At 37.7% G+C, this 72,089-nt stretch overlaps 2 protein-coding genes across 3 annotated transcripts; both read left to right on the top strand.

Annotated features, from left to right (window-relative positions):
* The first annotated feature begins 10,640 nt into the window (after window positions 1-10,640).
* SAMD7 (sterile alpha motif domain containing 7) lies at window positions 10,641-29,727 on the top strand. Its single transcript, XM_006188070.2, has 7 exons — window positions 10,641-10,834; window positions 12,079-12,203; window positions 14,844-14,922; window positions 15,989-16,617; window positions 17,605-17,726; window positions 23,102-23,212; window positions 26,208-29,727. The coding sequence occupies exons 1-7, from the start codon at window positions 10,734-10,736 to the stop codon at window positions 26,316-26,318; spliced, it is 1,278 nt and encodes a 425-aa protein (XP_006188132.2). The 5' UTR covers window positions 10,641-10,733; the 3' UTR covers window positions 26,319-29,727.
* A 14,245-nt stretch (window positions 29,728-43,972) lies between these two features.
* Window positions 43,973-69,038, top strand: SEC62 (SEC62 homolog, preprotein translocation factor). Of its 2 annotated transcripts, none has more exons than XM_032484542.1 (8): window positions 43,973-44,123; window positions 51,904-52,012; window positions 53,016-53,121; window positions 58,616-58,820; window positions 59,066-59,158; window positions 61,601-61,661; window positions 63,438-63,557; window positions 67,462-69,038. In XM_032484542.1, the coding sequence occupies exons 1-8, from the start codon at window positions 44,088-44,090 to the stop codon at window positions 67,926-67,928; spliced, it is 1,197 nt and encodes a 398-aa protein (XP_032340433.1). In that variant the 5' UTR covers window positions 43,973-44,087; the 3' UTR covers window positions 67,929-69,038. The 2 variants fall into 2 exon arrangements, with proteins under 2 accessions (XP_032340433.1, XP_006188133.1); XM_006188071.3 differs by lacking the exon at window positions 43,973-44,123 and adding an exon at window positions 51,287-51,465 and having other exon boundaries at window positions 67,462-69,032.
* The last annotated feature ends 3,051 nt before the right edge of the window (window positions 69,039-72,089 follow it).

Below are 72,089 nucleotides of genomic sequence, written 5' to 3'. Positions count from 1 at the left end.
TGCTTATCTTACAGAAAAAGAGCTCTCAACACTATAGGAAAAATAAATTTCAAGTGCATGGTGGATCAGAAGTGTGTCAGTATCAAAACAAATGAGGGTAAAAATAGTTCTAAAGCAAACTTTATTTTCTGTATATCATCTTCACACTCAAGAGAGGTCACTAATAGTAAGTCAGTAAGAACTTTAGTAATAAACAAAACTTGAAAGCTGACTTTATATTTTTTAAATAGATGAAGAGGATACAAAGATGTGAAGATATAAAACCAGCAGCCACTTAAGAAGACTCAGAGGCAGAGTCATGAGGTTCATTACCATAGGAACGGAGCGGGTGAGAACTCCAATCATGGAAAAGGCTGGGGGGCCTGGCTTTCGTCCCACATTTCCTTTTTTCAGCTACTTAGTTGAGACATTTATCCCTGAAACTGGACTTTGTGGGAAAAGAATGGAAAACTTAATTCCAGATCATCCCCTTTGGTTAGCATCTTAAAAGCAAAAGCCAGGCCTGGAGGACCTGCTCCCAGTTGTACAACAGGAAAGTCCCAGCAAGTCAGGAAGAAGGTGGCCTATGCTTTGGAGCATGCAGAGTATTCTAGAGACCAGGAGAGGAGAACTGTCTTAGATGAGTAGAGGGGAAACTAAGCACAGAAGCACTCTTGCTGCACATCTCGTGGGGTTTCCTGGAAGACTTCCCAGTAAGGTGCCCTGGAACAACCTAGGACTGCCAAGAGGCCAGGTGGAGAGAGAGCCAAGTTAGCTTTCCTGAGTAACCCAGAGTGGGCTGGAAGGAGGTGCCTGCATCCCCTTGGGCAACATAAAAGTAGCAGGGACTCTGTCTGGGAAGCTTGCTAGGGTGGGTCACCAATACCAGGGCAAAAATAAGTCTGTGGTCAAGGGCTTTAGGGAAGACCACTTAAACCAAGGGGTGAACAGCCAAATCTCAGAGGCTCTGCTGGGTCAGATGCTGAGTCAGCAGTCAGGGCTCTGGGTGAGCAGACCATACGATGGTGTTCATGTGGGAAGCCAGCAGAGCCTCCAACCTGAGGTGGCACCAGGGGACCGGAAGGGCAGTATGTGGTCCCTCAGCACTCTCCAAGATCCCTTCCCCAACTCCTTCACCACAAGGACACTGCAAGCTGTCCATCCCCCAACTCCCATGCCATCTCAGAGAAGAAAAGAATAAAAAATTAAAAGGAGTCCGTTTGAACTTGGAAGAGACTAAGCCACCTGAGAAAGACTGTTTCTACATTATTGGAAAGGTTTGAATTTACCAGATTGGATTAAATGTAGTTTTCTCTCCTTTTATCTTTTGAAGTTGTACTTTTGAGGGAGACCAGATCAGCTGCAGGAAAATAAAGAGGCTTTTCTGTGTCCTGAGTGCAGGGGGCAAATTTACAATACTCCTGGGTGAGTACCAGAAAATCCCTGGGGCCATGGTGGCCTCTTATCCTCACTTGTTCCTCTCTTCCTGTGGAGCTTCCTCCAGCTATTCCCCAGATATCCAGGGCTAGCCCTCCAGTCCCCTCTCCTTTGGCAGTCATCGCCCTCAGCACTGTCATCTTCCTCTCTCACTCGCTGGCAGTCCCCTGACCAGTCCAGATGGGCACCAGCTGAGGGGCTGCAGCAGGGACCCACAGACCCCTTGCTATATTAGGAGCTATCTCTTCAGATGCTGTACTGTGGGGCAGGGGTGTCTCAGAGGAGATTCTAGAGCAACTGGATCAGGGGAGCTCATGGGGGCTCAGGGCAGTGGCTATTTTCCAACCAGAATAGGAGAATTTCACTATTTTAACAATCAGCGCAGTCGGACTGGTGTGTACTGACTGGATACCAGAAGCGTCTACCTCTTCTCTCCCACTTCCACTCAGAGCCCCAGACTCTTGGAAGCTACTGTTTCTCCCACTTCCCCCATTCCACCTGTCAGGGGTCCAGGCCTGCCTGCCTTCCTTAACATAGCCTCAGCACCCCTCATAGCAGGAGCCAGTACAGATGAGTAAGAGGAATACAACTGCAAGTGGGGATCTGGGGAATTTATGCAGGGCTGGGTCAGGAGAAACTGTGTCATTCGTGAACCCCATTGGTACTGTGATCACATTTCCCAGAAAAAAGAATTATAAATGACAGCTCCACGTTGAGATGAGCACCACTGTTGCACTGTTGGCTGAGTGCTTATGCCTTGGCCGGGAGCCTAATTTCCCTTTAGGATGTTTCAGGGATGGAACCAATGTTCCCGTTGAGCAATATTATAAACAAGCCTTTCAGACACAAGCTCTTCTAATTTGAAGACTACCAGAGTGAAGAAAATATACATATATTATTTGTTAGCAGAAACTTCAATATACATATAATACAATAAGACAGTTTAGTAAAGAAATCAAGTCAAAAGGAAAATAATGGGAAAAACAAGATGAAGCCATAGATAATTTCTAGTTTTAAAATGTATGCTTAAAAGCAGGCCATAAATTTGGCCCTGAGCTTCCTAGCAGCCAATCCAAAATAAAGAGTCATTAGTTACATGATTCCTGAGATTTTGTTTTGGCCTGATTTCTCAGGGAAAGGCCCAATTATTCCTAGTACTATGGGCTGAGAAAAATTTCTTCCATGAATCCTCAACAGAGGACTCCATGTAATGTAGTTACCTAACACAATGGCTAACACTTAGTGGGAACCATCCAGGTACTTTGTCTATTTTGTTACCGTCACATCTCAGAAAAACTCTACAAGGCTTTTCTGAGATAAGGAAACTGAAGCTCAGAGATGCTGAATAGCTTGGCCAGGTTATATAGTTTATACATGGGGGTCAGTCATTTTAAGTCCCTGCTGTTGATCACTGCTTTATGAACAGTCATCCTAGAGTGAGGTCAATACGTCCCATATGGTGTTTTTTCATAATGACCTCAAAAGCCAATGATAAAAATGTGTCAACAAAGCAGTAAGTTATCTTCACACTAGAAGCCTAAAGCATTACTTGTATCACAACTTTAATTTTTTCATACTGAATTATTATTTTGTACTTTCCACTAGTAAAATTATTAGGAATAGAAAAATAGGGATGTTCTTTTTCATCCACAAATGTTTCTGTAGTAAATAGAACACGTCACATTTTCAAAATTCCCTGATTTCTCTTCTATATACACAGCTCTCGCAGTGAATGACAGGTTTTTTCACTGTCTATAGGAATTAAAGTGCAGTTGTCAACTCTAGAAGCTCCCTCCTTAAATAGACTACCGTCTTTTGTTTAATTTTGTAGCTCAATGGAAAATTAACTTTTTCCCCTGCTTGCAAAAGGAACTTTTGCACTTAAAACCTGTTGAAAAATACGAAATCATTCTATTTCCATCAAAGAAAAGCTTATTACTTATTCTCATAGTATTTTACTTTTGTGTCACATTGAAGAGTGGCATTAACTGAATGCCCACAAAGCATCTTAAAGGCTAAGGAAGGATTAAGGTAAAGGCTAAACGCTGAGACAGGTTTATGTACACTGCCATGCACTTTCCTGGGGCTTAACGTCTTTCCGCCTATCTGTAGAGGATATAGAGGGCAGCGTTTCTGTCATGAAATAGGACTAATCAACTTAGCTGAGTTCATATTTAAGGCAAGGTGAATTCATTGAGGCAGTCTGAAACAGGTGCCGGATGTGCTTTTCAGCCTGCAGTTAGAGAAGCTTCAGCAACTGGAAGACAGAAAGTCTTCGGATGTTTCTTCCACGAGCAATGTCAAAAACCACAAAGTCTTCACAGTGGATGTAAGTACACAAATCTACACTAGTCTCCAAATTGAGACTAGTTTCTTTCATAAAAATGTTTGCACATAAAAACTGAGGGACAATTTTGTCTCAAAAGGAATATGGTTCTATATGGGCCTGATGACCAAGGGAGACGTAAGGAAATATTCTTTCATGAATACCCTCAACAGCAGTCCTCCCAAGACCATTGGGCACACTATAACAATAAGACACAAGATGCTTGGGAAAAACTAAATTGTATAAAGAAATACTTAGAGTTATCTATAAATGTTATTGGTTTCATTACTAACAGAATGTTAGCTAATAAATTCTTATTTGGCTAAAGTTACTGAAGAGTAAAGATGCCATACTGCTCCTGCCAAATAAATAAATAAATACTGCCTTGCTTTAGTTTTTTTGTTTTTAAGTAAAAGTAAAGGAAGTTTATTTAAGATAAAGTCATCTGAAAGTTGTATATAAATTTATTAAGTGTTTATCATCTTCAGAAGTACCTACCTCTGTGTGTTACTGCTATAGTTTACTCTCCATTCTCATTTTAATGGCCTCCCATTACTGCAGATAACTATATGCAAAAAAACTGTCATCAAGTATGGACCATCAAATGTCAAGAGTACAACGTTTTGTGAAAAAACATTGAGGAACAATCAGTGATAATCATAAAAAAGTCTCTTATGTTAATATTTCTTAACTTTCTAAAATATCTAAAATTCAGTTGAATTATATGAGTTACTGCTAGAATTTCACTTTAGTCTGTGTACAAATTTATATATAAATGATTTTGCTTCACAATCTTTCGAAGAAAATGAAGTATACAAGTATACTTGTATATATTTAAGTGTCATAACACTTAAATTATGTTGATTTCAAGAAGATAGGAAATTACGTAATTTCTACTTGCTTAATGATGACAAAGGTTTATCCCTTTTTATTATATTTGTAGTAGACCTAGAACTTTACATATCAAGAAAATGATGAACTGACGACATTGAGCTTCCAGAGGGAAAAGAAATAGGAGGTGAGGGAAGCATGCATATTCCATCTGTCTTCAACAATGCTTTCCAGGGTACGTGCTGTGATATGATGCATTGAGAAAAGTGCTGAAGTATATATGCCTTCAGTGAAAGTGAAATATGTGTTGGGGCTGCTGCCAAGCGCTCCGGTATTAACTGTCTTTGTAGTCAGTACTGCTTACTACTACAGTGAAAACTCATTTTCATTTATAATGTGCTAGTGTAGCAGAGAAAGTGCTTATTGTTATTTAAAACCAAAACTAAGTCTAGCTGCCTCCTAAAGTGAGATGTTGGTGGCGTAGTTCAAACCAGTAGAAAAGAAATCTCTCAAATTCTCCCCACCCTTGGCAAAGGTGAGTAGGGAAGGAAGAGACAAAGAGACCCAGAGTCAAAGGCCCATTGAGGAAAAGCTCAGAGCAGAGTCAGGGAGAGGGGCTGGAGAGGCCTCTGCAAAATAAAGTGGGAGGAATTGCTTTGGAGTAGTTGGGGTAGCAGCTGAGAGAAGGTTAAAAAAAAACAAAACAAGAAGCCAGCGCTTGCATTGTCAAAATTACCAAAGGAATGTTTTACAATGGAGAAGTCTAATGTTCAATTTTAAGTTATTTTTGACACACCCCCTCCAATTGGCCAAGACCTCTGTAAAGTCAGCTACACAGATGTGTTACCTTGTGTGAGTGATTTTATGTGGATATTGAGGGCAGGGGACTGCATTCTGAGTCAGCATAGAGCAGAAGGGGGAAACAGCTCAGGGAGGTGAGCTATGAGGTAGACTGGGAGCCTTACAGGAGCATAAACTCAGAGCCCAAGCAGCCACGAAGATGAAATCCCCAGGATTGAGCAGGGCCGTGCAGAACATGTAGGATGGGGGCTGAAGGTGACATTAGCTGCTCAGATTTTAAGGAGCAATGTCATTTGTCCTGTTATAAATGACCATGATGCACATTTGGGTTGAAGATATTTTAAATGTGACTATTCCTTCCACTTGAGATAAGTGCTTGGATAATTTTAGAATTCCTGTGTGATCATCTCTGAAAATGTGTGTATCTACAATTAGAAACAATCAAATATTTTATGCCAATTTATTCATCTAGAATTACTTTAAATTTCATTTCAATTGTAGCGGGGAGGGTATAGCTCAGTGGTAAAGTGTGTGCTTAGTGTGCTTGAGGTCCTGGGTTCAATCCCCAGTCCCTCCATTAAAAATAAATAAATAAACCTAATTACCTCCTCCGCCCCCTAAAAATTAAAAAAAAAATTTTAAATTTATTTCAATTAACAAGTGTATTTTAAATATCTATACAATTATTTTTATTTTATACAATTAAACAACATTTTATATAATTTTTTTTAACTCTCTTTTCTCAGCTAATTTTTCCGCTGAAAGTATTTGATAATGAAATACTTTGGGACAGCTCTCTCAGCCTTCCTAATTAAGAAAAAATTTCCTATTTATTATTCTAAGGCTGAAAATATACTCAAAAAAGTATGAATTACATTTTAGCATTAATATGCTCTTCAGAAGTTTCATTAATATAAGACACCTAGAATAGTAAAAATGTGAAGCTAGTAAGAATTGATTTATACCTTAAACAAAAGACTTCTAAGAATATCTCCCTCTAGTTTTAAGAATATATATTTTTCTCAGAATTATAGAAACATTTAATTCTAATGATCTACCTTTCAAACGTAAAAACCGTACCAAATACAGCAGCTATTTTAAAATTTTAATTTATCTTAATGAATATAATCTGAGAATTCACGCATCATACATGCTAAAGTTCATCGCTGGCCAAAGTCAAATTGTATGACATTAATGAATGGTCACAGTAAAGCCATGAAAGAAATATAATGGAATTGGCACCCGGCTGCTGTGCACAAGGCAGGCAAGCATTCTCAGTAGCTGCAGTACTCAGCAAGTATCTGCTGATTTGGCAAGGGCTTTAGTTCACGAAGTTCATGTCTTACTACTATGGCCCTAATCAGTTGAGACAGAATTAGCACTAGCTAAATCGTCTGTGTGCTGGCTGGAGGGGTTTGTTGAGGGTAAGAGTCTGAAGACAGAGATTAAAGAACCTTCATCCTCCTAAAGTGCTGGGCATCCAGGATTAAAGCTTCTAGGTCAGAGAAATCCAGCCCGAATGCAAACCTAAGCACCAGTGCATTCCCACGTTTGGGATTACCTGCCAGACACGTTCTGCATTCAGGATGGATATCCCAGTCTATACTTTGACTCAAGAGCATTTCATCTGCTACAGCAAAGTCACATTGGTTCATAAATTGTCTGCATATTTCTAAAATAGAAGAAGATACCCAGAAAATGTGAAAGTAAATGTTTAAAACTCATGGGTTGATACTATGACTCAGGAACTCCAAAATGGTGAGTTTGTAGAAACACAGATTTGGAGCTTCAAGTATTTATCTAACTGACTGATAAAGAAGTGAAAGATCTGGTCAACCCAGAATATTTTCCTGGAAGTGTCTGATTATATTTGCTTTAAAATATAATTTGGTTTAGGGCAGTAAAACTGTTCTATATTAGATTATAACAGTGGGTACAAGTCATTATACATTTGTCAAAACCCAAAGAATGTAGAACATTTAAGTGAACCAATCCTAAGGAAAACCTGGACTTGAGGTAATAGTGATGTGTCCATGTAGGTTCATCATTGTAACAAATGTACAAATGTAACAAATCCGGTGCAGGATTTTGATAGTGAAGGAGGCTGTGCATGTGTCTGGGAGAGGTATACGTGAGTTCTCTGTACTGTCTACTCAATTTTTCTGTGAACCTAAAACTGCTCTAATAATAAAGTCTGCTAAATATATATATATATATACACACACATACACACACACACATATGTGTATATATATATAAAACTATAAAATATATCTATAAAATTTGGGACATACAAAAGATAACAAGCATATCATTAAAAAGTGTCTTAGTCCATTCAGGCTGCTGTAACAGAATACGTAGTCTGGGTGGCTTATAAACAAAGACATTTATTTCTCACAATTCTGCAGGCAGGGAAATCCAAGATAAAGGCCCTGGCAGATTTGGTGTCTGGTGAGGAGCTGCTTCCTGATTCATAGATGGCCTTCTTCTCTCTGTGTCTTAACGTGGCAGAAGAGATGACAGAGCTCTCTAGGGTCTCTTTTTTAAGGGTACTAACCCCATTCATGGGGGATCCATCCTCATGATCTAAATCACTTCCCAAAGGCCCCGTCTCCAAATATCGTCACATTGGGGATTAGGTTTCAACATATGAATTTTGGGGGGATACATTCAGTCTACAGCACCAGAAATGATTTTTTAAAGGAAAATTGGGGCCTCAATAGTTATGAGAGTGATAAATAAATAAGCACTTGCTCACAAGTGTAAAGATGAAAAGAAACTAAGGAAGCCAAACGGAGGCAAGAACCATAACAGTCAGGTGTGGTAGATGCCAGAGACTCGTTGTCCTTCCTAGGGACCTTCATGACATAGGAACATTTCCCTCGATTTGGGAATAGTTTACAATTTAGGTAAAAATTTGGTACGTTGATTCAAGATAATAAACTGCCATATTGGAAGTATAACAAAAATTTATAGATTTTATTAAATTCCACTGGCATAGCAAAAAGAAAGAACACCAGATCCAAGCACCACAGAATCCACAACAAGTATGGTACCAAGGAGGGTAAATTAGATGAGACTTCTCTCTGATGCCTCATTTCTTCAACTCCATTAGCCTTGAGTCCCCCCACTCATTTCACAGAATGCAGTGACTAACAGTAAAAAAAAATCTTGCTGTGTCGTTGCAGACAATGGATCCTACAGAGCCTCGTAGAACTATGCCTATGCCTGGTGAACCTGGTAGTCCAGAAGAAAGGCATGTGTGTCGATTATCTAGTGGAATGACATTAGAAGGTAACCACATGGCCGCAACAGCACCAAACACCGTTGCTGCCTTATTCTATATTCCCTTCCTAAATTCACCTACAACCACAGAGGTCATTTCCCATCTCAAGCACCTGCATCTCTCTGCTTCTCAGTCTGAAGACTTTCCCTCACACCATAGGCGCTTGTTGGATCTAGTTCAGGCATAACCCAGATGCAAGGGATAACTGTGCCCTTCACCAATGGCTGACAGAAACCGATAGGCAAATGGCCAACTCCTTGTCTTTCACTGGGACAATTATAAGGTGTGTACTACGGGGTTTCTTAGCGGGTCCCCAGCAGGGTTGACGGCAGTGGTAACTCATACGTTAACTCACTCCTTATTGACTTCCCTTCCTGATCTCATTTGCCCACTCCTTCATGTAGGCTTCCGGGGATCAGCTCCCAAATGCATTCATGTCCTTGTCCAGGCCTGCTTTGGGGGAATCCCATCAACTTTTGGTGACTAACATCCATGACATTTCTCTGTGATGACGTGTGTGACATAGGGGGTGGTCAGCCTCTAACGCTGCTTGCCCCAGAGGGATTCTGCACTGCCCGCTTTCTTCCCTCTCCTTCCTCCAGATTTGTCTCAGGCATCACATAGAATGCAAGATGAGCACTATGTGTTATAGCTTCAGAGATTCTCTCACACTCATAGGTAAGTTCAAACTCCTACCAGAGACTTTCAATTCATGACGCAAATCAAAGTTCAGTCATGTTTCAAAAGGAAACACCAAGCTGTGTTCCACATTGTTCTGTTGCATAATGGAGCAGGAGAAAGGAGGTGGCTGTCGCCAAATCTCAGATGTGCAGGACCTGAGATTTCAAGCTGTGGAGCAGTGTTCTCGCCAGAGTTGCAAGCCCACGGCTGACATACCTCTGGCCTGAGTTCTTCGTTGGCATTCTCACCATGGTTGGTAGGCAACAGGCAAATATTTTCATCCTTATCCTGATTTGTCCTACTCCGAGGCCACTATCAAAGAGGAAATTATATTGACCTCACAGAAATACAGTGAAAATAAATCCACATAAAGAACTTTAAAAATACATTTATGAATGGTGAAAGCTAGTGTTAGGTGTCCCATGGGCTTGAATTTCCAATTTGATCGCAAGTTGAGGTCTGAAAAAGAAGCTAAAGAAGTGATTGCTTATTGAAATATTATATTTTTAGTTTTTGAACCATATGAATGTATTAACTATTTTAAATTTTAAATCAAATATACACACAAGAAAGGAAAGAGAAAGACTACTATTTTGAAAAGCAGAACATTTTCTTCCTAATTTCCTTTTTTTCCCCAAACAGTTGTAGGTATCTTAATTTTTTTAAGTAATAATTGAGAATAAAGAAGTTAAACTGACCTGTTTGACTAGCTCTCACTTAATATATAAAATTATTCAAAGGACATTAATAATTAACAAGAAAACATAAGTCAAAATTTTGTCCCTTTTACAATGGTCCCTTTTTCTGATCTCTAGGTTTTAGATAAAATTATGAATGCTTGTGTTCCTGTATATTTGGATAGAACTTGGTTGCTTACATCTAGATAGTCTCATGCAGTCAGCCTGTATGCACTTTAGTGAGATATATTTTTAGCATTAAGAAGATTTCCCCCCTCTTTTCTGTTTTAATCCTGTCAACTAAATAGGAATATTTTCTTCAAAGATTGAAAATATGAGGGCATACAATCATTTGTACCTCTGGAAATATAAAAATCAAAGTAAGTTGTAAGAAAGAAAGATGGTATTTCTATAATCTTGTGAAGTTGGTTTAATTTTATTATTGCTTGTAGTGTGATGTGGAATTACCTGTGGACTCTCCAACAAATTCCAAAGGCACAGTGAGTTCTCCAGTTGTATCTGGGTACCTGCAGTGGAGGGATTTTTGTGTAACTAAAAGCCTGGTGTAGCAAGTCCTCCCAAGTGTTGGGAAAATGCAAAACATGTTCATTATGTTCAAGAAGAATTCAAACAGTTTACAAAAAGTAGAGTTATCTGCTGACACATCTATCTGATTTTTTTTTTTTTAGAACTCCATCAGTGGCGAGAGATACTGATGATAAATCCAATGATGGCTGTGAACCCTTTATTGACAGCATCAGGGCAGCAGAGGATCCCACTGGTTCCTTCACCATTTGAACCTCCAAGTGTGGATAGGTATTTCTCTCCAGTATGAAATTCCAGTCATAGGAGAAGATGGATATCATTACATTTTTGAAGGCTGTTAACCCCAGTGCTGTATTATTGTCTAACATTACTTCAGGGAACCATGGTACAGGATATCTGCTGGCCACATCTTCAACAAACTTCCCATCACTTCCCCTTTGAGGCCTGCTTGACATCCTCACTCAGTAAATAGCTAATGAGCACTATGCGACAGGCATGGTATAAGTGCAAACATTGATATGGCCTGCTCAGGCTGCCGTAACAAAATATCACAGACCAGGTGGCTTAATTTTATTTCTCACAGTTCTGGAGGCAAAAAGTGCTAAATCAAGGTGCTGACAGGTTTGGTTTCTCCTGAGGCTTCTCTTCTTGGCTTGGAGACAGCCACCTTCTTGCTGTGTCTTCACTTGGCCTTTTTCTCTGTGTGCATGCGCTTATGGTGTCTCTTCCTCTTCTTATAAGGACACCAGTCCTGTTGGGTTAAGGCCCCACCCTTATGACTTTATTTAACTATAATTACCCCCTTAAAGGCCCTATCTCCAAATATAGTCACATGGGGGTTAGGACTTCTAACATAACGGATTTTAGAAAGGGACACAATAAAGTCCATAACAGTTGAGTATCCTGGATTTCTTGTGATAAAACAATTCTTTCTTTGCAATAAAAGTAAAACCATCAGTATTTTGGTTGCAAACCCTGGCAGTTTTCTATCTTCTCTTTAAAATATTCTGACATTCTGAGAAGAAAGTAAAATTCATTATTTATCTTTGTTCATGGAGTATGAACAATAGAGGTGAACTTCTAGAGACCACTGAAGTTCAGAGAAATAAATTGTCTACCCAGGTAGTCAAAAAGTGATCCCAGAGGGCAAAACTCAAGCCAGGGTATGTTCATGAAATGAGAAAAGAATATTGTGGTCAAGAACAGTATATTGGTCATGGAAAATCAGAGATTAGTGTTGATTTGATTAGATCTTTTCTCCCTGACGTCCCTAAAACTTTCTTCTCCTGCTTTCTCCGTTCTGTTGTCTGCTGGTTCCCTCCTTCCTTATAGAACCCTTCCTTCTAATCTTTCTCATCATATTTCTGCTCAAACTAAGAGCAACTGCAGGACTTTTGTACTCATTTTGAGAAGAGATGATGGAATCCCATATGGCAATAAAAAATCTGCCTATGCAATGGAAATTTAGTACAATTCCACTTTCATTTTATTTATTTTATATCTTTTTTCCCTAGAGATTTATTGCCTCCCACTGTAGCTCCAACTGACCCAAGGCAGTTTTGTATTCCTTCCCAATTTGGATCCTCTGCTGTACCAAATGCAAATGTGCCGAACATGCTGTCCAGTCACGTCTACTCAGGTATGAGCAATAGATGGCTGTCTGTGGAGCTACTGTGAACTGGATTGCTGCATTAAGCTTGCTGCCTAATTCACTGTTAATTTTGGAGGTAAAACTGTATGGTGATTAGGCTTGTAGTTTCTACAGTTGCTACCCAGGTGTAAATCATGATTCTACCACTGTGTGACCAAGTGTAAGTTGCTTAGCTCCTCTAATCATCAATTTACTGATGAAAAACATGAAAATCTGCAATTACTATCTGTTTTAGCTTACATGCAAGACACTGATGAGATCATGAGGAGGTGAGCTTTGAGTTATAGGCCTTGGGGAAGTTTGTATGTGGCCTGAAAGATCATAGTGAGGCCTTGCCTTTTATTCTGGGTAAGAGGGAAGACATTAGAGGAATTTGAGCAAAGGAGTGACATGGTCTGACTACTTACATTTTACCAGGTTCACTCTGGCTGCTGTGTTCGGGACATACTTGATAGGATTAAAGTTTTGGAGTTAAACTGATGGTCATTAATGGGCTATTAGGATAGTCAAAAGATTATGATGGATTTGCCCTGGGTAGTGACAGTAGGAATAGTAAGAAGTGGTTGGATTCTGCAATTATTTTTGAAGGTAGAAACAACAGGATTTTCTCACAGATTAGATATGAGATGTGAGAGAGGGAGAAGATAAAGAGGAGCAAGTAAGGGAGAAATAGAGGGAGCAACCAGTGAGGTGGGGGGAAACCCAGGAGAGTACAGAGGCCTGGAAGCCAAGCGAAGACAGTGTTTTAAGGAGAGAATGAGGAACTGTGTCAAGTAGCTGCTCTCAGGTCAAGTAAGATGAGGACTAAGCACATATGAGTAGATTGAGGTGTGTGGGTGTCCAGAGGTCACACTTTGTCTTCTGGACCCTGTTGGTATGCCAGAGGGATCATCCTTTTAACTTCTGTCTACATTCTATAGATCATCTCATATAGTCTCATGTATCCTGATGACTCCCAAAATTCTACCTCCAGGCTGTCTCCAAAAACTGCCAGTATTTGAACACAAACAGGCAGGCTGACCACCTGTCCCAGAGACATAGATCGGTCTCCCACCTCAAGGCTGATGTGTAAGAGAGTAAGCAAGGGCAAGGTAGGGCCTTAGTCCTATAGAAACTAAGCTACTAAGTAAGTGAGCAAAACAGGAATTAAAACAGGGATCTATTTCAACAACTGGGGTGTTAGGTAGGGAGTGGATTACTAGAACTGGACTAGCACTAAGTTTGACGTCACCTATTTGGGAAAGAGAAAGAAACATGCAATAGGTTTGATGAGTCCAGACGTCAGAATGTCCTGAGATCCAGGTAATTAGAATTGGGCCCTCCACACTAGTCGTCTCACATGGACGTGCTCTGCGTCCTTGGGCATTACGCCATGGGCTGGCAGTTTCATGCATGCAGGCTGTCTCAAGGAGAGTATATTGAAACCACTCAGCTATATAAAAACATAGGTTTTAGAGTCAGAAGGATTTTTAGAGGTCACCTCATCTAACCTCTGAGTTTTACAAATGAGAAAAAATCTCATAAAAAAGATACAGTATGGTTTATTACTAGGTGGGTCATTATTAATAGAAGTTTAATGAGTTCTGCTGGCTCAGTACAAAGAAAGTATAAAGAACAGCTCTAGCCTTCATGATACTTGCCCTCCTGTTGGCCAGCACAGATTTAGACATGTAAAACTATCACTGAACAAAATTCTATATGTAATAAGTACAATTTGTGTGTTTATTATTGCTAGAGGGTGATCTGTACTCCTGGGCTGGTCTGAGAAGTGTTTGTACAAATAAATGCATAAATAGAGGGTAAGGACTTAGAAACTTTTATAGCAGTTTGACAGGGTAATTTTACATCTACTGGTCTAATTATTTTAAAACGTTCTTGTATTATTTCTTGTTTTTATTTCAAGTTTCTAAGATGTTGTTTTATTGTATTTTTTTAAAGTATTGGTCTATGATGGCTTAGAAAATTTTTTAAAAAATTAGTCCTTCACCATGGATAGTTTGAGAAGCACCAGTAAAGATTCTAAGTGCATTAGGAGTCCAGAGAAAGAAAAAAATCAATATAAGCATGAAGTTATCAGGCGAGAATAGAGCCTTGAATCCTGTCATTATTCAAGACATTTTGGAAGGTTGACACAAAGAATGTAGTTGGTGTTCAGTGCCATTGAAATTGTTTTGAAAAAAGTATTTACCCCAGCTACACCAAAAATTCCACATAGAGTACTTCATACTTTATCCACTTAAATCATTGCATTTATTTCCAGGGATTTCAGAGCATCAGGAAGAACTTAGTTACTTTTTTTTTAAAGGTCAACTAATTCTTCCTGTACCAAAAAAAAAAAAAAAAAGCAAGAGATCCACAGTTAATTTAATCTTTTTCCTTTTGAAGTATGGCAGGGAAACAATTGCCGATCATGAGACCCCATACCGAAAGAAAAGAAATCTAGCATTGTCATGCCATCACCAAAGTGACTCTAAGATGCCAAACAGCCATGAACTGATATTGTTTCCAACATTGTGCTCAATTGGTGGTTTTTTGCAGATACTGTTTAAAATCATTATATTTTATTTTATTATTTTCAAATGGATGTTAATTTGCTTATGGGGTGAAATGGTGATTTTCTTGTTTAAGGTTGGGGCATTTTGCCACCAGAATCCATAAAGGCAATGGCTAGAAGGAATGAAATGATTCAAAGGCAGCATACTGCCAGGTAACGTAACAATGTTGTTTTCATTATTTTCTATTCATTCAATTGTTTGTTTATTCATTTGTTATATATATACTTTTATATGTTCATTGATTCATTTGTATTTGTATATATTGTTATAGTTGTGTATATATAGTCACTGATTATATGTGTATGTATATACCCACACACAGACACATTCACACATGCCCTGATTACTTACAAAAAAGTATTTCAGAAATATTACAAAAAGAAATATATACAAACATCTACATGAGTTGGTTAAGGATAAAAGCAAGATGACAACACAGTGAAGCTAAGTCTACAGATTGTAATAGTTTGTCAGTGTCTCATAATTAAAATGCTTAGCTGTGATTCCTTGGAAATTCATATTGGCATTTCTGTCTTCAGTGACTTCAGTTCTGCCCAAAGATAGGGGCCAAGCTTGCCAACCCCACTTCAGACTACACTACAGTATTAGAGCCCAAAAGTGGCCTTGAGGAACGAGGAGAAAGAAACACACAGCAGTAATGACTAGGGTACGGCTGTGGGTGAGAGAAGGCATCAGAGTCAACCTTCTCATCACCAAACACTAAAGGGTCCAGGTGATGATGACCAATAAGCAAAGTCACCAAGTCCTCCCTCTCCTCCCTCCCCCGACCCCTACCACTGGCATTAATTTGTAACAGTTGAAACTTACTGTGTTTCTTGAGCCTCATTAAAATTGTACTGAAGTGTTTAAAAGCTTCTTCCCAGAACTTTAGTTTCTTTGAGGATTAGTCTCTGGCAAGAAACTACACTGTGCTGCATTATCCCTAACGCTGCTAGATTTGCCAAATCTATTAGAGATGATGCTCTAAAGACTGGCCTTGGACTTCCATCATGAGTTTCAGCCAGACCCTCCACCCTCTGGTCTTAAGCCAAACTCTCCTGCCCAGTAGCTTCGTGGGGGACTTGTGCTCACACCTAGCAAACTTCAGATAGGTCCCAGGAAAAGCAGAGGTGCTACCTTAGGGAAGGCAGAGAGCCATTCAAATTCTATTTCTGATGGTTTTCTTGAGTTCTGTAAAATATACTGTTTTGTTTTTAGGATGGAAATGGAAATGCATGCCATTTACCAGCAAAGGAGAATAGAGAAAGTTAATTCCAAGAGACTAGTAGGCCTAGGGATGCCATTCCTCTGTGGCCCCAGTACCCCAGCTGGCCCAGCCACCTACCACGGCAGGGGCGTGCTCCCTGCCGGGGACCTGCATTTTCACAGGAGCACCCTGAGAAACCTTCAGGGAAACCCCATGGTAATGGCAACTAGTCCACGCTTTCTAGAGAGCTGGGGGCAGAAATGTCGTCGTCTCAAGAGAGGTACAGGGAGCCAGAAGGTTCTAGACAGTGATACCGAGAATTCCAAAAGTCAAGTAGAAGAAAAACCCATAGGCCAGACTCACACAGTTCCCTATGAAGAGGACGACTATGCAAAAGACCCAGAAACGGACCCTCTCAGCAATCAGAAGTTGGGTGAAGCCATTGAAAAGCCAGCTACAGCTCTTGCCAACACCTGTGGAGAGCTGGAGCCCGGCCACGGAAAGCCCTGGGGAGCTCATGGCACTCCCCTGGAAGAAAAGGCCTGGGCTGATGGGAAAGAGAAGCCTTCAGAGCAGGTGTTTGCAGCCTGTGTTGAAAAGAATGGGGTTTCCCCTCCAGCTCCTCGACCATCTCTCCCAGGTAGGTGTCCAGGGGCCAGTAGCCAATAGCCGATCCTCATGAACTGCAGGTCATTGAGTCCATGAAGTTATTACATAGCAAACTGCAGCCACTTCTTTTTATCCTTCTTTTTCTTAATCCTGTTTAGAATTACCACTTCTTGAAGTCACTTCATTGCATTAGGTCCAATCAGCCTTAACAGTGAAGTTCACCTCAGTTTATATATTGCTATATAGAGAATTTTTGGCAGAGGCTGGGAAGGTAAATATGAGGAAGGAATTTTTAATTAAAATTTTAATTTTTTAATTTAATGTAATCTCTTTAACATGAAATAGAGGGGCTTCTTGCTTAGAAGTATGAATTCTATCTCCCATTTTAAGTGTGGAAAAATAGACAACCAAACCGAAGCACTTTCAGTGCCCATTATTGTTATGATACCTTCTTACCTGAAAGTATTAGCATACTGTCCCTCCAAAAACATGCTGAATAGTTTTTCAGAACTGCTTTAGATAAAAATATTTTAAAACACAGGGATTTGGGGGTATATGTTATCTAACCACCATGCCAGCTGCTTCTCTGACAAAGTATAAATTTGCCATTTTGACGAAGATGTAGCTAAATTCTTGTGTGGCCTAGAGAACATAGTAAATCATATATCACCATAGAATATGGTAGTATTAATCTGGGGAATGAAAGCCACCAGGTATTTATACTGGAATCTGAGAAAAGCTGGAGGAGTTCTGGACCCTTGGCTTTTATTTACAATAATGCTGTCATTAAAGGTCCTTTCAAGGAATAAAAGAAAGGAGGCAGCTAAGCGTTTTTAGCAATCATCTCTCAGTAACTCAGTATCTTTCAAGGGGGTTACATACAGATCTGCGTAAAGGGACGGCTCTGTGGCAATGGGATATGGGGAAGTAATGTAAGTACACATAAAACTGTGCTCACAGAGTTCCCCTTTCCCCTGGAAATTTTATACCACAAAATAGTCTCCTTTCCATTTTGAAGGAACACATGTGCTGCTTACAATCAAGGAAGATCTATCTTTGGATGAAGATATTCAGAAATGGACCGTGAATGATGTATACAACTTCATCAGTGGCCTTCCAGGTTGCTCAGACTATGCTCAGGTGACTTTAAGTATTTTCTTAAAGTTAGGCATTTTGAAATATATGTTCTTCATAATGAGTTCTGTCAAACTTGATTTTGACCCCAGAGAGGGTTCCTAATAATCTTTTCCTTTTTATGTCATTGGCTCCCCTGAAACGGGAGCCTCTGATTGGTCGTGTGCCCACACCCCAGCTGCAGGGGAGGCGGGGAAAGCCAAGGTCTGCCTGTAGTTCCCGCCCCATCAAGACTCCCGAGATATGGGAATTCTCACAAAATTAGGTTCAGAGGCCAAACATCCAAGAAGAATGAGAGAGGTCTGCTGTATTCTCTACTTGTCCATTTAACAAACGTTTTAGGGGCATGCGTTTCTGTGTCAGAAGTTTTTGGGCTACTCATCATACATAACAGAAATACATACTTTTTTCTAAAAAGGACAAGGAAAATACATCTGAAAAGTAGGAAATTAACTCTTTTTAAATTCCATTTTTATGCTGGGGCAGTATATAAAAATGCCTACACACATAATTCAATCTGGTAAAGAAACACTATTTCTAAAATTATAATGAAATGTTAAGATAGTTGGAAAGTAAAACTAGTCTCACTTATATGGGAAAATTAGAGATAAAAATGGTGGGTTGGCAAGTTTTTGAAGCTTATGACAATGCTACATTTTCATGCAAATAGTTTACTTTTTCAAGTGATTTAATAATACAATTCTAAGCAACAATGTGACTACTAAATTTGGTATCATTATCTTTGGTTTACAGATTAAAGGAAAAGCAAGAAAAGGACATTATGATTGAACTACATCATAATTTGCTAATGTTAGAGATAATCTTTTTAATCTCATTTTGTAATAGCATTTTCCTTCAGTGTAATGCTGTTAATTTTTTTTTAATCTTTTTTTTTCCCATTCTTTTTATGGAACCAATGGAAAAGTCATATAGACTAGTAATTTAAAGTATGGCTTATAGGTGCCTGGCTAGTTCAGTCGGTAGAGCATGAGACTTAAAGTATAGCTTACAAAGCCAGAAAATACAAGTTCAAATCCTGGCTTTTCTACTTTCTAGGCATGTGACCTAGGACAAGTTGCCTCTCTCCTCAGTGCCTCAGTGTTTTCATCTGTAAAATGGGGATAATAATATAATATATTCTCAAAGAATTGTTGTAAATGTTAATGCCTGGCACCTTGTAAGTACTCAATAAATGTTATTTTCATCATTATATCAGAGGCTTCTAGAGAAAGCAGAACCTTAAGTTACTTATGAGGCTAGTTGTATTGTTTAAGTCACTTATTTTATGTTTTTGTATACCTGATAAAAAATTTTTTCCTATTTTTTCGTATTCAATGAGTATAATCTTATTTTTTTTATTAGACATTAACCCTGAGAAAGTCACTTTTTAAATTTATCTATGCCACTTATCATGTACCACATCAGCCACTGGTACAGTGAAGTTACCAAACTCTGATAGCCAGAAACAAGCATCCCTATCCGTAACGAACATTTGATTGCTGACTTCTGATGGACTGAATTTGTTTGAACTCACTATCCTTAGTCAGTGACCCACAGTCAGAAAAATGCAATTTATAATAACCACTCTTGTAATAAATAACGTTACATGCATTTTATACTTTATAATCCCAAACATCCCCTTGTAGATACATAGAAACCCCATAAACATGAATACTCCAAACTTTGCTGACTCATTATCTCTCACCACCAGGATGTCATTACTTCCTTCCCACCCCAAGAAGTGGTACAGTTATTTCTAGGCGTTTCTCAAATGTGTTTGGGATCAAGTCCTGCCCTTGTTTACACTCTAACGTCTGTTCCCTCCCAGCGACTGCTGGTGACATCAACAGTAAGAATGCCACTGGTCTGCTGGGCATGACTTGGCTGTGCTCAGTGACGGTGTTCTGTACAGAAATAGGAAGGACCTCCTCAGATGCAGCCAGGAGCTGTCTGGGTGCAACAGGCTCTGAAGCAGCACTGCTTGTGCACAACTCTCACAGGAACCCTTGTCCACAACATGCCATCTGCTTTTATTCTCAGCCCCTGGGATCACTCAGGGCCACACCCACTGGCCCCTCTCTGTCTTCACCTCTGCCTTAGGTGCAACAACCTCCAACCACCTGCTTTCTGCAGGTAGAAAAAGTAACCACAGGAAAAAATAACCGCAACTAAAACCCAAAGCCCCTTGCAAATGAAATCTTTTAAATAGATGGGAAGAGAGGGTAGGTAGTTCAGCTGTTTAGGGACATTCAGGATACCTGGTAACACATTTTGTTTGTTCAAAATCCTGTCTAGTTCAAATAAGTCAGCAGATAAAATATTCTCTCTAAAAATAACTGAAATTACTAAAATATTTGCACAATTATATCATGCACTTGGCCCAGACTGCTCTCATGAGCATGCAGTTGGGGACATCATCTGAGAGACAGAGGCATGTTCTGCATCTTTGCCTCAGGCCCAGGGTTCATCCACCGTGTTTGAAAGTTAAGCCCTCATGCATTTCAGCCCTGGCTGCCAACCTACCTGTGCTTCTTGGACAGCTCACTTCACCTTTTCTACATTGGTTCTCTCCTTTATAAAAGATCATAATAGTGCCTACTATTAATTGAGAACAGACTATATACCAGGCATTATACTAGGCACATCATTTAGATTATCTTTCAGATTTAATCTATGTCATACTTCTGCAAAGAAGCTATTAACTCCATTTTGCAGCTGAGTAAAACTGAGCTTCAAGGTGTCTAGAAGGGTACTTCAAAAATGTGTGTGTGACTACGAGTCTAGCTCTTACCTTTATAATTACTCTACATTGAAGGTATTTGGCCATATGATTTTCAGTCAGGAGTACCTGGGCCCCATGGAGTTCTCAAAGGAGGTAAGAGGAATGCTTAAGTTGTTCACACTATTACAAAATAACCTAAGAAATATCATCCATTTCCCCAAATTAAAGCTACACAGACTAACCCAAACTGTCAACTTCTTTGCTTTGGCCCAAATTGTTACTCATTTTAGCCATTCTACAATTTGTTTAGTTAAAATTTGAAAAGAAATAATAACTTAATAAATATAGTTTGTAAGTAACTAAACTCTGTTAGAACACAAATCCTGGTACAGAAGTTCCCCAAGAAGATTCTAATTTTCTGCTTGTCCCAATACAACACACCCAATACTACATGTTCCAAGGCACGGAACATGCTGTAGAAACAGAACAAATATGGTTCCTCTCATGGAGCTTATGGTCCAGAAGAGGGACACCAGTAAGGGATTCCACTTACGTGTGACCAGGCTATAAGAGGGCAGGTACAGGGCATGGTAGGAACACACAGGAGGGCCTCATGGCTTCCTGGAGGAAGAGGCATCAAACATGAGTCCTGACAGTGAGCAGTTTACCAGCTGAGTGGGGGAACTTAGGTGGGAGGAAGGCAAAGGAGGAATTTCCAGGCAAGAACCAGAAGCCAAATAGAACTTAACATGGATGGGATTTGAGAGCAGTTCTTAGCAGCCAGAGGGCCAGGGCTAAGGTGGGAGAGGTGAGGATGGCAAGAAAGGGGACTAAAGAATGAGAAGTGTCCAGATCACAAAGAGCCTTAAAGACCCAGTGAAGGATTGTGACTTTATCCCGGAGACAGTCTAGGTTTTAAGCAGGAGTGGCATGCTTAACTTTTCATTTCAGACAGGTTGCTCAAGTTGCTTTTATGAAAATAGGTTAAGGGAGGCAAGACTGGGGAAGCCTCCTCAGATGAGCAAGTATGGAGTTTGATCCAGGGTAGGAGCAGTGGGGTGGACAGATAAGAATGCTATCTAAGAAGCAGAATTGGCACGATTCAGCTTCTAAGTTTAAAATATACATTCGGGAGCCTTCAGTATAGAAAGACACTCACTACTCACTAAAACCAGGACAGAGACTGAGATGAATCAGTAAGGCCAGAGAGGACCTGGGTCAGAAGCCTAAGGGACTCTTAACACGTAAAGATGGACAAAGAAACAGGAGCCACAGAGGTGACTCTGAAGGAGACAGCAGAGGGTACCCCGGAGGGAGAAGGGAGAAGTCTCATGAAGGCAAGGGAAGAGCATTTTTCTTGAAGGAGTAGTCAACAATGTCAGATGCAGCCCAGAGCATAAGAAATATGAGGACTCAAAAATATCCATGTGTTTAGTAGCAACAGTCACCAGGGGCCTAGAGGAGAGCAGGTGTAATGGACTGATGAGAGTGGAAGTCAGACTCCTTGAGACTGAGCAAAGTAAGAACATGGAAGCAGGGAGCATGAGAACTCCTGGGAAACTGGGCTGTAAAGGAAATGAGAGACCTGGGAGAGTATTGAGAGGTGGAATGAGGAAGCGTTGGTGTATTTTCATTATTTTTGCTTGTTTAATGGTGGCAGAGACTTGCTTAAATGCCAATGGGAAAGAGCCAGCCAAAGAGGAGGGACTGAAGATGAGAGAGAGGATAATCTATTGAGTGAAGCCTGCAGGTGGGAAGGGTGAAGACACACGGCCCAGGTGGAGAGATTGTCTTTAAACAGTGTGGGACCATGCTTCCACTGTATTAGGACAGAGCTTTTGGGTTTGTTGGGCAGAATTAGAGCAAGTTCTTATCTACGGATTTTTTTGAATTAAGAAGTTCTATGATTTGCTGAAAATGAGGGAGAATTCTGTAGGGTCTAAAGTTTGAGGAGTGTAAAGAAAGCTTGAAATAGAAAAGAAAGCTCATTGGTATATACAGGATTGCCAGGCAGGTTGAAATTGGAGATCATGACCTTATGATACTGCTAATTGTCCCAGTTTTTTCTATCCATCTCCTCATCTGCCTGGAACCTTTGTCCCCCAGCAGCCTCCCTAGTATCTGGAAGAATGGAAGGCATGGTGGTATCCACTGCAAAGTCAGAACAAACAGGCCCCATGGAAGGTCCAGCATGACAGCTCTCACCTGCGTCTTCCTCTCCTCCCTTTGGCACTCACCTAAGGCAGTGAACAGAGGCACTGCGTCTGTAAAAATGAGAGTCTGAAATTCGTCTGCAGTGGTTTTTACGCACATCCCTTTACTCAGACTCTTGTCCATTCATTGACTGGTCCAGGAGCATATCTTCTATTATGTGCCAGACACAGCGTTACTGGTACATTGGTGAGTAAGACATGGGCCTGTCCTCAAACAATGATGATGACTCCAGGTCGGAAATGAGTTCTAGATACAGAGAATTACAGTGTACTCCAAGGGTTATTAAAGAGCACAAACAACATGCCACTGGAGCACAGAAGGGAGGGTAACTGAACATAAGATATTTTATGAATTTCTGTTATCCTCAAGAGCAATCTTAATGTTTCCTCCAAAGCTAAAATATCTATACATTTAAACAAAGTTGACATCTTTTGTGTTTAATAAGGTATTTAAAGATCATGCAATTGATGGAGAAACTTTGCCATTACTCACAGAGGAGCATCTTCGAAGCACTATGGGATTAAAGTTAGGGCCAGCACTAAAGATCCAATCACAGGTAAGGTGATTTTTTTTCTGTAACTAAATATATATTAATGGTATGAAGCTTAAGAGAAATATGTTACTTTTATCTTGTTGTAATAGTAACAATACCTATTGAACCTCTTTATTAAGCTTTTCCCCTCTGTGGGCGGGCACAAGAGAGAAGTGAGGGCACCTGAAGACATTGAACAGGGCACTGGTGCACCTTCCTGTGGAAAGTGGGGAAGGCACAAAGCAGAGGTGTTGTGTGCTGGTCAATGTTTAACAACCTGCTCTCTTTAAAAACAAAAATGAACCCTGATTTCCTAGCATTTGTCAATTTCTGTAGTGTAAATACTCCCACCATGGCTGACAAACTCCAAATGCCATGTCCTTGAATACAGATTTGGGGGGACATGCTCTGCAGCACAGCATTTTAGAGTGTTTTCACCATGTGGATGGCACAGGTGTGAACAACCTCAAAGGCAGAGATCGTAATTAATCATTGCAGTTGAGTAATTAGGTAAAAACAATTAAGAAGTGATAAGTTTGGGGCTTTTATTACTTTAGTTTTCAATATAATGTATCTAATTGTAATTTTATAAAATTTAAATTTTAATAATAGCATTTTTAACAACTAGCTTGCAAATTTCCTAAAAACGTAACCATTGGCTCTCAAGAGCCGGAACGACCCAGCTCCAGCGCACACTTCTCATCTCCTCCTCCACTGCTTCGTTCTGGCCTAAGGCACCTTCATCCCTCATCGGATTACTGCATTAGCCTTCTAACTCTTCTCCCTGCTCTGCCCTTGCCCACCCAGAGCCTATTTACACAACAGTAAAGAATGATCCTTCTAATACTTAAGAAGGATCAAGTCACTCTTCTGCTACATTCTGCTTGCATTATTTGCGCTCCTCCCCACCCACCACCACCCTTGCCTTCCTGACCTCATCTTCTGCGTCTCTTCCCCGTTTTTGCCCATTCACCTCTGGACACCGCTTAAACATCTAGGCCTGCTCTACCTCAGCGTCATCCCCTCTGCCTGCGATGCTCTTCCCCCGACATCCTCATGCTTTGCTCCCGCATCTCCTTCCCCTTTGCTGTGCTTTACCATCTCAGTGAGGTTTGCCTGGTTCACCCTGCTTAAAACTGCACCCAGCGCAGCCCCCACACATACTGCTGCTACCCCTTTGCTGCTCTTCTTTTTCCCTGTAGCACCTATCACCTTCAGCTACAATCTGATTTACTCACTTGGTATATTTATATTTATTGTTAATTTCCCTCTGCCCTCACTAGAATGGAAGCTCCATGAGGGCAGAGATCTTTATCTGTTTTGTTGACTGATGTAACCTTAGAAAATGCAAGACCCATAACAGATCAATAATTATTTGTTGAAGAAATGAGTTTCCTAAAAGTGAAACCAGGAAGCATCAACTAATCCTTCCCAGAATTCATAAGGACTCTACCTGTTCTATACAAGTTTAGACCAGGAGCTAGATTCCAGAATGTCCTTCAAAAACCACTTTCATTTGTGTAAATTTTTAGGATAAAGAAATTCTTTATTTCTAATGCAAATATTTCATTGTGTTTTCTTTTTTTCAACTTACTATTCTGGAATAACTTTAAATACAGAAAAGTTGCAAAGGTAGTACAGAGACCCAGCTTTTCCTAATGTTAACAGTCTTACATAACATGGCACATTTGTCAAAACTAAGAAATTAACATTGGAACAATATGATACTCACCTTAAGATGATTTATTTTTCTTTAATGAGGATACTACATCTCTTGGCATGCTTACTTTAACACTGCACGGTTTTTTCTCAAATCAGATTTTCTTTGACTTTAATTTATCACGTTGCTTTCACTTTTTGTTTTTTTGTTTATTTGTTTTTTTGGTTTTTTGTCCTTACAATGTGGGCAACCCCAGGTCATTCTTAATCTTCTCACTTGCTGTTAGCATTGCCCCTCTATATCATTTTCATGAGGCTGTAGTCATTTCTTACGCTCCTATCTGACATGTATACGTGCCTCCATGAAGCCCAGCTGAGCTGTTATATCTCAGGCCCCATCTGCCCGCATAACAGGACAAGGCTGCCACAGAAACTCGGGGGGAAGGGGGAGAATTCCAGCTGATGCCGGCTGTTCAGCCTAACAGAACAGTTGTAGAGTCCTTGGGAATGGGGATTTCCAGGGGCCCAGTTGAAGCAGGAGAACTGGAAAGTTCTGAGTAACATCTGAAAATCCTAGAAGGTGAGCAGGCAGAAGTTCATCATGGATAAGATCGCAAAGTCTCAGTCTCCAAAATGAGAACCAGGGGCAAAATTCCGTTATAGTGAGAACTGCTGAGAAGAAGGAAAGCCACCCTCCAGAACAGAAACTTAGAAGTGGACCTGGGCTGAGCAGACAAGGAAAGAGGTAGGAGAAGAAAAAGTTACTAGAATGTGAGAACTCAGATACTATTAGAGTGCAGGGAGCTAGGGGGGTTTGAGCTGTGATGGTGTGAGCAATATAGAAGCCTCCTGGGTCACACTTAGGGTCAGGTTTGTGTGGGAGCCCAGGCAGCACTGAGGCGCCAAGCCCCAGAGCCTTGTTTATGTCTCAGCGCTAAGCCTGCTGAAGGCCAGCTGTGTGCTGAATCTAAAGAATTCCAGCCTCAGCCAGAGAAGAACAGGCTGAGTGTTGGTCAAGGTGCAGCAGGGTACCTGTGGGACCTCTTGTGGGACCATTGGAAAAGGGAGCACTGGAGTCAACTCAGAGTGAAACAATTATGTGTGCAGATGACCCACAGCAGAACCAAGAACAGGGATTAGTGAGTTCTGCCACCTTGGTGTCCAGTTTTACAGCATGAGCACTATGATTCTGAGAGAAAGAAAAAGCCCACCACGTCCTAGAATTGTGTCCCCTCCACCTGTGCAGATGCTCCTTACCTGAAGTGACCTCAGCCTCCCCGAAATCTGTGGCTAAGCAGAGTATGCTGGGTTATTGGAAGAATTCATAGATGTTATTACTGTAATTATTTTGTCTTCAAAGGTATCTCAGCATATGGAAAGTATGTTCTATAAGAAAAGCCTTTCACTTCCTACCCACACAAAACAGGCATTCAATCAACCAGCAGATATAGTCCCCACTTTTGGATCTTAATTCCTGGAATGATACATTGGACATTCCTTGTTCCCAGGATATGATTATTCCTAAAGGAACTGAGCAAGATAGTATGAGAAATTAAAACCCCCTGAAGAGCAAGAACAGTCTTAATCAGTTTTCCAAAAAGTCTAGGATATTCTGAAGGGTGTGTGAGGGTTTCCTAAGACCAGAGGGAGGCTGAGAGGGAGAGAAAGCCTGCCCTCCTGAGCTGTCCTAGAGGCAGCTTTGCCCAGGTTTCCTGAAGTGACCTCAGTGCAAAGTGGCTGGAGACGTATCCTTGGAAGCAAATGCTAAATGAAGAGGAGCATTTGCAAACATCAAGAAAGCTACAGTTGGATGTTTCCATGAGGAAATCTGTGCAGAAGCCAAGACTGGAAAAAAAGAGCTCCTTGCTTCTCCTCACTCCGTTCCCATCTCTCAACCAAGGGAGAGACAAAGGCAACCCAGCGGAGCTGGAAGGAGGCAGAGGAGAAGGTGGAGAAGGACAAAACAGAGAAGCAGAGGAGATGGCCCCAAGGCCCCCACTTTTCTCATTGCAGGCTTCCAGCCTGAAGGAGGCCCATGCTAGGAGGGGACAGAAGCTTTAAAAACCTTAAAGTTCACAGGTTTGATTGTTACTCAGCATTCTCCTTCTGATACGAAACCATGTTGTGACTAAAAACAACTGGAGGACTTCTTATCTGAGAGGAAGGTGAAAAGGCACAGTAACCTTCCTCTCCCTGGGGCAGGGGCAGAGTATCTCCACAGTCAGGTTTGAACTGGCAGGATGGAGGGGAGACGGTGACTGCTTTCTGCTCGTACCCTGTTTGAACTTCACATTTAACAGAACGCCTCGGAAAGGATCCACAGGAAACTGATAAGAGTTTGCTCAACGAAGGGACTGGGCGACAGGGGTGTGAGGGAGACTTCTTCCTATATACCCTCTGGTACATTTTTAACTTTTAACTATGAGAATGTATTTTCTATTTTTAAAATTTACATTTATAATAAACTGTAGTAAGCAGCCTCTAAGATGGCCACCAGTGACGCCCCTGCTTCCTGGTATTCATATCCTGTGAAATCTCCCCTTCGGGATGGGCTGGACTGAGGACTCCTTTCTAATGGATGGTATGGAAGACAAGATGGGATGTCACTTCTGTGGTTTCTGTCTTGAGTGCTCTCTCTGTCTTTGGATTACGCTCTGGAGGAAGCCAGTTTCTATGTCTCCAGGCAGCCCTGTGGAGAGGCCCACATAATTGAACTTGGAAATGGATCTACTGAGGCTGCCAAAAGCCACATGAGGGAACTGGAAGGTGGCTCCTCCCCAAGTCAAGCCCGAGATGACCCTCCAGCTCCTGATCATAGCTTGATGGCAGCCTCCGGGGGCCACCCTGAGTCCGAGGCCCTCAGCCAAGCCTCTCCTGGATTCCTGACCCACAGAAACTGAGATAATAAGTATGTACTATTTCTAGCCACTAATGGGATAATTTGTCTCTTAGCAATAGATACCTAAAACAAAAAATTGCATGGATAAACATATAGCATGCTTCCCACATTCACTTTTTGATCTGAAAAGTGGACTTTTGAAGTCATTTCCTCACAAGCCATGCTAATTTCATTGATGTTTGCTTTCTTTCATTTTTAATATGAAAACAACAGAGTTTTTCTGACATAAAATTATACTATCAAATGGTCCCTTTGAGGGGAGAGAAGGAAAGAAAGAGAAAGGGAAAGGAGGGAGGGAGTAGGAGAGAGAGGCTTGGGGAGAAATGATCCCTTCAGATTTCAAAAGTTTAAGAATTGTTTTGTCACATGACCTTTCACCTGCTATAATTCCCAGCGTATAGACGTTTCACAAGGTGCCAAATGTGAGTTACAGATGTTATGCTGGGGGATAAAAAGAAAGCCTAATTGATACTTTTAGTGGCAAAGAGATCATGTGGTTCAATCCATACAAAGGCTTTTGAATTTCTTATCCCTGCTAAAGGAGTCAATTGAATTGGTAACAGATTCACTTGAACAGATGTGTCTCAGTGTGGCTCTAAAGAAAGGGTTCTGATATGCCATCCCAGCATGTACTATCACAAAAAAAAAAAAAACAAAAACAAAAAGCAAAACTGTGCTTAACTTTAGAACAATGCATTAATTAAACAAAGCAAAACAAAACAAAAATACATAAAGGAGGCACTCCCCAGCCCTCAGAACTCTTCTTTGGAAGAAAAGGATATTGAAATTGCTTATCCATACTAAGATTGTTTTTTCCCAGATTCACAACTCTAGGGTACCTTTTAAAAAATGACTCCCTTTACTAATAAAAATTATCTTGAAAGGTGAAAATTTTGCTCACATTATCATATAGAAATAGTTTTCCACTTTTCTGCAAATGCAACTTTAGTCTTGAGCACACTCTGCATCCTTTGTGAGAGTAAAACGAACAGCAGTAAAAACAAAAAAATTCTTATGTTTGAAAACCAATCACAATAAGAATGTATTTGCTAAATAGGGTTTTCTGATTTATGAGACATTCTGTTTAGACAGACTGAGTAAACATCCACACGGTGGAGTACTATGCAGCTGTTCCTCTAGCAAAGTATTACAGCTATTAAAAAGCAATAATAGAATTCAAACATCACCATTTTGCACCCCTAAAAACTAAAGGATCTAAACAATGATCATAAATGACTGTTAACAGCACAAAAAGAGAAACAACCAGACATTCCTCCTTATGGAAGCGCATGAAACAATTAAAAAAATAGCAAAATCCAAACTGTGGGAAACCAGATAGTAGAAATGACCTGATTTTCTCCAACAAATAAATTGCAATGAAAAACAAAGAAAGGGAAAAGGAAAGCCAATAGATTAAAAGATACTAAAGATTCAAATCACCCAGATGTAAAAGCTTTAGAAACAGACGTTGATGGTGGCAATGCATTATGAATATAATTAATGCCACTAAATTGCACACTTAAAAATGGTTAAAATCACAAAGTTTATGTTATATATATGTATATACATATTCTCCCACAATAAAAAATTTTAAAGATCCATATCACCCAGTACAATTAATTGGATGCATATTGAATACTCTGTAAAAAAGAATTGGAGAAATTTGAACACAATTGGGGATATTCAATGCTATTAAAGAATTACTCTCTGTTTTTTAGATGTGATAATAGTGACTTTTTATTAGTGGTAAGAACATTTAACATGAAATCTTTCCTCTTAACAAAATTCTAAGTGCGCAATGTAATATTGTTAAGGTACGATGCTGTGCAGCGGGTCTCTAGAACTTACCTAAGTTTTTTAAAATTTCATGTCTCTTAGAAGTCTATACTGAAATATATACAGACAAAAATAATATATATTGGATCTGGGATTTGATTTTGCCTTACCTACAATCTAATAAATTATCCACTTATTATTTTATGGAGCTTGGGAGAATCTCATCTCTTGAGTCAGAGACAAAGGACTTTATTAATCATGATGCAATAATCAACACAAACATCAGCATTTTGTGTTGGTTCCCTTTGCTTGCCAGTGCCACTGGGGTTACACAGATGGGCCTAGAGGAAGCCAGCACATGCAGCGGGTTGTGTCACAGCTGTGGAACACTGAATATGGGGAACCCCCTATTTTTATAGCAAGCAGTAAGAGCAAAGACCTGCTCTTTGTCCAGGGGTGGGAGTGGAGTGTGGAGGGGTGGGGATGAGATGTTCCCTCATTTCTTAAGGTTACTGGGTACATAATCAACCCTGAGAAATGATAAAAGCACAGTCAGGCCCTTGCCATCCGCCCAGCAAGATCTGTAGGAATAAAAGAGGCCCAAAGAAGAGCATCTCTCCCAACAATATCATGACATAAATTTGCTTCAAAACTCCATGGAGAGAGGAGGGTGTAGGTAAGTCAGTGGGAATATGATGAAACAAGTTAGGCCACGAGTTGATACTTGTTGAAGCTGAGTTGTGAGTATGTGAGTGCATGAGGTTCACTCTGTGCTTCACTGTTCTTTTGCATATGTTTGAAATTTTCTGCAGTAAAAGTTTAAAATCTATTTACTAAACAGTTATCTTATATAATATGTCAGGATGCCAAAATTTTTCATAAAATAGAATATGTAAAAATACATATTTGCTATTTTAAATTTATGAAATATTTTACTCTGGCCATTAATACTAAGAATATACAGCAAGCAAACGTTTTTCCTCATTATGGTAAATATATACTATATATATTGTTATTTTATTACAAATATATGAAAGGTCTGTTTTACAGAGGGTTCTAGTCAATTTACTGTACTTGTCCGGCCTGTACTCTGGAAAGTGAATCTCTTTTCACATAAGCCAACACAGGTCTTTGACTTATCTGCTACTAGTCCCAAGATGTCACTGTGCAGCTGTGTGAAGTTAATCTCCCCAGGAAAGGTAATAGTTTACTTGAACATCACTGGGTGCCATTTTGAAAAAAACTGAATGCTTTTAGGCTGTGCACATATTTTTTTAAACTGCATTTCTAATGTATTTCACACACCCCCCACCACCCCATCACCCTGTTGGCTTATTCCCTAATGTGTGATTTTATTTTGCTAGCTAGATTGTTCAACTGAATTAAATTGTTTCTTTCACTTTGCAAAGAAGTTATTCTCCTCAAATAAAACATAAAAGCAAGGATCTGAAATACCTTGTTACTGTAAACAAATCTCTTATCACCTTTTGTCTTAGTTCAGGCTGCTATAAAAAAATTATAGATTGGATGGCTTATAAACAACAGAAATTTATTTCTCAGAGTTCTGAAAGTTGGAAATCCAAGATCAGGATGCCAGCATGGTCAGGTTCTGGTGAGAGTCCTCTTCCAGGTTGCAGATTGCTGACTTCTCACTGTCCTCCTGTGGCAGAATGCAGAAGGCCAGAGGAAACTCTTAGGCCTCTTCAGAGAAGGGCATTAATTCCCTCATGACCTAATCACCTCCCAAAGGCCCCACCTCCTCAAACCATCACATCGGTGGTTAGGATCTCACCATCAATTTTGGAGGAACATAAATATTCAATCTATAACGCCTTCATCAGCCCATTTTCTGTCAGCCCTCTCTCAGCATTCTAGGGTACTCTGATGTCTAAAAATTATTCAGCAATATCAGATGTCCTTCTGTGTCTTTTGGGGGTGGGGGAAAAAAGGAGATTTCTGAACCTTTTTTTTTCACAGTTGCATTCCTACATAGAGAATAGCTGGTTTCAATTCGAAAAGAATGTTTCCCTCCTGAGGTGGGCTGTGCCACCAGTTGCCTTGAATCACAGACTACAAATGCCATTCAACTGCTCTTGGAACACTGCAAAGTTCTGTGCAAGCCAGAAATTTCAGTACTTTCTATATGAGCCAGGCAGATAATTCGCTAAACTATCAATTTGGTTTTTTTGACATTTATGAGACTAATCCAACCAGTTCTGTGAAGGAAGCCTAATATTTGCTGGAGTTATGTCAAATGCAGTGCTGTGCTTTGCCTTGATAACAGAACTCTGCTGCTGTTTTGTTGGTTTTTTTTTTTAATCTACAAAACAGAAATTACAAGTGTTTACCAAAAGCATTGATATAATTTAATAAGTAATAGTAGAAGACAGTTTCCTGACATTTTCAAAACTTCATTTTCAGACCTCTACTATAGCAACTTTTTAGACATACAGTTAGGTCCCTAGACACTGAATAAATAGAAGTAACTTCATTCAAAACAGCAGAAAGAAATTTTGTGCATGTTAGGTTTTTTTTTTTTAATGAATTTGATGATGAGGTGGTTCATTATTTTATGAGACTGGAGTTATTGTAGTTTAATAGTTGGTTTAGAATCCTTTATCATTCAGCTTTCCCTAAATTATCTTGGCTCTCTGTGCTTTGTTTTAACACCAATGGTTTGCTACTAAAACCACTCATTTAATTGAGCAAGAAAACAAATAAAAATTTTCAGCACAAGAATCAGAATGAACCAGCAAACATCTGATTGTGCAGGTTATACATGAGAAAGATATTGGCAGTTCCAAAAGCTAAATCTATAAAAAGCAACATTTTTAGTCCTGGGAGCCCATGAAAAGAAGTCTTTATTCCAGGCCTGATAATTGTTCCCTTGCAAGAGGCATAAGAAAAACTTCATTCATCAGCCTTTGTCTATACTCACCAGCTCTTTAGGTAAATGATGCACAGAAGATTCCAAACACTGCTTCCCTGGTAGAGAACTTTCCAAAGTGAATGGTCTCATTGGGTTACTTCTCATGATTACTATTCCTGAAACATTTGTTAATTCATATATTAGCGCTTTGTTTTAAAATTTAGGATAGAAGTTAACAATAAAATGTAACCATTCTTGTGAAGACACTTTTCACGAACATTAAAACCTTCAATTTTAAAATAGTATTTTGTTTCAGTTATCTTGTTTTAGGGTTACGTATCAGGATGCTCTATAATGCAAATGGCAGAAACCCCAATTCAAACTGGCTTAAACTATATAGAAGAGAGCTTAGTGGATCGTGTAACTAAAAACTCTAGATGTCTCACTTCAGACAAGGCTCACTCCAGTGGTTCCAATGATGTCACTAGGGATCCGGTTTCTCTTTCTGCTGCCTTCCTTTGACTCCACCTTTAGGTTCTACAGAAGTTGCTTCTGGGCAGCTCCAGGGCCTCTTCTGGCAGTAAAATGCCTGTAGCAGTCCAGACAATATTTTCAATTCACAGGGTAGAAAGGTAGAGCACATGTCTCTTCTAATAGATTCAGGTCCTGGGAGTCTGAAACCATCAAGAAACCACAGCATTTGCTAACTCCATCAGAAAACCCCTGCTTAAAAGGAGTGCTTCACAAGTGAAGGAGCCCTTAACTTGGAGCTAGAAGATCTAGGTTTGCATTCCAACTGAGTCATTTTATGTCTCATTTTACTTCTTTAAGCCTCCATCTTCTAATCTGTGAAATGACAGCATTGACCTGTGACATATAACATCCCCAACAGTTAATATTCTGATAGCTATGTCTTTCCATCCATCCATCCATCCATCCCAACATACATACACATATGTGCATATATATTTTTTTTAATTTTTGGTGAAGAAAGGAGTCAGAAACTAGGCTTTGAGGTGCTAGTATGACAAAATCTGTTTTGTTTGCTTGTTTCTAAAAACTGAAAGTCTTATACAAAGTCCAGCCAACATGTTTTTCATGCCCACAAACACTTTCCATGGCTAAGCTGGGAAAATCAAAAGCATGAAAACAAAAAAGAAAAATACAGAATAATGAAAGCATCTCTCTTTATAAGGCTTTTATTAATTCTCAGTCAGATTCTCAGATGATTGTTGTAATTCTGTCCGAGGCTCCTTTTCTTGTTTCATAGCTTTACACTCTGTGTGTCATTTTTCAAAGTACCCCCTCCCCCCATTTCCAAGGTTACAAGCAGAGAATAGCTCTTCACTGATCTGTGAGCAATGAGATCTGTTTGGTAAGAGAATTTGACAACTGAAGCAAAAGAAATCCTAATATCAAAATATGATCAGTAACTCAAGTGTCTGGGTAGAAACGGAATATGAATTACCATTGCCTGCTTATTCCTTCCCAGCGAGCTCAGAGCCATTTTAAAACCCCCTACCAATTCCTGAGAGCATTTAAGAAATGAGATGTTTCCAACATGTTCCGGCTGATGCTGAGGGCTCCTTTCTGCATGTGTCTCTTCACCCTGCCTAAGCAGAGGGTATGTTAAGCATAGTGGAGGGGACCAGAGGGCACCATGCTTAGAAAACCCTGCTGCTAGAAGGTTATCCACTCAAGTGCACTAAGGCTTTGGACCTCACCACCTCCAGAGTGTCTGCTTTTTCCAAATGATCAATCAGAACAGGTTTGTTCATTGCCAGCATGGGTGAAATGCACCCAATTCTTACTCATTTCCTCCAGTTTGGGAAATTTTGCCCCTATCCTTGTAGCCCTACTGGGCCAAGCCTGGCTGGAAGTGCTGTCTTCGATTCCTGGGGTCCAGGCCAGTTCTTGCTGACTCAGCTGCCACTGCCTGAGCCCCCAAATGGGATGTGTACTTAACCCCTGGGCCCTTCTGTAGTGGTGGGGAGCCACTGCTGCCTCCACCTTGGCTAATAAATGCTGCTCTTCCTCCTACTTCTTTTGCTTTTTTAAATTTAAATTTTATAGTTATAAAAAGTTTATAGTTTTTTATAGTTTAAAAAAAATCAGTGCATAGGGTCACATGGCTCAAGAGGGTACACCATGAAAAACCTCTGTTCCAATCCTGCCTTCCAGCTACTAATTGCCTTCCTGTTACCAAGCAAAAATGTACATCTTTTCATCCTCTTTTTATGCAAATGTTAACATACTACATTTGAGAGGTTTTTCCGTGTAACAAAATATTACACTGTTGCTAGCAATGTGTGAATGCCTGTTGTCCCAGCCCTCAACAACAGTTTTATCAAAACTTTTGATCTTTGCTAGTCTGAAAGGAAAAAATATTAGTATAGTTTTTAATCTAGAATACTTCCCATGTAGGAAGTGACAAAATGCCTGTTAAAGTTACCCATTCATTCTTTACCTCTGGAAGAGGAGAGAACTGACCCGAGTGTTTCCCTCATCAAGCCAGCTCCATCCACCACAGGCATCCAGCATTGCCTCAGCTCCTGGTCCTTTCTCTCACTGGGCAGGGAGTCCTTGAGCCAATGGGCACACAGCTCCCCATCCCAGGATTTGGCTGGGAATCTCTCTAACTCTGAGTAACTGCATGTAACTGCACACCCCAAACAGCTTCTCCTGATATTTTCTTTCTAGAGAGATCTTTGTTTATGTCCTCAGGCTAGTAACAGCTGGAGCCTATGCCTGAAGGGCCAAGGGGAGAGAACAGTTTCCAGAATCCTAGCTGAGGGAGCTGAATGGAGAGGACCACCTACAAGAGCTGTGACCTTCTACCAAGGACACAGCCAGACCACTGCCTCCAGCAGGGAGGGAAGCCAGCAGACTAACCAGCCTGAGCTCTCCTCCCACCTTCCAGTCTCCTGCCAGCACTCTCCATTGGCTGAGCCTCACCAGAGGCCAGAGGTGGGGAGGGAGACCATGGATGTAGCCTCCAAGTCACAAAGTAATGGAGAAGGGTGGAGGCGGGACCTGAAAGGGCAAACAAGACACCCAGTGTACCTACAAAATGGCAAAGCCCATGTTCCTTTGGAATTTGTTCCCTCATGTTCTTTGCTTTGCCTCTTGAATTTTCCAAGATCCTGGAAGATAAAGTCTAATGGGCACTCAGGTGCATAGTAGCCATAATTGCCTCTGGGTTACTTATAAATTTTTAAAAGTTCAACATCTGGATCATGGATGAGTGCAGTTAGAGTCATATGGGGGAAAAAAGATCTAAATAAAGAAGAGGCAATACTTATTACTTATTTGCAACAGGAAGATAATGTTTCATGAAGATCTGCCTGTTTTACATGCTGAAAAGAGCTAAAGTGTGTGCTCTGGAGATCAAGTAGGTTAGGGCACATTACTGTTATAATTCTAGAATCTTGGTGTTTCACCATCGTAAGACAACGGGTACAAATAAAGCCCTACTGGTCTTACTGTATAAATCTCAATGGCACCTCACTCCTACTTGCTCAACTATACGTAAGTGACTCAATTTTTAACAGGGTCCTTATTTCTGGAAATTTGCTAGAATCATTAGGTATCTTACATGTGCCCACAAGTCAGTCATGGTCATTATTTGCCATTCTGGTGACTGGACTAGGATTCCACAGCCTCAGGGACTGATTGTTCTGTAGAAGTATCACACAGAGCTGAAACTGCCCTGTGCTTATGACTGTCCCCAGAGTACTGGTGGAGCAGGAACTCAGCAATGCCTACAGCTGTATCTAGTGTCACTGAGCTAGGACCATGTAGCTGGTCTGGTGGACTTGGAATTGAAATGCTGTCCTTGAGGTTAGAGATCCAAGTATTGATCTCACATAGTGAGAAGGAGAGGACTCCCTCTGCTTACACTCAGCTTGCAACAGTGAAGGATACCACAGCAAGGTTGCTTGACCCAGCGTGTTAGAATATTTAGTCTCGCAGTTCTTCTAATTAATACACTAAGCAACTTTTAGCAAGGTTCATGCTTACTGCCAGAGGTCTGTGTTGAGATAAGTTCTAAATCATTGATCTAAAATCTCCTCCCCCTCTAAAGTTAGTGCTCTGTTTGGGTCTGACTTACCAGACCAGGCTCCTTCTTTTCCTAGAAGGAGCTCCCATTGCTCGCATGCAATACACTGTTTTTTCCAAAACTGTGGCCCCCTTGAGGACCACACCAGTCCATCACACATGTTGTATATACCTTCACAGAGTTCAAAGCCCCTTTCTTGGAAAGATGTTCAGCCCCAGTGTCGATCTGTGGATGCAAGCAAATTCATAGTGAGAGATACTCCCTAGGTCCTCCCTACAAGACCACACAAGTTCTTTTCCAGATCCTCCTCACTCAAAAAAAAAAAAAAAAAAATCAGCTGCACAGATACCACAAAAGGGAGCAGTTCTTGGGAAGTGGGATAGAGAGTGCAGTACCCAAAGATCCCCATATTAACTCTCATTCACAAACCATTCCTAAGGGATGGTCTCTAGAGAGTCAAGCAAAACTTATAATTTAGAAACTGAATAGATAGGTGACTAAATCAATAAACTCTTCCATGCTACCTCAATTAATAATATTCCATAGTATCCCAATTAATAAATATAGAAGGAATAATGACAATAGAAAATCACCATTTGGCAAACACAACAGTAATAATTATTTCAGGCAGAGAAAATAGCTAAAAATGAGTAGGCAAAAGTATGATGAAAAGCAGAATATTTAAATTGTTTCAAAGTATCCCCTTAGATGCTAATTAATTTCACAGAGAAGAACTGTAACTTTACAGTGGTGAAACTTGGCAGATGCCACTTTCACTCAGCGATCACATCAACTACATACTGAGCAGGGGATGACGTCACTTCTGTGATATTCTTTCCAAAAATGCACAACCTGAATGTAATCATGAGGAAATAACAGACAAACCTAAATGAGCAACATTTTACAAAATAACTGGCCAGACTCTTCAAAGAGTTAAAGACGAAGAAAAACTGAGGGCCGTACCAAATTAAGGACTAACAAATGAGCCATGAAAATTAAATGCAGCATAAGATGAGGGATTGGATCCTGAGCAGATAAAGTAGTAGGACATGACAAAATTTAAATAACGTCTGCAGATTACTTAGTAGTACTCTGTCAAGTTAGTGTCCCGTTTTGAAAATGGTACTGTGGTTATACACGAGGTTAACACTTGTAGAAGCTGGGTGAAGCGTATATGGGAATTCTTCATACTATTTTTTCAACTTTCTCCTAAGTGAAAGTATTTCGAAATGAATAGTTGAAAAAAATTTAAATACATTTTAAAAAAACATGGTTGAGAAAAATTCACTTATTACAATATTGGTTTGTAGACAGAGTAAAAAAATACATATTAATTAAAAGAAATATCATCACTCTTGAATTTAAGACTAAACAAGGAAACATTTTCTTTGATTAATCATGAGTAGGATTATTCAGGCATTTCTTAAAGGCACACTCTAAACTCTTAGCATTTATTTTATTACTAAAAGTTGATGTTAAGAATAGCAATTGTACATAAAAGTACTTAGGTAATCCTTGGCTGTCCTTGTCAAAATATCAATAGACCTCTGCTGGGAACTGCTTTATTATGACAATCAAGCACTAAATTCACTGACCTTCAGATCAGCAATTCCTGGGTGGAAGGTGTATAGAAAAGGAAAGCTTTTCCATTTGGCAAATGAAAAATCAAGACCCTCAAATCGCTCTCCTAGGAAGCACAGCTTAGAAAAAGAACCTAATAATTTTTGCTGTTTGCTCTGAAATACAGCACTTCAAATGCAGCAAGTTCATTTCTGGCAAGGGTAGAGGTGACTCTTCATAACTTAGAAGTGACTTGTAGGGCAAAAGACACTGGAGCCAGAGGAAGCAGAACATTTTACATATCACATAGGAATATAAATTTTGTATTTTAGTAGTTTCTTACAAAAATGTACAAGAAAAATTCATTGAATAACTGTTGGGGGGTAGACCCATAATTACTACAGCCTCTATCTACCAAATTATTTAGATAATTACCTAAAAGTTAAAATATCCACTCCAGAAGATTACTGGCCTTCTGTTCCTTTCATTTCAGAGAAATCAGCATTTTTGAACTAGTTCTTGAGCACAAGAGCTTTCTGAAAATTATCTGAGGCTAATATAGTGTTGATGAAAAAATTAATAGTCAATCTAAGAAAGGAATGGAAAATTTTATTTGAGTCAAAGTGAGGATTGTAACCTGGGAGACAGTCTTTCAGAAAGCTCTGAGCACTGTTCTACCTATTAGAGATCAAAACACAGTTATATAAGTTTTTGAAACAAAGGGTTATATGTCAAATGACTATTGACTTTACACTATCCAGGTCTACACATACAAAGCAAGTAGTAGGTCATGCTAACTCTTCACAAGATTAAGAAGGAACATTATCTCCCAAGGAGGTCTGGTTAATACTGATTCACAATACACACTAAAGGGAAGGCAGGAAGCCCAAACAAGCAAAGAAAAAATGTTTATGTTTAAAGTTTTCTTGTCTTGCCATAAAATATGAATTTTACTTCATCAATAAGAAGAAAAAATGTTAGAATTTTTCTCCCAATCTGCACACGAGGTCCAGGTCTAGAAGCCCTGGTTTTCTTGGCCCTGCTGACTTCAAGTTCCATGAATTGAGCCTCTGTTCTCACCCTCGCCACCCCTCTCTTCTCTTGCCATCTTCATAGATGTTGGGTTTGGACAGAAAACAAGTTCTAGGTATGCTAATAACCCACGAGGTTTAGCTTTCTTTCCTTGTCCCAGAGGTTTTAATGTGGGAGATTTTTGCTTTGCCAAACCCTGAGTTTTCTCTCAAATTGCTGGGTTGGAGGTAGGTTGAGAGGGTGAATCCTTACATGCCTCTGTTAGATAATTGTACACTTATCAAAAAACCAGGTACAAGGACTGATCGCTAGTCTCTCTTCTTGCGCAAGGACGTGCTTCCTTCATGAAATCTATAGAAACTTCTTATTAAATTGGTTTCTTCTAAATTCATAGAAGACTATAGAGATAATAAAGGTCAAGGATATAATGAAGACTTCCTAACATAATTTTGTTGCCTTGTAAGTATATTTCTCTCATTTACTAAAGCTGCAGAGGATAAGGACCATGTCATTGTCATCATTCATTACTCACTCCATTAACACTCATTCACCCTGAGCTACGTGCTAGACTCGACACTGAGAACAGGAGAATAAGGCATAGTTCCTGCCCTTAAAAGGTTCATAGGTTAGTAGAAAGAAAAATAACAAACTATTTGTTATTTAAGTTATATATTTTTAAATAAATAATTTATGTATATTTCATTTAAATATATAAAAATTACATTAAATCATATATACTATAGCACTGATTGTACAAAATGTTGTGGAAGCCCAGAAAAAGAAACAATTAAGTCTACTGAAGAAAGAATTCAGGGAAAGTTTCTCTGTGGAGGTGATAGGTTTCCTGACCCTTGAAGGATATGCCCAGTGGAAAGGGGAAGAAGAAAATGGGAAACATGTAGGTATGAAAGGGCATTTGGCAGGAAGGGGGAGTAGGGGGAGAAGTATGAAGCTGGAAAGGAGTGAACCAGGTGATTCGAAGGAAGGAGATAATAGTTGGATATGGTCAACGCACACAGCAGAGGATAGAAAGCTAAAGTCTTTGTTTCCCAGATTCCCTTGCAGCTAAACTCTGTTTTAATACAATGCACTGGTTGGATATCAGAAGGAAAAAAGTGATGAGGAGGCCATCTTTCTGCTGCTGTTGGCTTCCACTCTGCTAGCAAGCAAGGTCATGATGACACAGGGTTTTTCTTCAGCTCCAGGGTCCAGTCTTTATTATGAGAGTTAAGAGGCAGTTGTAGCAGTGCTGGCAACAACTTCTGATCCTGGCCTCCCGACAGATTGATCATAGCTATCTAGTAGTTTCTTGAACTCAGTGTTGCTATTGTGAACGCCTCACTCCTCAGAGGTAGAGATCCCCCTAACTAGTCAGTTCTGCAGGGTCTGGTGGACATTCGAGCAGGCCCAGCCTTGATCTTGCTCTTGCAAGCTTTCAATGATTTTTGGAAGTATCTAAGGCCCCTAATTAAGTCCTTATTAAAATACACAGATTAGTTTCTCTTTTTTGCACTGAACCCTAACTAATAAAGCAAAGGTAAGGAAATCATGAATACCCTGTATGTGAATGAGAATGGTACTAATGTTGCTGTTTGAAATGACAAAACAATTACTATTTCAGTTAAAAAGTCAAAGTGACTTTTTGAAATGTTCTTAGTCTAATATTAGCATGCTAAAATTCATGTATTATACTTTTTTGAAACAAAATATCTATTTTTGGATAATACATACTCTATCTTATACTGTTTCTTGAGTGGAAGTCTAAAGAATCAACTCATTTTAAAACATTAAATAAATTTTCAAATAAAATTATTTTCATCATATTTTATTTTATATTAAATTTTTGTTTGTAATAAAAAGCATTGTCACTGACGTTATTAACTAACAATTTTTTAAATGCTTTTACAAAAGCCATGCCCAAAAACGCCCTGGCCATTATTTGCTATACTTCCCTACAATTTTTTTCTTTTCAACTTATAGTCACACAGATACTTAACATATAAAATGGACCCAGAAAAAAGTGTTATTTAAAACAAAAAACTAAATGTATCAGTTTTCAGTTTGCATAAATCTGATTAATGGAGGTATATGTCTATAAACTATTCCCTTACACTTACTAGGATGGTAGGCCTCAGGAAACTGAATTTTTCAAGTCCCTACCTATTCATCAGTCCTCCAAAAAGGGGATCTAGATCAGAGAACCCTTTGTTTAGCAGAGCATGGTAGTGAGTTTTTACACGTATGTACTGAAAGGAATCCAGTAAAGAGTGAAGACCTCAATTTCTCTACTCTACACAGCAAAAGAAATTCTGAGTTTCAGAGACAACCCTAGGGAGAAAAAGTGGCAGAACCCAGGGTAAAGAGATGTTTTGCTTTGGCAAAAGAAAGAGAGGGGCAATGCTTTTCATTTGGGAAAGAAATACAAGTCAAATGACAAGAATGAGATTGCAAATTCAAAGGGAAATCAGAACAAAAAGTAGCCAGGAGAAACTTCCTTCCCACTATCACCATCAAAGATAAATGGAGTGATAAGAAGAGTGCTTGAGCTATTTTTAAATAAATATTAAATGGAAAGAGGACCCAGAAATGTGACATTTGGGTTATATGTGCAACCATTAGCCATCCTTAATGTTGCTGTACAAAACTGGAGTAATGGGGTGGGGGTGGGGGGCGGTTAACAAGGGAGTGGAAGATGGCCTGGAGTGTAGAGAGGGTAGAGTTGGGGAGACTGAGTAGGAGGCTTTTGCAACTAATAGTTCAGGTAGGAAATGATAAAGACTTGATCAAAGCAATGGCAGTACGAATGATGAGGAAGGGAAGAATTCCAAACATCTCAGTTGTAAAATCAATAGCATTGCTTACTGATTGGCATGGTTGGGATACCTACAAGGTTTCTAGCATGAGTGATTAAGTGAAGAGTGATGCAGTTACCAGAGTTTAAAAATACAGTAAAGGGGGCATGTTTTGTGGAGAAAATGGTGATTTCTAATTGGACATTCAGTGGAGATATCCAGAAGACAGCTAGAAATAAATGTTTATGCAGTATTTTGGAATTAAGTTGTAAGCATGAATAGGAATTCCCAGAATGCATAGAGAAAATGGAAGAAGAGGAGCATGGAAGCATAGTGGCCAGAAACATTGAGGAGCTAGGTAAAGAGAGAGGAGACAAAGAGAAATCAGAAGGAAGAACACAGTATCATAAATGCCAAAGAAGGAGAATAAATTAAGGAGTGGTCAATATTGTCAAATCTTTAATAAGATGTTACAAAAGAAGCTGGACTTATTAATGGATGATGGAGGTAGAAACCAAATTGTTGTAGTCTAAGGAGTGAAAGTTAGTGAGAACCTGGGCATAGTAAACTAAAGCTCTTCTGAAGAAGAAGGTGGTAGAGCAGTAGAGTATGAGTCATTGACCACAAAGGATTTTTGTTCCCCATCACATCCCTGGCATTTTGCATACGGTGGGCACTCAACATCTATTAAATGCGATAGCATTTTTATTTATAAACCAGCTTTCCTATGAAAAGAATCCAATGAATAAAACAGTACAAAACACATCCATCAACATTTTGGATGGGGAGAAGGACTGAAGGAAATAAAGACATTGCATATCCTGTGTTATGTTTTGGGTTAATTGGTACAAATCATTTTTTTTCTCACCCACTCTCTGACAACACACACCCTAATTATAGATTATAAAAAGAGAAAGGAACTAAATGACTTACTTATTCTGTCCCTTGAGTGCAGAATTGCATAGTCCAAAAGAAGAACTTTGGCTATCTTACTTTGTAAAAGAATAGGCATCAAATAGGTATGCCACTATTTGCCTTAATTGCATATTTAATTGCTATTAGGTTATATTTACAATATGGGAAACTTGGTTTTTAAATTATATAATAAATGCTCATCATAACATTAAGTGAAAAAAAAAAGACTACCATATTACTTATGCAATATGATCTCAATTGGGAGGGAAGAGGGAAACATAAACACACACACACAAAGTAGGAATAAATAGTAGAAGAAAATAAACTAAAATGGTAACAGATCTCTGGGCGGTGGCATTAAGGATTCTTACTTTCTTCATCTTACTTTCTTGTATTTTCCGAATTTTCTACCGTTTAAAATGCTTTAAAATCTCCATAAAGTCATGACAATTTCTATGTAAAAACACTGGCAATTTAAAGCCATTCTCTTTGCTCTAAGTAGCTCTACAATGACAATGGTTAACTAGAAGTACCCTGCAGTCTTTTTCATTCCAACTCTTAGAATATTTCTCCTATTCGTCTTATTAGTTACTTGCACTTCCCTGGGTTCTGTCTCTTGGATTCTAAAGGCGCATTTTGAGAAACAACGTGGAAAATGGAATGGGGAATCTAAAGTGTGTTTCAGATGAGCTCGACTATCACCTACATTGTACAGGGAAAGATAATTGGCTTAGGTCTCAGCTGTGCCTTCTACCAACTGTGGAGCCTTGGTTAAATTAGTTCACATCGCTGCATCCCAGTTGTCTCAGTTTTTCCATCTTTAAAATGGAGTTAGAAAAATTCACACGTGGATAGGGCAGGACTCATTGGCAGGATAGCAAGTGCCACACTCAGAGACGTCTAGAACACCATAGGTCTCAGTAAATCCTCTGTGAAAGGCTCCACCCTAAGTGTACTCCGAGGGGTGGGGCCCCAGGAATCTGTATTTCAGTAGCTTCCCAGGTGATTCAGATGCCCAGTCAGGCTTGAGAACAAGGACTCTTTCCAGCTCTCCTGTTCTTTGATCCACTTCTCAACTTTCTTTTGTCCCAGAGATTTCCAGTTCCCGCAGTAAAAGGAGCCGTGGAAAGTTGGGAGAGAAGACGCCGCCAAGGCCCGCCGGCCTGCCTGGGTACCGGCCTCTCGCCGGCCTGCCTGGGTACCGGCCTCTCGCCGGCCTCCCTCCTCCCCCGGTGCCAGCAGCCAGGTTACATAACGGGCCACGCGACGCGCTCTCGCGAGGTTTCCACCGCCCCCTACTCGCTCCACGTCAGAGGGAACCGGGCGGAGCGGCCAACATGGCGGAACGCAGGCGACACAAGAAGCGGATTCAGGTAGCAAAGCCGAGCCTGGGGTAGGGGACTTAGGGCGCTCGGAAGTGAAAAAAGCAGGGGAAGCTCACGGGAAGGGCAAGCGAAATCGAGGGCGCTGTGGGGTGGGGTTCCGCCGCGAGGCCGCCGGTTGCGGGCTGCGTCGCTGTGAGGGGCCTGAGGGAGGGCTGTTCTGGTGACGGTGGAGACTAAGACGGAGGTGCTGGGGCAGCGGTGGAAGGCAGGAGGCGCCGCGCTCGGAATCCGCCGCGGAGGCGCGGCCGCCAGCCCTGGGTTCCGGTGGCGGCGCCGACCCCGGCCTCCGCTGGGAGGTCCGCGTCTTCAGCGCTCAGACACCGACCCTCCCGGGCTCCTCCCCTCCCTTCTTCGCCCCATCCTTTCTCCTTTGCTATCCCGAAATTAAGGCCGCGGTAATAGGTAGGAGGCGGAGGACTGACCTAAAGCTGCCTGTTCTTTGTGCGCAAATAGAAGGAGGAGGGGGAGTGATTTGTGTTTGGTCAGCTGCCCCGGGGGCCCAGACGGCGATCTGCCTATCCAGATGTTCGGTTGCGTGTACCCTCCTTTCTCTTCAGGGTTAGTTAAGAGTCCAGTTGAAGACTTCTGGCTTTCTTTCAGGCGACACAGTGTAAATAAACACAGCCCCGTTGGTACTGTAACGAGCGAGTCGCGCCCAGAAACCTTTCATCTGCCAGTGTGTCATCCTCATAACCTACATAGCATCCCTCATTCCACATGCATGTCACCTCTGTATTTCTTTCCTGCAATTTTCCTCCTGTTGTTTTTCTCTCTGCCAACAGGATTAAATATATGGAATTTCAGGGTGTTTAGTCTCATTATTAGCTCCTGTGCCTAGAAACCTTCGTATATCATCATAAATTGATAGCATGTTATAAATTGTTAATATACCTAGTCACAAATTGTTACACTCATCATTGTCTTTCTGTTCCTTATTGTTTCATTGCTTAGAATGACTTCCTGTCTAATGTCTTATTCCCCATTAAAAAAAAAGTTTATCATTTAACTGGCATTCACCACAGGTGTTTTAAGCTATGCAAGTTAAAATTCTCCTGAAAACTTTGAAGTACTAGGGGAGAAAAGATGCCAGTGATCAGTAAATTTGGAATTTTGAAATTGGGCAGAAATAGTTTCAAAAAGAGTGCAGAAGGGGATCAGAAAGAGACAAATTCCCCCAAGTTCAGACATGTCATAAACCAAGGCATAAGGTTATTACGGAAGAAGTTTCTAGTTGTACTATTCCTAGTCTTTCAAAGTTTAGTGTTATTGGTCAGGTATGGATACATAATAGTTTTATTAAGATTTGTATTGAGTTGTCAGATTAGTACTTACTGGACTTATGTTTACATGCATGGTACATTTTTTGGCCTTAAAAAAACAGTTTTTACAGTGTCAGCTGCATTTAATATTGTAAAGGTGATCCTAATTCACTTTGAATAGCTGCTGTATTTCAGTTGTGATCGCGTTTTGAGCAGAAACATAGATTAAGACCCTGTATAGTAGTGGTAATGACTGGGAACTAAAAGTTGAGCCAGACTGTGCCTGTTTATACCCCAGTTTCAATGATTAGTAGCTGTGTAACTTTGGACAAGTTTACTTTTTCCCTCAATTTCTGTAAGAAGGAATATTTACCTTAAAAAAAAAAAGACACTGATAGGGTTGTTGTGAAAAAAATAGATAAGTCAGTGACTTGTTATTAAAGGTTGTAAAAGCTATTAAAAGAGTGCTTGGCATATAACTCATTCCTCTCCCTCCCCAAGGATGAAGACTTTAGGATGACTTGTTTTGGTTTTTGTTGAGTACTCTGATATGCTGAAGAAATATTAACAGTTATCTATTCAGTAAATAAACCTTTGAGTTGTGAGTTCCATAAAGAATAGCTGTTTACTTACTATTGTTTAGTTGGGGATCAGATAAATATGTAGGATCTGATCGTAAAAAATCAGGTTGGTATACTGCTAAGTGAAAATAATGTTTTTCACATCCTCTAAGTTTTCTACATAGCACAGCTATGTAGAATGTTGTGGAGATCTTGGGAGTGCTACTTGGAGTACTACTATGCAGTCTTCACGAATTAATAAAAATATACAATATCTTATAAAACTTCTTGGATTTTTTTCCTCCAGAGAATCAGAAACACTGTAATATTGACATTACTTTAAACAAAAAGACCAAATGTAATGACCAAGTTAAGAGTTGAAGTTACAGAAAAGATTCTATCATAAGACTTTTTGAGCAAAACAGTCTGTAATATCAACTCAGTTTCCTGTTGTTTGTTACTTAATATTGTCATGTTGAGAAAAGATTTTTATGTTTACCTGTTAAGATTTAGTGACCTTGAATTATAATTTGTATATTGGGGGAAATGATTGATACAAACAAGTTCAGAGTTTTAAGAAGTAGTTAATTTGTATGCGTTTTCTAGTGTAGCCTAATTTTAGATTCTGGTATCCCATCAAAGTTGAAAGCAAGAGGACTATTTTGTCACATTTCCTTCTTGGACTCACTTTACTGGTCACTAAAAACCAGAAGTGAGCTATGTGTTCATTGACATTATATTGGGGAGTTTTCATGATTGAGATTCTCAAGTGAGATTGATCTCAATTCAAATTAATAAAACATTTGAAAATAAGTAGTTGTAAGTTATCTAAGCTTTTAAGAACATACAATAAGTGCCTATAGATTAACAAAGTGCTACTTACTAGAAAGGTTAATTTAGAATGCTAGTACCATGACATTTTAGAGCCGAAAAGGATTTTCAAATAGTAGGGTTTTCGGAATCTTTTTGCACAAATGCAGTTCTTAGGTAAAAGCAGGGTGGTGGGCCCAAAGCCTTATCACCTCACTACCCCAATACCATTATCCTTCATCCTTTAAGCTACTTTTAGGACCTACATCTGAAAGTATTACTAGGTACAAAACTTAATGATCTAAACCATTACACCCATTTTACAGAAACACTAAGGTTTACTGAGGTTATGTGGCTTGACCCAGGGTCACTCATCAAGATAGTAAAACTAGATTTAGGCCAGGTCTTCTAATTCCAGTTGAATGTTCATTCCACTGTGCCACTGATAAAATAAAAAATAAAAATAAATTGTTCTGAAATACTTAAATCTTGAAATCTTTATATTAAATTGATAACAAAGACTTAACATGACTTGTCCCTGTTAAAGAGACAACCATCCCATTTAGTATTCTGCTTATGTGTAAAGTATCTCGTTGAATTTTGGGACATTTAAATGGCTTACTCATTCTTAAAAATTCTATAATACCTACATCTCAGTTAAACTCCCTCCAGGGGCTTAATAGAAGGCTTAAATAGGAATGGGGAGGAGGGGAGGAATTATAGAAGGACACTGCTAAAGTCAAGATACAGAGACTATTTTGTAAAGCTTTATTAGTAACATATTGTGGCTTTAAGTAAAAGATTTATCTAAGGTCTCTGCTTTCAGATTTTAATGTGTTAACCTATTTGCATACATTTTCACAAATATTGTATACTGCTTGTATAAAGATACAAATTAACAACTGGCGAACTAATCTTTTGCTCAAATCACTCAACAAGCTTATTTATCACTAAGCTTATTTCATTGAGTACAGCAATTTAAAAAAAAATTCTAGTCATTTTAGGGGTGGGAAGACAGGGAAAAATATTCTAAGTCAAAAATTCTGTAAGATTGAAGCCTATGGCTTACTGACTCTTGGTCTAATTTCTTTTCTCAAAAAGTTATCTTAAGTACTGGCTAGTACATAGTTACAAATGGCAACCTCAATTTCATAATAATATTTGAATGTTGATACGTTCTAAAATAAAAATAGTATTTGTTAAATAATTTTAAAAGAATATTCTAATCGAACTTCCGGTTATTGTAATTTTGTGAGTTGAGGCAGCCGGCCTCTTACTTGGGTGGGATTGGCAGTCCAGCCTCAAAATTTACTGGTTCTTCGCTTCCTCATTCTAAGATATTTGAGCTCATCCATTGAGCTAAAAAATTCTCTTCATTTGAGGGTTCATGAGCTGATTTCTCTTTATTGGTGGGTGATGCTATTCTCAAAAGGCCTTCACTTTTTCTTTAAAGGTTTCTAGGAAAGTTATGAAAATATTCTGAAGATTTGTTTTCATCAAAAGGGAACAAACAGGGGAGGTACTATAGTCTAACGTATAAACAGGAAGAGGGTAAGACTGTTTTATACTCTCTTTAGCCAGCAGCAGGGGAGCAGTGAGAATGAAGACTCCACGACAGGAGCTTCTATCTTACTAGCTTCCCAGGGTCATGTTGTTTTGGTACTCTTCTGTAGCAGTCTTTTCCTGACTTCAAAGCCCCAGCAGATGGCACAAATCCTATGCTGTTAAGGCAGTCTACAATATGTATAACTTATATGTGGTGTAATGAACATTTCCTAGTATTTCACAGAAGGTAATAGAAGTTTTTTAAGGATTTGAACATGAAGAAGGAGCAAGGAAGGTTATCCGTTCCATTATACCAGTATCTTGATAGAATTCACTTCTTTTCTGGTCACACATTTAAGGGAAGTTACTGATACTTTAAGAAAGTATCAATGAATAAGTAACTGTGTCTAATTGGGAGAGTTTATCCAAGTCCATGCTTTCTGGGTCTAATCTTAGTAGTGCCTTTACCAAGGAGGGAAATGGAATCAAAATAGAATTCTTGAGTGTGTTTTTGCAGTTGTGGAAAAGAGTTTGGTTAACTTGAAGTTAATTGTTAAAGTGAGGTTTTAAAATGTTGTGGATTCACATAGTATCAGGTTCCCTATTGTGTAATAGTAGAACGAACTTTTCAGTTCCTTGTGTATTCTAGTAGCAGATTTTACCTGTGATGCCTCTGTCAACAGTCAGTAGATTAGTACCAGTATGCTTGTGTTCAGTAAATGGTTTGAATGTTGTATGAGTGTAGATTTTTCATGCCTAAAGTTGAAGTGGTTGTTTTTCCCTCAGAATCACCTTCCTCCCAAATTTGTTTTTGAAAAAATATCCTTTCACTTGATGAAATGAGGAATCTGACATCTTTTACTCAGTCATTTCATTCATCCTTCATCATTGAGTCCTATCTGTTCTACATTTGAAATGTTTCAGATATCACAATCCTTCCATTCCTAGTCTAGTATCACAGCACATCTTACTTGAATACTAACTAGTTTCCCTGCTTTGTGTATTATTTTCCCAATTCAGTCTTCATGCAGTCTCCAAAATAATGTGTCTACGTCATTTTTTTCTAATTATTACCTCCTTCTGTTCAAAAACTACTAATGGTCTTTCTACAACTTACAGGGTAAATTTGAAATTTCTCAGATTGCCTTGAAGACCATTTACCTCTATTCTACTTATGCATACTTAACTCACAGTACTTCCTAATCTGTCTCGACTGGAGCCAAATTTTGTGCTCATGTTCAGCCATTTTTATGCTTTTCAATCAGCTTATTCCATATTTGTATGTCTTTCAAAATCCAGGTCCCTCTTCCAAGAGGTCTTTCATAGCTGTTCTCATCCACGCTGATAATCCTGCTCCTTTTGTACTCCTAAAATACTTTTTCTACCACTCATTTTGGAAAATAACAATTGCTGTTTTGGGTAATTGTAACAAAGTGTAGATATCATGACTTAACAAATTTTTTATCTTAACTATAGCACCCAAAGATATTATAGGGTAAACCCTCAGTAAGTATATATTTGAACAGTTTATGTTTATTGAGACTTCTCCCCCACAATCATTTTTATCAAGCAAATCCCTGTAACAAGTTATCAGTTAATTAGATAAACCTTTAAGTTGACAACAGATGTATCAGCTGAGGTGAAAACAACATATATGGATGTGATTAAAATAGAATTGTTAATTATAGTATCTCATTATTTCCAACTATTTATATATTATTACTTTTTCACTGTACCATGAATATGTAGGATATTATTTCTAATAGTTGAAGCTCCTAGAAATGCAGTGTATTATACAAGCATAATTAAATGCTACCATTTAACATATACTAACATATGTTAATATATTTCAACGTGATTTCAAAAACAAATACAGAATTTTTACTTTTTGGTTTGTCAGAAACTGTATTTCATGACTAGGCCCCAGATTAAATAATTATGAACATTGTAGATGTTACTAAACTTGGAGTGCTAAATTTTGAATTTGTAATTTTTTTAAGATTCTATTTTTCTGTGGTATATATTTATATATATAAAACTGAAGTTATTTTATTCACAAAAATATTTGGGTTTTACAATAGTCTTCATTTGGAGTGAATGGTTTGGGCTTGTAACTTTTATTTTCATACACAGTAATGCACAAGTGGGGTAGTAGTAGATAGAAGAATGTTAATTGCTCAGTTAATTGAGCTACTGGAAGCAGAGGAGTTGGAAAGTACAAAGGAAGAAATAGCTCAGTAGCTGCCAGGTGACCCAATAATCAAAGCACAGACTTTCACTTCATCTCACAGATTTCTATTCCTCTTCAAGATAAAATTAAAGTTGAAATCTTGGTTTGTTAATTGTTTCTTAATTTCAACAAACATAACTGAATTCAGACTTAACCTGAAATTTGTGGGGAAACTGATAATGTGCTTTTCCTATTTGTGTTATTAGACTGTCTTCCCTGAAACAGAACTGTCTTTAGCATTAACTGTTCTCAGCAGCTTAGATTCTTGACAGAAAATTATTATTATTTGCCACTTTGTCTTAAGAAATAAACCTTTTTGAAATCATTCACATTTAAATTGCATAGTGGTAGAAATATTGCTTGAATGCTCTATGTATTGTGATTAAACATGTAATTAAAAACAATACTTGTATTTCAATAGCTTCAGCAATAAAACAACTTCTAAAAGTATATATATATGATATATGCAAATGTAGACTGCCTTCATTTTCTTCAGTATATGGGTGGGGAGAATAAGTACATAAGAGGAATTGTCAAATTATAGCAGTTCGTTCAGAATGTAAGGAAATAAAAGCAAGATGAGGAATGATAAACAATTTAGGTGGTAGAAAATTTGGCAGAAGGGATGGAAGAAAGAAAACAGGGAAGGATTAAAGCAACCTTTCCAAAACTGTGCACTTCCATTAATCAATTCTTAAATGAGATTGTAATTTGTCTGTCTGTTGCTTTTTGGGGGGAGGGGAAGAAAAGAAGAAAACAAGATGAGAAAGGAGTCTCAGACAGCATCTAGAATCTGCAGCTGCAAGGGGAAAGGGAAGAAAATGCAAATGTTCAGCATCTCAGCTAGTAGCTCATGTTTGGGATGACACTGGGACAACTATCTGGTTAACTTGAGAACTCCTACGAACTGTTGTTCATTGTGCAGGGTACGTAGCTTTGGCTGTTGTTTAACATTTATTTATGGCACCTGTTTCTCCTTACTTTGACATCTGGGCACTCATTATTGGCAACCTCTTAATCTTTTGAATTATTGCTTTATGGCTTTTAAAAAGAGACCAGGCAAGAGTAAAGGTTAACTGATACAAAGAAGTTACCCTATGGGAAAAAAAAAACTCAAAATGAACGCCTTGTAGTTGAGGCCACGAGGCAGAAAAGTTTTGGCCCTGTCAACGTGTATTTGAAAAATGTATGATTTTAAAATCTCCATTCTGTCTTCTGTATATATTACCAGGTGTGCTCCCAAAAAAGCTTGAAAGAAAGGCCTATAATGCATTTTAAAAGATTTTCAGAACAGATCTGTAAATTATTCTTCATTGTATGAATTTCTCAGGTAAATGATTACATTAAATTAATATTCTTTGCAGGAAGTTGGTGAACCGTCTAAAGAAGAGAAGGCTGTAGCCAAGTTTCTTCGATTCAATTGTCCAACAAAGTCCACCAATATGATGGGTCACCGGGTTGATTATTTTATTGGTAGGATTACATCAATAAAATTATATTAGTGTTTGTATCTTATGAAGATACCTAATTTGGGGATATGTAGATGTTCTAAAAGTGCTTTCCAGGAGTGATTGGTGAAGTTGGGTGATGAGCATATGGTAATTGATTATACTATTCTTTCCTTTTATTATTGAAAATGTCAATAATTTTTTAAAAAGTGCTTTTTAATAATATTTGTTGGAAGTTTTTAAAGTAGGATTTATTTTCAGTATTAATACTAACTTTTCTTTAGATAGTATATGTACTTAAAGATAATCTTTTTGTAAAACTCTGTTGTAGAATTCAGTATGAAACAAGTCTGTTGAAATCAACTTGAGAGCTTTTTTCTTCACATAATCCAAACAACTTATTTATAAGCTAATGTCATCTATAATATTGCCCCATAGCTTTTAAGTAGTTGTTGTATTTGCCTGTCTGATAAATTAAGATTGAATTACCATTAGAAAGAAGAAATTCCTTTGTCTTCTCTTTAGTTTATGATTAATGATTTGTTATTCATTAAAAGTTTAAAAAAACAGACATGCTTTTCTTTTCAGATTTCATATGTTTAGCTTCTTCTAGTGACAGCAGTAGATTGTTCATAGAGCTTATTCCTTGGTGGGTAACAGTAAAGCTTGATGACAGAATTTTTATTACTGTGGTAGAGGAGGGTTTTTGGTTTGTTTATCCTATATTATGATTATTTGGTAAGAGTGATATTTTGAATTTTTTTGTTTAGAGCTTTTCCTCATTAATTTATCTTGCTTTAGTTAATATATGTCATTTATTTCCTAGCATTACTTAAAGATGCTTATCAGTATGTTTCACAAATTGAGGTTTTGAGGAACTGTTTACCATGATTGTGTCAGACTTAAATTTTCTGTTGAGCTTGGTTTTATTTTCTGATGCCAGAATGTTGAAACTTGCTTTGTAAAATATTTAGATAGACATAAATTCCTCTGTATACTTAATTTAAAATGATGAATTTCTTCTTTAGCTTCAAAAGCAGTGGATTGCCTTTTGGATTCAAAGTGGGCAAAGGCCAAGAAAGGAGAGGAAGCTTTATTTACAACGAGGGAGTCTGTGGTTGACTACTGCAACAGGTAGTTTTAATTTCTTGGTGAAGAATAGTGTAAATAGTAATTTAAAAATATTCTCCTTGGCTCTGAAGCTCCTTGCCTCTTTCATCATTAAGTGTAGTGATATTACAGCATAGTTCAAGCTTAGCTTTTACATAATAACCTGGATTTCTTCAGTAGCTCTGGAAATGCATTTATTTGGTGTGAGACTACCATATTTTTATAATTTTTATTCCATTATATTTGTACATTTGCCAGATTGACTGAACAAGGGGTCAGCAATAAATCACACACTAGTGCCTATCGTGAACAAACAGTCCTTTCTTTTTTACAGCAAACGTTTGGGGAATCTTTTCTAAAACTTTGTAAGGGACTCCTAATAGACCTGTTGTCCCTGTTTTGTTTTGTTTTTTAGTGCCTGCACAGTAAGCCATTAGCCAGATTACCTTTCCCTATTTTGTTTATGATTGCTAATGTACTCCTTGTAAAATGAAGGCAACTGCAACATCTTCCTTTTCTTGATTCCAAAATGAAATATAGACAGTTCAATAACATAGCCATGTTTTTTATAATAAGTACTTCTCCTTTGGGAAAAACTTTTCGTGGTGAATGGTGTACAAAAGTCACTTTTCTCTTGAAAAGAAGTATGCTGGGTTTTTGTTTTTGTTTTTTCCCCAATTTTTCCCTTGGTTTATTTACTACCAAGCATATTTATTGAGATGTTAGTAAATCAAATTTTGTTTTTGTGACAGTAAATTTTATAAATGATGGGAATTTGACATTTTAGACTATTTTATATGTTTAATAGGGAGCTACACATAGCATTTACTAACATATTGTTTAATGGCATTTAAATTATCAGCTACATGAGACCCCTCTTAAAATTCACTCTCTCACAAAAGCTGTAAAGTTAGAGAATTATTAAATATTTCTTTAAATTCTTAGCTGCCAAAAACTAGTCACTAATGACCTTTCAGAGACAATGAAAATTTCATTGTTGATGCAGGGGTTAGCTAACAATGGTGCCGTCAGTATTGCCCTTTACGGCCATTTGTGTATTGAAACTCCAAAGTGCAAATTTCCCTGCCTGCCTCAAAATAGACTTACTTTTTATATATAGTTTAAAAATTAAGAGATGCTATAAATGCAGAAACAAGTTAAATAACTTACCCAAGGTAGTACAACTAGTAAGTGGCTGAGCCAGAATTCTAAACCCAACCATCTGGCTCCATGGTCCATGCTCTTAACCACTGCACTGTACTGTCTCCTCCAAGAAAATGATCATTCATTTAATGAACCAAAAATTAGGATGAAGGATTCACTTCTTAATACTATTTAAATGTTAAATCTGTGAGCCTAATCTCTGAGGAGAGCTGCCAGTATTAATCTACATCACTTGACCTTTTAGAAAACTTGGTATCTTGTTATACGGAAAACCCAAAAAATCTCAGTACAGAGATTATCCTAGAGATACATTTAATTTTCATTGTATATGTTATTCCCATTCATATCAGGTTGTGTCCTTCCCACACTAAGACAGAGAAGCATAAGTACATCAGTTTTTCAAAGCCACTTTTAATAACAACCATGGAGACCCTATGATGGCCAGCCCAAATGGGTTCCTTCCTGCCTGACTCCAGGCAAAACCACAAAGAGACACTTGTCTTGCCTTATTTTCTGAAGTGGGCTTGAGGGAGTCTGAGGAAAAATGAAAGAAAATAGGAAACTGTAGGATGACACACAAAATCTTTTCTAATATGCTCTTTGCCTCTTTATGGCCTATTTCAAGTACAGACTCTTCAACCTTTTATCTCGCATCATCCTAACCCTCCATGTGACTTTACATCTCCAGCCCCCCAGTCCAGTAATATCCTTCTCACTCTCATTCATATACCACACTCATTCTCTTGTGGTCTTTCTTTGATAATAACTTGCCACTTTCCCCAAAGGGTTCTTCCTCTATCCTGTCTGCCTCTCTATAAAAATATCCCTCAAGTTCTCCATGTCTACCACTTAGTATTCCCTGGATCCTCTGGCGCTCGCATTAATCTTTATATCTAGTGTTCTACAGAGTTTATAAAGTTAGTATCATACAATTTAGTCCTTAACTATTTAAATAGGGTTGTTGCATATGTGTTCATTTTTAAAAATTTCTTGCTAGCTAAATCTAAAGGCAATTGGAGGAGTGTTTTACACCTTACTGTAGTTCCACAGCAGTTAGCACAATGTGGGCATTTAATAAAACCTCACCATTGTCAGATAGGTGAAAGTGAAAGTCCTGAACACATGTCTGGCATTCAATAAATGTTTGTTAAACCTGTTAAAAAAAAAAGAGAGAGATGAGGGAAAATAAGCAATTTAATAACTTTTTACAAGCTGCTTTTGATCCATTTGTTTATCCCACAAGTATTTATCAAATACCTATCATATGCCAGGCATCAGGAATACAAAGATGACTGTGACTTGGTTCTTGCCTCCAAAGCACATATTACAGTCTGTTAGAGAAGATTCATGACTAATTTGAATGCAGTGTGATCTGTAAGAAAGACAGAAATGGGGAAACTTCAAGAATGGCTTCACAGGGAATATGTTTTAATCAAATTTTGAAACATACATAGGTGATTACCCAGCAAACAGTGGGAGAATAGACATTAGATCCTGGCAGAGGGCACATACTGAGATAGGAAAGTGAGTAGTCTCTAAAATTGTTAGAGTTTATGTAGATGATTTATACTATACAGTGTGTTTAAAGCTAAATAGATGAAGGCAGTGATTTTATTACAATAGTAAATGTCATTTCATTTTTTGAGGCATAGAGTGAATTGAAAATAGACATCCTCTAAAGACCTATCAAGGAGTAAGTCAATGATTCTACTTATTACTGAATGGAATGATTGTATAATGTAGTGATTTATAAAACCAAATGTGTTTGTGTGTGTGTTTTCCATAACTATTAAATGAAATTCAAGATTTTGCTATAGCAGTAGTAATGGCTAACATTGAGCACATACGTGCCAGGCACCATGCTAAACAATCTACATGCTTCTCATTTAGTCCTAGAAATCCCTATGAGATAGATACCGTTTTTAGAAATAGAAAAATTAAGTAAGTTACCCAACACTACACGTCTAGTTAAGTGGTAGAGGTAATATTTGAACCCGTCTACCTGAATGAATTTCTCAATACCAATTTGATTGGTTAATAGTCTTAACTTGTCTTTCATGAGGGTAGGGCAGCTGTGCAGGAGGAGTGACAGAAGCAGATGTTCCTGCTGATAAATGTGCCTTTCTGTATCTTTTCATGAAAGAAAAATTTTTTTTTCTCCTGAAGTTCTATGGTTTATTTTTTTTAATTATTTATTTCTTTATTAACATTTTTCCACTAAAATAAATTTGAGAAAACTTTGAAAATGATACAGAAGAAAATCCAAATTACTAATAATGTTGCCTCATGGATGATTACATTACCATGTGAGAATATATACTCAAGTGTCTGTGTGTGCACGTATATCCAGTTGTATCAGTATATGGAGAGTTATAATATGAACTGTAATATGAACTGCTGCTTTTCAGTTAACATACAATAAGATGTATTTTTGTTTTCATAGTAAGTGGTAATGAATGATCCTGATAGGAAATCTGGAAATCATATAAGTGTAAAAATAAAGAAATTAGAATATTTTCATTATAAATTTTTATAAGAAATTCTGAAGTAGAGTGAAAGTTAAAGTTCCCCTTCATATTCAAATACCCACCACTATTAAATCTCACTTACTCATACATAGTTAATTATTAAGAGTCTCATTACAGATTTTTGCTTGTTTACATACATACATACATATATATGTGTGTGTATATATATATATACACGTATATATATATATATATATATATATATATATATATATATATATATATATATGTATGTGTATAGCAGGTATTAATGGTAAATTTTTGGGGGGCATTTCAGGCAGTTGCACAATTATATGCTATATAGGTCTTCTGAACAAGTAAAGGGCCAAATGAGGAAACCTAGAAGTTAGCTTTGTGGAGATGTTCATGAGTGGACCTAATTGGGCAGCAGAAAGAAACCTAGCCGGGCAGGTCAAAACACAGGTGCTCCTGGCAGCACAACATAATGACCAGAAATAAGTAGTCATTGGGCAAAAAGCAGGCATTTAGTTAACAAGTGTTATGATATGCTGGAGCAGGTACCATTGGAGGTAGGAAGGTGGATAGTCACTGTTAACAGGCACAGATGGGGCCAGTGAGACCTAGTTTCTAGGTTGTGGTTTGGTAGCTATACTTTTATGAAGGCAGGAATGAATAAACAAATCACAAACTTTGAAACTGGAACATAAGATTTGAAAAGATGGCTTTTAGATGACAAAGGTAAGGGTAATTCAGTTTCTTTAGTAGGATTAGAAAAGATTGTCAGCCAGAGTTAACTTAATTTGGGAGTCAGCTGAGTTTCTAAACTCATCAGATAAAGAAATGAATAAAGCAGGGAATATCACTTTTAAGAAGTTTACAGTCTAATGAAAGAGGCAAACATATAACATAAATTGTATATTAAGTTAGAAGATAAATGTGATGAATAGAATAGTAGGAAATAGGAGGGAGGATGAATGATGGATTTATAATTTTAAACAGGTTCGGCCAATTAGAGAGGGTCACATTTGAGGGAAGATTTGAAGGAAGTGAGGGAGTAAACCAAGAGGACGTGCTTATTTGGGGGAAGAGCATTCCAAGTGACGGGAACAGCCAGTGAAAAAGCCCTGAAGTAGTAATGTTAAAAACAAAAACAGAAACAGAAACAAAACCCCTGCTAAACAGAGGAAAGATCAGTGTATTGAGAAATTAGTAGAACAAGGAGCACATAGTGTTATTTTGCCAAATATATTGTACAGTTTCTAGCTTGATACTATGAAGAGTTGTCTTCAGAGTCCAGAAATCTCACCTTAGCGTATTTAATTATTCACTAGTTAATTGAAGATACTTCAATATAGTGGCAGGCTGAAGAGTGAAGTACATGGAAAGAAAAAAATTACAGCAAGAATGACAGCTAAAGACACAAGTTGGATCAATCAAGTCATGGGCACATTTTTAATTTGTTAACATTTCTTAAATTGTTGTATTTATTTTCCCCATAGATTTATATTCCACTTATGTCTGCTCTTGAATTTGAGACTTCACAGTATTATATAAAGCAGAGTTTTGCTTATTCCTAATGAACCTAAAGAAGAACTTAAGGATAATTCTAAACCTATAATCTCATTTAAATTATATAATTAAAAAATGAAAAGTAGATTGACAACTTTCATGCAGTCAAATTGGCTGCACAGTTTTTTGATTAGAGGTGGTTGATTGTTTTTCTGTGGGCTTATTAGTTGTAATTTTTCTTGAAAGATGCCATTGTGTGTCTTCTTTACTTATTTTACTCAGGCCTTGATATTTTTGCTTTTAGTCTATATCTGTATGATTGATAGTGAATGTAATGTCATACCTTTTCCCCAAAGGCTTTTAAAGAAGCAGTTTTTCCATCGGGCACTAAAAGTAATGAAAATGAAGTATGAGAAAGACATAAAAAAAGAAAAAGAGAAGGGAAAAGCTGAAAGTGGAAAAGAAGAAGATAAAAAGAGCAAGAAAGAAAATCTAAAGGATGAAAAGACAAAAAAGGAAAAAGAAAAAAAAAAAGATGGTGAAAAGGAAGAATCCAAAAAGGTGATTTCAACTAAAATTAAGTAAAATCAAAAATTACTATGTGCACATTATCACTACTGGCATATTAGCACTTTTAAATTTAATGTGCAATAACCATTTAAGAAACCATTTTAGGGTTCTCATAAATACCGTAGTTGAGAATTTCGATTTTTTCAAATAGTGAAACTTTTGACTGTGTGAATGTCATATTGCTTTTTGCTTGTTTGTAAAAGTGGGGTTTTTTTTTTTCTATTATTTTTTTAAAGGAGGAAGCTCCTGGAACTCCCAAAAAGAAGGAAACTAAGAAAAAATTCAAGCTTGAGCCACATGATGATCAAGTTTTTCTGGATGGAAATGAGGTAAGAGTATCTAGCTTTTAAGTAGAAATCTAATTTTCCATAGGAGTTTTTAGAATTATCTTTGATGCATTTACTAAGAAAAGAAGTAATTTAGATAAATTTAACCATGTAGATACAAAATCTACTCTCTTTAAAAATCGGTTTCTCTGCATTTAGGTTTATTAAAAATGTATTAAAAAATCAGTCAGAATCATGTTCATGTCTCTATGATTGATAAGAAACCTGAAATAACAGTGGCATAAAACAAAATAGTACTTAATTCTCTCATCAGTTAAATCTAAGGGCAAGCAGTACAATATGGCAGCTCCATGACGGATCCGAACTTTTCCAACTGTGTGAGGCAGTTAGTAAAGACGACCTCATGGTCCAAAATGACTGCCAGCCTTATATCTGCATCCAGAGGAGGGAAGAAGAATGAGGGACCTGCTTCCTTTTTAAGGATACCTTTCAGGAAACTGATAGTTTATTTCTACTTGGATTCCATTGGCCAGAACCTAGTCACATAGTCATGCCTACCTGCAGTAAAGTCTTAGAAATAGGCTTTTTATACTGAGTGGTCATTTGCCCAAGAAATATGCTTTTTATACTGAGTGGTCATTTGCCCAGTAAAATGTAGGATTTCCATGACAATCAAAGAAAATAAAAGTAGAATGGTTAATGAGGGACACCTACTGATTTCTGCCTCTTATAGTCAGACACACTACTATAGGGGCCTAAAATTTTCAACATTACGTGGTGCTTTATTCAGGGAGATCATTTTTATTTATTTTATTTAATAAGATATTTGTGTGGTGGTAGCCTTCCATGAAGACCGCTTAATTTAGTCATTTAACCAATACAGAAACATTTAGTTACATACTGGTCACTGAATTATTGTGAATTTCAAGACATCTCATGGTACAGGAGTAGCTCACGTTATTGTGCTTATCTTTATTGCACTTCAGAGTTAATGCAGTTTTTCTTTGTTTGTTTGTTTTACAAATTGAGGGTTTACAACAACCCTGCATTGAACAAGTCTGTCAGCTCCATTTTTTCCAACAGCATTTGCTCACTTTGTTTCTGTCACATTTTGTTATTTCTCACAATATTTCAAATCCTCCTCCAGCAAAAAGATTATGACTCACTGAATGCTCAGATGATGGTTAGCATTTTTTAGCAATAAAATATTTTTTACTTTGGATATGTACATTGTTTTCTTAGACATAATGCTATTGCACACTTAATAGACTATAGTATAGTGTAAACATAACTTTTATATGCACTGGGAAACCAAAAAAATTGCATTATTGCAGTGATCTGGATCCAAACTTGCAGTATCTCTGAGGTATGCCTGTACTGTATTGTGGCATGGTAAATGTTATGATGGGAGAGCACCAGTTGGGGATAGTTAATTTAATCACTGCAGGATGTGGAGGGTCTGGAGATCCTGAACACTTGAACTGAGCCTTGGAGGTTGACTGGCAGATTGCCAGGTGCACTGAGAAGGAGTTACAGATCTATTAGGCAAAGGAAGCAGTCTGAGCAAAAGCACAGGTCCTTACTTACTCAAAAAGGCTAGATTTTATGCTGTAGAAAGAAGCATGCTTTCAAACTTTTAAAGATGGGAAACGTCTTTAAAAACTTGCTTATTTAGAGTGCTAACTGGCAGAAGTGATGTCTGTGGATTTGATTTATAAGATAAATGTGCAGAGTTAAAAAAGAGGAATGTTAGAACCAAATCAGAAAGACAATAACAAAGAGCTCTGGGCAAAATAAAACCAGGAAATAGAAGAGTACTGTTATTTATAGAAACTAAGAGATAAAACTAAGAGTTTTGTGGATGATGAGCAGAGTTCTAATTATTCTAAATGAAGTAAATTTCTGTTGTATAAAGTAAGCTTTAAAGCATTGGTTCCCAGCTTTTGGGCTACAGACTCTCCGTGGGGAGCTGGCAATGAAATTATTGCAAGGAGTCACAGACAGACTCTTTATGTTCACTAAGCATCTCATCAGCAGGAGAGAATAGGGTGAAATTGAAAACTGCTGGTTTTGTAATAGGGCCTGACTGGACTCTGGCTTTATTGTGCTCTTAGACTGGTTGGTTCTACTCATGCCAATGTGCATCATCACATTCGGGAAAAAAAGGCTGTATAATTGCTGGTCTTTAGGTTGAATAAGTAATGGTTTGCACACATAAATATTAAAAACATGCAAGTACGTAGAAATGTACTTAACTGCATTACATAATTTATAATTTTTAAAATAATTTTCTAATTGAGTGGATACCAAAAGAAACACTACTACTGAAGGAAAGGTCTCTCAAATTTATTTACCTTAAAAAGTAGTTTTTATACATTAAGAAGTTGGAAGTGACTGTTGTGGAGTATCTGAAATAAAGAATTAAGCTTGACTTACTAATGTGACTATAGAACTTTAAGCACTGGGGTTTCTTGATTCTTCCAGGTATTTGTGTGGATCTATGACCCAGTTCACTTCAAAACATTTGTCATGGGATTAATTCTTGGTAAGTACAATCTCAAATTTAGAAAGGAAAATAAATAATGCAGAAGCCAGAAAGAAAAATGTTTAACATAAAGTAGTTATTTTTTAAAGTACATTTTAAATAAAGCCAGAATATGAATGATAAACAGAGCAAAATATTTGTACTACACTGAAGCAAAGATCTTTAAGAGATTAATAACCTGCTAGAAAAATGGTAAAGTTAGCTCACAGATAAAGAAATGCAGTGACCAATAATCTGAATGATACTTAATCACAGACATATTAAATACAAATTAAAACAACAGCAGTTATCCAGAGGATTACAAAGTTTAATAGTACCTAGTCTTAGTGAAGGTCCAACACTTAAGAAAAACCCACAGTCTCCAACAATTGATGGTATGTCCATTGTTTTAGTTTTTATGGAGGGCAGTTGGCAGTATGTTTTAAATTTTAAATGTATACACACCCAGCTTTTCCATATCCAGGAATTTATTCCATGACTGGATACTAATACAGTTGTACAGAGTATCTGTTCAGAAATATGCATTGACATGTTATCTATTCTAATCCCTCGGACTATATTTAGGAGAGTGATTAGCAGATATCTTTCAAGTTTTAACACAGTTGCATAAATGTACATGTGCATGCATGGTATTTGTTGCACTATTGTCTATAATAGGATAAAACTGGAAACAGTTTAAGTCCCTCAATAGGAGGACAATGAGATAAATTACAACTGCATGCTGTAATACCATGCAGCTTTTAAAGAGATAGGGTGTACTCACAGAAAGATAGCTAGAATATATTAAATGAAAATTGTAAAAGAGTAAGAATATTACAAGCTCATTTATGTAAAAAAAATTCCGTTTTAATTGTATAAAGGCAGGCTCTGGGAGTACAGATAAGAAACAATAGTAATTAACCTCTGGATAGTAGACCAAGAACTGGATGAAAACTTTATACTATACCGTTTTTGTTTGTTTTTTGTTTTTCCTTACCATAGGTATGTGTTATTCCTGTAAATTCAGGGGAGGGGGCATGGGAGGTGCAGAGAGAATGATTTAACAAGTAGGAAAAAATAGCAGTTAAATAAACAAGTTTGATCAATATGATATCATAGGATTCCATTCAGAATAATAAGTCTAACCCTTAGCTTATAAATAAAATAGCTGGAATTTGAATTCTGATCTCTCTTGCTCTAAACACCTAAAAAGGGCTTCCTTCTGATTGTTCCATCTGGTCCCCCTGAGAAATAAAACTGGAGATCCTTGTATCGTTTCCCTAACTCCCAAAAACCATCTGTATCAGAATCACCTGGTGAACTTTTCAATCAGTAGATGTGAGAGCGCTCAGAATCACTCTCCAGGGAGGGATCTTTGGAATCATTTTGGTTAGTCTTGTCATTTGGTTGTTTCTTTAAGCTCCCTTGTTCAGTAGCCAGATATTTTATAGTCAAAAATAAGGTTGAACACAGCAGCAGTTGATCATTTAAGGAGCTAACAATTTCACATTTTTACATGGCACTTTTTCTAGTATAAGTTTACATAATTTATGTAATTTATACTAGAAAAATCCTAATCTAAGAACAATAGTTAAAATATTATGAAATTATAAAATATTATGAAATAAAATGTTATAAAATACTATGAAATGACTGATAATTGACCATTTTTTACCTGTTTCCATATGTTTATGTTTCACTTCTCACCCTAGGAATATATTCACTATTTTGGTAACTAAGCCATTTAAAATTTTAATCTAAAGGCTATCTGTGTAACTTTGTCATTTCTTGTTCCAGTGATTGCAGTGATAGCAGCCACCCTCTTCCCTCTTTGGCCAGCAGAAATGAGAGTAGGCGTTTATTACCTCAGTGTGGGTGCAGGCTGTTTTGTAGCCAGCATTCTTCTCCTTGCTGTTGGTAAGTACTGTTATTAGTAAGACTGACCCCAGACTTACTAAGAGATATTGAGCAGTTTGGATTGTAATCTGGAGCTTCAGTAAAGCTTAATAGCAAAATTAATATTGATGAATCAAGAATTATATGGGCCTACTTTTTGATCTTATCCCAAAACTGACTCAGGCTTGAAGTAGCATGTATACTTAATTAGATGTGGTCTGGTCTGAGAAAAGGATTTAATATGTCTTATGCAACTAGATATAAGTAGCTTTAAAATTTAACTACCACAGGAACTTTAATATTTTTACAATGATCGATCATTTGTTAACATAATACTTTCAGTAAGCATTTTTATATTTTGACTTGAGGCAAATGAAACTTGTATTCAGCATTTCCATTTTGTACAGTAAATTATTCTAGACAATTGATTTGCCGTTTTGGGGAAAAGTCAGTTTGCACCATGTGCCAAAATAAATTCTCATTGCATTAAAAAGTTTTAAAATGTTTTTTAAAAATCAACAAGAAAATGTAAATAATGTTATTTTACATTTCTGGATGAGTGGGGTCTTCCATAGCTAAAAATAAGACAATATGAAAATAACCCAATTCAAAAGATGAAATTAAAAACAAATGATTAATAAATGTATGAAAATGCTCATCACTAGTATCAAACAATAAAATTAAGATAATGAAATATATTTTACTTACATCATTAGGAAGATATTTTTGAAATGGAAATACTCTGCTAAAGAGGGTTTGACTATAAGGAAGTACGCCTAACTATAAATGGTAGTGGTAGTTATGAATGACTTTAATGTTCTTCTTTACATCTGTGTATATTTTTCACAGTGAACATATTACTAACTATGAGAAAAACAACAAATAATATTTTGCTTAAAATCCTAGTCTTTAACAATTTCCCAATAAAGGATGAACTGGTCTAATTTAGTTTTTGATTTGGGGAAAGAAATAGGATTTTTTCTCAGCACATCTAAAGCTGTTTAGTGATTTTTTTTTAACCTTATATGTAATTCTTTGATCCATCTAGAGTTTATGTTGGTGTATGGTACTAAGTTCTGATTATTTTCATCACATGACAAATCAACTTTTCCATCAAGACATATAGGAGTACTTCTTTATAAAAAATTTTTAAAACACTCACATTACTGACCTAATATCTGTTGTTTTGTTAGAGGACATAATCTAACCAAGATTATGTGAACTGGGTGCATTTCTGGGATTCTATGGTATGTAATGTAATAGATGCTTATATTTATAAAGCATTACTGCTACAGCCTTAAGCAGGTTCCCTCTGCACATCCCTTCACCCTGGGTATTAAGGTGTCGTCCTAAGTTGGTGCCACCATCCATGGACCCAGGAACTCATGTAGCATTTTCTTTTAACATTTTTTTTATTGAGTTATAGTCATTTTACAATGTTGTGTCAAATCATGTAGCGTTTTCATTCGGTTCATGTTTATGGGCTTCCTTTTTTCCTGGGATCTCTGACTGTGTGTGAAGCCTTTTTCACCCACCTTTCAGTTTTCCTTCCTCTAGCTAAGTCACCTTGAAAATTGCCCCGGAAGCTTCTGCATGTAATATAGTACATTTGTAGGCCAAGAAATAGTATCTAAGACTGTGAAGCAGGTAACTGGTGGTAGTGTACTACCTGCATCAAAAATGAGAAGCCACAAACTTTGATCTGGCATTAGATACACTAATGAGACTGATGTCTTCTGGCTCCCAAACCCATGACAATTTAGAAGCTCTTTGAAATTTTTCAGCAAACGTTTAACTCCACTGAATAGAATTAACCTACTTGGTTATCTTTTATTTAAACCAGTATTCTCAATAATTTATGGTTATTATCTTGTTTTGCCTTTTAAATTATTTCTTCAGTAGTATTTCCTATAATTTTTCATTTTAAATATACTATGGATTTAAGTAGCATTGTGCATTAAATAGTCCCATGAATTAAATAAATCAGAAAATAAACTGAACATTTTTGTTTTTTCTCTTAGAAAAATGAAATTCTAAATTAACTTTCAAAGGGTTTTGATCTGTACCCCAGTTGCAAATCAGAGATTTATATTATCCCATGAAGTATTATATATTGGTCAAAATTATCTTTGGTGCTACTTGGAATATGTATTGTTAGTATTTCTGTTTAAAATAGGACCTTTGACAATTTTGTAAGTTTGTCACTTTTAGAATAGAAACAGTATGACTTTATACATCACAGTGGTTTTCCCATGATTCTCCCTCTTTGGCTCCTGGTAATCTGCTGCCACATAGAGAAAAACAGTAAAAAACGTTAGAATTCTGTTACACCCAGTTTGTATATGGAATGAGAATTTAGATTTGCCATTTTGATACTGCTTTTTCATGGATTTGAGGCAAGATTTCATATTACGAATTGTCTGTCTTAAAACCCTTTAAATCCTATCGTACATAATGCTGTATGCAGCCTCCTTAAAAGATGTTCATTGTTTCTTTTTTATCACTGGGATTTATTTACTTATTTATTCCATAATTTCAAGCATATTTGCCTTTTCTGTTTGTACCACAAAAGACACTGATGTATACAGAGTCTTTCAGAATATTTATGTTCTTTTATGAAAAATAGAAATTACTGCTTTATAAAAGTCAAGGGAGCTATAACCATTTCTTTTTATCTAACCTAAGCAAAATAATGGAAGATGCATTGATGACCTTTTTTTAGGCCTTATTTAAAAATAGTAATACAGTTATTTGTAAAGAAAACAAAAACTGAAACAAAACCGAAAACCTGTCACAATTGATTAGTTCATAACATTCACATAATCATGACCTCGGGGTGGGGGGGAACAGGAAAATTAGGCAAATCACTCAGCTCTTTGTATTTGGTAAATTAAGAGAAAACTATATGAAGTTTTGAGGTTTGTGTTCCTGATAGCTCATTATTGTAAACTTTAAAATTCTTAATTTCTTCCATTATCTAAATACAGTTTTGTCATATATTGCTATAAAAGAGTAACCTCGAACCTATTTGTTGAAGCAATCTGGCCTTCATTAGCATTGTATTGTTTCCTAATATTGGGAGATAGCTGGTCCTTCAATAAGCAGAAATTATATATTTATTTAAGAAAGTTATAACTTCTAGGAAAATGTTCTCTTATTGTTCAAAAGTATTTTTCCTTAGAAGATATCCTTTAGGCAGAGTAGGCACATGCCTTGGACTTTTAGGGGCCACAGAAATGATTTTATTTTCATTTCTTTTAAAATCAAGTACACATGTATTTACATGTGTAAATATTATTACATGTGTTACATATTATGTAATATTTATATGTAATAATATGTAATATATAAAATATTATTACATGTGTATGTGTTATGAACCTGTGTGGGATTATATTTATACCAATATGGTTGTAAAAAGCCTAATTTTTAATATTTTTTTTAATGGAAGAATTGCCTTACAAAGGCAAAAATGCCTAGGTTCTAAAGAAGTCATGATTCAGCCCTGCTTTTTCATTTTTAAAGGCTTCTTAAGGTATCTTTCATCCCTTACTTGCATTTATTTTCCTCTTTCTTCTACCGTGTTCTTATGTATACTTCAAGGTCCAGCTGGCACCTGTGCTTATTGAACTATAACATAGCAAAGTGCGTAAATCATAAGTATCTCCATGAAACAGCACCCAGACTAAAAAAAAAAAATGAAAGTAAGTTTTTGAATGGCATTGTAGCGTTACGCCCTCAAGTTCAGAGCAGAATGCTGTGTGCCTAGAATACTGTCGATAGCTGCTAAACTAGTCAGGATTTAATTGTTTATATTTCAGGTGCATGTGGTATGCAAATAATAAACTTTGTTTTCCCATTAACAAATATTCCCTGCTGTCTGAGTCACTTGAATTATTCAATTAGAGAAATTTTTCTCCCGCAGCTCGTTGCATTCTGTTTCTCATCATTTGGCTCATAACTGGAGGAAGGCACCATTTTTGGTTCTTGCCAAATCTGACTGCTGACGTGGGCTTCATTGACTCCTTCAGGCCTCTGTACACACATGAATATAAAGGACCAAAAGCAGACTTAAAGAAAGATGAAAAATCTGAAACCAAAAAGCAGCAGAAGTCCGACAGTGAGGAAAAGTCAGACAGTGAGAAAAAGGAAGATGAAGAGGGAAAAGTAGGACCAGGAAATCATGGAACAGAAGGCTCAGGTGGAGAACGGCATTCAGACACAGACAGTGATAGGAGGGAAGATGACCGATCCCAACACAGTAGTGGAAATGGGAATGATTTTGAAATGATCACAAAAGAGGAACTGGAACAGCAGACAGATGGGGATTGTGAAGAGGAGGAAGAAGACAACGATGGAGAGACAGCTAAATCCTCACTCGAAAAATCATAATCTGACTAATTTGAGGACTAAATGAGTGCAAGAGGTTGGATTTTCTATGTTGGCTGATCATCACAATGTACACATGATTTGTAGCATTCTTTAAATCCATCTACTGCAGTGGATTTGACATCCAAGCAGTTATATTCAGTCCTTCATTTCATATAATACTATTATTGGTACAGTCTAAAGCCATTTATAAGTTTTATCTATTTGATAATTTTACAGTAAATAGGTCTCATTTATTTTGATAGTTATCAAAGATGCACTTTCCACAATGACATTTAGATTGATGGCATTTTTGATAGTTGTATGGCTTTTTACTGTTAGACTAATCAAAATAACTAAAAGGGATAAAAACAAACACCAACATTTCAGAGTATGCATAGTTATGTAGCCATTTCACAATTCCTTTGAGATGAAATGCTTAAACTCATTGTTTTTGATACTTAAGCTTTTGTTAATTATAACATTTTACCAGGAAATTTCTAAGATTCTGAGTTAGCAGGGTTCAAAAGCATTTTGTGGAAATAAGCCAACTAGTAATAATGCAGCAACACTTTTTAGTTTAGCTACAAATTCTCCTTTCCCAACTTAGGAAATCCAAACTGATTTGTACCTCTGATTCAGAGTGAGATAGATGGTCACTTCCAACAGTGGAAGCGAGCAGCATTGGTTGGAAGGTGATGGCTCTTCTTCCCATTTCCTTATCGTAAAAATGTATTCTGTACATAATTTACAAATAAACATTTTATTTTAATTGTTACTTATTATTTAGACATTTTCTCAACACTTAAATTTGTAAAATTAAGACCATTTAAGGGTGTTTTTAGAGAAATGGAAGTTTCATAACCCACAGAACACCTGTGATCTTTCTACAGCAGCTTCAGTTTTGTGCCAACATTCCATGTATTTGAATATGAGTTAAAACGATCCTTATTAAATAAGAGCAGACTTAAAGTAGCTGTTTGTATGCCTTAATGTTCATTTGATTTTTCTTAAATCTCTACATTCAGAAATGGGGTACTGTATTTTCAGACCAGAGGACTGCTATGAAAGATAATTTACTGTTCTAAAATATCAATTTAAAATAAAGAACATAAAAGAAAACATAGAGAACCATTGGACTCTAATTGCTTTAAACTAGTTTTGCAGTTTGATTTCATGTCTTGCAAACCTTAGTTCAAATCTTTACAGAAAATCTTGTGTTTACTTATAAGCATAATCATTCCTTGGAGTTATACCCTTAAATGATAATGAATATTAAATTATTTTCCTTCAGTCACAGTGAGAGCATTTTGCTTTGTAGTTGAAATAGATGGTATGTATAAGTCTTTCTTTAGGCTTTTCCCATCTGAGTGTAGACTAAGGATATTAAATTTTTCTAATTGTGAAGAAACACACTTTCTGTATACTGACACATTTTGTTAAACATGGCTTGTTTGCTTCTTCATAGTATTCCTTGTAAGTGGACAGAAATGTGGCTTTTTGATGTTAATGCAACTCTGTCAAGGCTGCAGTCAATCACTTTGTTTCCTCCTAGCAGATGTTCATTGATTTAAGTGCCTGGGTGTTTTCCCCTCACATTTTCAGAGCCTGCTGCTTTATTTCCACAGTAAGGGATGCATAATTATACCTTCTGAGCTTCTTAATTACCAGTAGCATTAATACCTATTTTGGGATATGATAATGGTACCAAAAGTATTTTTCAGAAATAAAAGTGATTTAACCTTTACTGCTATGATAATGCCCAGGCACTCAATATTTATCCTTAAGCTCTTTATAATATATACACTATATCTGATCTTAAAGACATTTGGAGCATGGCAGGAAAGTCAGCTTCTTATTGATATTTGTGGATTCTTAAAGGACATCAGTGCAAACTTTTATAAATATTTGGTGGTCCCTGGAGGGGAAATGTCACGCTTACTGTGGTTGGAAAGCAAGTTAGAAATTTCAGCTCTTTTACTATTCAAGATTGTATACTTTAAACAAAAAAATTAAAAGGCTGCCACTGTTACATTTCTCAGAGTAAATAGATGGCTGTCTTTGTTGACTAACATTATTCTTAACGCCAGAGCATGGAAAATTGTTTACATTAGTCAGTGGAATGGTGATTTTTTTTAAAAAAGAACTTCAGGTTTGCTGTGCTACTGTAAATAGAAGCATGAAGCTTTTGGGTAATGTAGGATTTATTGTGGAGTGGGTATAAATAGGCCTAACTAATAAGCAAGATTGAATTAACCGAGTCCAGATAATAATAATGCATTTGTGATTGTGAAGTCAATGTATTAAATACTGTTTTTCCCTTTTCCCTCCTACTGATTTTTTTAATTTTCAAATTATATGGCCTTCTAGACAACTTTAATTGAAATAATTTGGATTTAGCCAAATATTATCAAAAAGTAATAAATTTTAATGTATCACATTGAAATTATGCAGTAGTAATGGGTTTTAATGTTTTTCCCTCTTCTGGTTTTACATTATGTGTACCAATTAGCTGCTAACTGTATAAAAATCATCTTGTGTCTTTTGCAAATTGAATTTTCTTTTTTGAATCTTTATTAGGAACTGGAAAACAGCAAGTACAGTTGATTGTCATTATTCGTGGTAGTTAGAGTCTATAAAGTCACCACCAACACGGGATTAGCAAATACTGAACCATTGCTCCTAGTGGAAATACTGGGGCTATTGTTCTGTTAGCCTCTCGCCACATTTTCATCAATTAATCAATACATAAACTTGTTTTAGGTGTCCTTCTGTTTTGTTGATTTACTATATGGTCAACAGCACCATAACTTTGTGCCTGACCCAAGCTTGTCTAACACGTGCTTTCTCCATAAGGCCCATTCCAGCCTTCTAGTACTTAGGAACACTAGGCAGCATTTTGGCAGTACATTTGGGGGCCTTTATTTGTTGTGCATGAATAATTCAGAAATGATGCTGTACACAGCAGAAGGCGCATAGTTTCTGGCCTACATATGTCCCACTATTGATCATGACAAGATTAAACAGTAGGTTTGAGTGGTGACAGACTAATTCCTCCATTGTAATGTTTTCTTCCTAGTGATTAACACATAATCAGTGAAGTGATACTTTGGCATCATGGGAAAATCCAGTTTCCCGTCAGCTCTTCACCCAATTATTTATAAATCCATTGATGATTTTGGCTTGAATCAGTTATTTCAGTATTATGGTGAGGAAGATGGTGGTTTTTCTCATTTCTTCTTCAGGTTTGGCTGGCATTCTTCTGAAAGAACTTTTCCTCATCTACTGTGCCTGTTAGCTTTTTGTTTTGTGTTCATTTTTATCAACAGGAGTCTAGATTGCTCAGTTTGTTGGCTGCAGGAATCCCGGGTTGGGGGGTACTAAGCTGGCAGGTGATTGGTGGACAAAAGTGAGTCTTTCTCTCTGGTAGTCTAGTTGTAACTAGATTGCTTTTTGGGTATGTTGAAGGTATGTTGACAGGCTAGTGGACAGCAGCCTTGATCTGCCTGCTTCCTATCGGAGGCCTCCTGCCAGAGGGATAGATGCCAACTCTGAAGCCACCCACCTCGTTTAAAGGTAACTAGCTGGTGTTTTATTTCTTCCCACACACACGGAAGGAAAGCCACTTCTTTTCACTTACCTGCTATGGCTCTCTTTGTTGCAGGCACTATGTAAAGTGCTTTCTGTGCACTAACTCAAGGAATATTCACAATTATTATAATTATTTTTTAGTAGGTACTGGGAATTGAACCCAGGACCTCGTGCATGCTAAGCACACATTCTACCACTGAGCCACAACCACCCTCCTGGGGGCCATTTTAAACAGCAAAATCACCAATAAAAATACAAAAATGCAAAAAACATAGTACTTAGTAGAGCAAAGGACACTTGTTTACAATATGAGAGCAGAACCAAGAACACAGCATGTCACCTTGTCAACCTCAACTGAACATACGCCTTGGGCAAGTCAAATTTTTCGCCACTGTGTGTGTGACTATGAAAGCACCATGAAAATTTTAAAGAACAGACAAATTTGCAAACACAGAATCCACAAATAAGGAGGATTGACCATACTTAACTGTGTTATTAAGTTGTGACATTTATCTGCCTGATCTACAGAATAGAATTTATTGCTGAATCATGCTCTAGTATTTCCATAACGTTTTGAATATCTACTCTGTCTGA

This window comes from Camelus ferus, chromosome 1, assembly GCF_009834535.1.
Source record: "Camelus ferus isolate YT-003-E chromosome 1, BCGSAC_Cfer_1.0, whole genome shotgun sequence".
NCBI lineage: Eukaryota > Metazoa > Chordata > Mammalia > Artiodactyla > Camelidae > Camelus > Camelus ferus.
Note: the sequence above shows the minus strand (reverse complement) of the source record. Positions and strands in the feature narration are given on the sequence as shown.

What these genes read in the sequence shown, in the direction of transcription:
- SAMD7 (XM_006188070.2), top strand. Translation starts at nt 10,734, where the DNA reads ATGATAAATCCAATGATGGCTGTGAACCCTTTATTGACAGCATCAGGG. An exon ending in GAACCTCCAAGTGTGGATAG is followed by an intron (nt 10,835 to 12,078) that starts GTATTTCTCTCC and finishes TTTTTTCCCTAG; the next exon opens with AGATTTATTGCCTCCCACTG. An exon ending in GTCCAGTCACGTCTACTCAG is followed by an intron (nt 12,204 to 14,843) that starts GTATGAGCAATA and finishes TTCTTGTTTAAG; the next exon opens with GTTGGGGCATTTTGCCACCA.
- SEC62 (XM_032484542.1), top strand. Translation starts at nt 44,088, where the DNA reads ATGGCGGAACGCAGGCGACACAAGAAGCGGATTCAG. An exon ending in TGTCATGGGATTAATTCTTG is followed by an intron (nt 61,662 to 63,437) that starts GTAAGTACAATC and finishes TTCTTGTTCCAG; the next exon opens with TGATTGCAGTGATAGCAGCC. An exon ending in CATTCTTCTCCTTGCTGTTG is followed by an intron (nt 63,558 to 67,461) that starts GTAAGTACTGTT and finishes TTTCTCCCGCAG; the next exon opens with CTCGTTGCATTCTGTTTCTC.